The sequence below is a fragment of the Symphodus melops genome, assembly GCF_947650265.1.
Source record: "Symphodus melops genome assembly, chromosome: 15".
Classification (NCBI taxonomy): Eukaryota; Metazoa; Chordata; class Actinopteri; order Labriformes; family Labridae; genus Symphodus; species Symphodus melops.
The window spans coordinates 20,702,634-20,772,422 of NC_136705.1; the positions used below are offsets into that span (position 1 = coordinate 20,702,634).

Here is a 69,789-nt window from a genome sequence, read left to right on the forward strand (position 1 = left end):
CAAATATATACAGTAAATGAAAGATAAATAAAACAAAACAGGGGAATCAAGTGAAATAAAGCTACTTTTCCCTTGAGAAAAAAAAAATCAAAGAATAAGATGAGGTGAAAGTTGACTCACCTTGCAGGCAGCAAATGTTTGCAGTGCTGGATGTCACTGGTTAGGGGAGAGTGACTGAGTGAGTGAAGGAGTGTATGAACTACATGCTCTCCTTAGTCAATCCTCCCTTATTCCCTCCTTCTCCCAACATCCCTCCCTGCCTCCCTCCCTCCTTCCCTCCGGCACGTGCTTGCTTCCCTCTGGGCATCTCTCTCACATATAGACGTCTTGAAATGAAAATGCTCCAATATAATTATAAAGCATGTATATTAGACTGCACCCCAACTGTCTGTGTATCACTTAACAATATAACAAAACCAAATATATCATGGTAATGTAACATTTAGACAACATTTGTACAATTGTGGCTTAATACTTTTAAGCTAACAAACTCTGAAATTAGTTATGGTAGCCTTGAAGATAAATCAATGTGCTAATAGCATTTACATCCCATTTCCAGGTGCTTCTCTCTGATTGGGCTTCTTTACATGTCTCCTTTCTTATTGGCTGATGATGCTTTACACAACTTCACACTCAGAGCATTGCACAACTTCAGTGTGAACGTGTGTAAACGTAACCCACAGGAAAGACTCTGGTCCAGAATAGTTTCAAACATCAAGTTCCAAGTGTCTCAAAGAAGCTCCCTATACCGCAGGGTAGATATTTCCTTGTTGAGATGGCCGCAAACCACCAGCTCTAAAAAAAGGCCCGGCCTCACCGTAGGTTTTGGGAACATAAGTGATGAGAATATGCCTTGCTACCCCTGCCTAGGAAAGGTTATATAGTCTAACCTGTTATCATGGTATAGAAAGCATAATGATTTCATTTACAGTCCACATGTCAATAAAAAAGAAGGACAAAATGTTTCTCTCGCTGTAGCTGGGTCACTTCAGTGCTCAGTCCTGATCTGACTTATGTCTCTTCCACTTTTAGACACGTTTTAACATGTTTATTTATTTTTTGAATAATTTCTGGAGTGTGCAAGACAAAATTAGAAACATGGAAATGTTTGGCCTCAGGGTGTTGTGTTGATAATTTCTATTTCAGTTTTTTGAGCAAACCTCAGAGGGCACCTTTTCTGAGGCAGCCAGGTTTATTCATAGACGTGAAAAATTACAATCATGACAGGGGAGGTAGGAACTGAAACATCAACCGCGACCATAAAAACACTAACTCGTATGCAGAGTTCTAGCAGAAAAAAAAAAAATCAGACGTTATATGTGTGTGTAGTTGTGCGCACACATGTTCACTTTGAAGCTGTAATTGAGAAGTTTGTGTGTGCCAGTTATGGTGCGACTGGGTGGCAGGATGGTGGTCCCTCCCTAACTGGTGAAACCAAACAGGAAGAGCAGACCCCGTATTAGCGGGGCCAAATCAGAGGGATCTCCAAGGACGACAGGGAAAGGAAAGAGAGATGTAAAAAAGAAAAGGGAAAGGAAAAAGAGCATCACAACTAAGGATACTCTTGTGACATCTTTACATTATAACTTGTAATGCAATGTTGAATATTAGTCCAATCAAACTAGACACTAGATACTAGAAACTAGACAGGTGTCTCTGCTTGAGCGCCCGTACTGAATAGCTAAGTGCGTGTGCCAGTGAATGTGTTACAGGTCTCACAGAGAATTCATGGGGTAAGAGTAAGCGAAGCAGCTCTCTGTGGCAGATCCCTCTCTCTCCCTCACTCTCTCTCTCTTCAGCTCTCTAATTACGCAGACCGAACTGGCTCTGCCCTTACCCACAATCTGTGCAGGCATGAAATAAATACATGCTCTCCAACAATAAACAAGTGCCTTTTGAAATGACAGCACCTCCTCGAGGTCGCCCCCACTGCTGCTCTCTCCAGGCTTTAATAACGCTTTTACTTTCATTTATAGCTGCATGAACATGCAGGCATGTACAGTACGGAGGATATGGTGTATAGTTTTTCGTTAGAGGTTCATCTCAGTTGAAACCGTTCAGAGCCGTAGTTGCTTCATCTTCAAGTTAGGATAGAATTTTACTGTCTTTTAAATATTGAAAATAAAGTTCACTAACAAGGACCACACATTTACTGGGTGCAGTTTGACAGTTGTTTATTGATTATATTAAAATGATGGGTCTGAATCTGCCATTGGTTGTGGGAACCCTCTCAGCCTCAGGGGATCCACTGTAGCTCCCTGACCCCTTCATGGCTCTACAGAAAATGAGAAATGGAGATGTGCTTAATGTGAGAACAACAGGGGAGGAGAGGGTTAGGTTTAAATTTATGGGAATGCCAGGAGAGGTATGGTTGAGGTGTGGCCCTGCTTCTGAAACTTTGCTATAAGCATCACTTCCTTTTATAGAAGTATGAAATTAACCTATAGCTCATGTTTTTTTCCTCTTGCTGATACATCATGCCTTCTCCTGTTGGTGCAGATGTAAATCAAACCTGATTCAGGTTGAGGTTTATCACTTCATAACTGTTTGTATCATAGTGGTGGTGGCTACGATACGATGATCGATGAGTACATCTTTTGCACATTTTAGACGGCAGCTATTTTGCTCCTTGGACGATGTTGCTTTAAATCGTTGCTTTTTGTAGTCATGTTTATATGTATATATGTATATATATATAGAGAGAGAGAGATTTCAGTCACCAGTATAAATCCAGCTTTGTAACATCTTTCATACTAAATCTGTGGAGTGTCACTTCCATTTTTATGCATTCTCACACTTGCATGTCGTTCTCATGCATCCACAGCTGGCATCAGGCTCAAGTCCATCTCTGCTCTAAACGTCATATGTGGCATGATGGTAGATTTTTCCCACACTGTCCCGGTACAGCTAGTCGTTTCTCCATCTACAACTGGTCTGGGCGGATACCGCTTCCCTTAATGCATCTTTTATGCTGACCACACAAGTGTCTCCTGTCAGTGGTGACAGAGTGACCATATTTCCCCCACTTTGATTTACTTCTTCAGGGGTTTGAGCATCAGGAAAGACTTAGAGGGGAGTCAAAGTTACCGGGGATTAAAAAAAAGAGATGTCTATGCTTTGCATAGGCTGGTTCAGTCAGGGTCATGTTTAAGGTACAAGTCGTTCATGTGCAACACTGCCGCCTTGTGGAAGGCAAAGAAAACAACCAATGATGTCACAAAATTCATGTTTATGAAATATTAGCAGAATACCTGCATATCAATATCAATACCTGCTTCCCCAGTTTGTACCAAATATCACAACTCATAAATAGGTGGTTCAAATACATTTATTAAATATAAAAGAATTTTTTGCAGTGCAGTAACCATGGTATTCAAAATATTTGGAAGATTAACAGGATTGCAGTGCTCGTTATAGAAGTTGACATCAACATTAAAAATGCATTTCCTGAAACAGTTTGAAAAAGGTGCAAACAGGTAGAAAGACTCAAACAGACCAAAAAGATAAAAAATGTTACTCAGGGAAATCTTTTATCACTTTTATAATACCCATAAGATGAAATCTAAACATGTAATGGTAAAATCCAACACATTGAATTAGTTTGCATACCTACACGAACTGAGCAACAACCGTTAACAGCACCAGTCATACGATGACTAAACTCACAAGTGCAGTCTTAAGGTTCACTGTAATTCCTTTTTTCACACGTTTTTGCAATGAGACAGAAAAAGTGATGCCAGAAAAGAAGTGCAGCAGGTGAAAGTGTTTGCAACACGTTTCCAGAAAGAAAGCACAAGAGTGGACTTGTACAAATACGTTTCTTTCACCTTTTATAAAGTGTAGAGACAAAAAGACCAGTAAATTAAGGTATGTTTGTTGTAAAAAAACAAAACAAAAAAAACCATAGGTATAAATAGGAAAATAAATAATCACTATGTTGTACATGCTTTCGAAGTGAGCGTAGTGTGGACTTAAACCAGGGGTGGGCGCTGTCATTTTAACTAGATGATGACACAGACACTTCAGTTTGAACTGTCTAGTGTTGAGCTGTAAAGAACCAAGAGGTTTCAGTGCAGATCAATTAGATGATGCATTCTTTGGTTCATTAAAAATACTGAGATTGAGACACTGCCTCACAAGGTTCAAAAGTTCTTTGGACCTTTAAAGCTCCTGGGAGGAAATTACAGCTAGTTATGAAACTGACTTAAATTAATACTGATGTCTTTTCATGAGCTACAAAACAAAACAAAACATGACTATCAGCTACAAGATTGATCATTTCTACATCGTTACATTTGACTGTTAAAAGGAAACAGGATCAGAAAATAAAACTTTCACATAGAAAGGACAAGATGATGAAAAACTGCTTCTCCACACTGAAGGCCACAATCAGCAGACTCAAAGTTCCTCACAGGAGCTCAAAGCATCATGATGCACTTGGTCATGATGTGTGTGTGTGTGTGTGTGTGTGTGTGTGTGTGTGTGTGTGTGTGTGTGTGTGTGTGTGTGTGTGTGTGTGTGTGTGTGTGTGTGTGTGTGTGTGTGTGTGTGTGTGTGTGTGTGTGTGTGTGTGAGAGGAGGACATTTTCTAAGGCACTGTCCTGTAGTATTAAGAAGTTTACCACTTACATTACCATATCTGTCATACATACAACCAGACAACTTCCGCCTGAGGTGCAGAGTTGTGCATATCTGACGCAGAACTGAAAACTGAGTCTGCATTTTTTTTTTGTCTTTGCATAGACACACAGCACTGTGATGTTTACCATGCAAATGTGCAAAGAAAGCATTTTGCATATTCTTCTGCTGAGAAACAGATCTAAGCTTTTCTTTTGCTTCGGGCACGTGGATCAGAGCTGCAGAGCTGGTTCTCCTTTTTACAGGGCTGACGAAATTCACACATGACATTTCATGATATTAATCCCAAACCATTCATCTCCAAAAACCTCCCAAACTGAAAACATGCAGATAAATTAAAGCTCTTTAAAAACACAAGTATGTGTCATGTTGCTGTTGAATGGGGAGGAAAACGTACTTTTGTTGGAACTTCCACACGAGGATCGTCACCACAAACGTGACTGATGAACCTTGGCCTGAAAAATCCATACCGAGTCCTTTCATTACTGCTGTGATTGAAATCAGAGTCGTTGCTTTTTCTTTAGAAAGCGGACCAATGCAGTTTCACTTCCCCGTTCTGGTGTAGGACTGTAAGGTTAGCTTGTATCCCTTAGAGAAGGAAAGGGTCACCGTATGCATAAAGGGGTTACAATACAAAGCAGAAAACCAGGAGGATTTGTTCTGCCCTCTGGTTAACTTTAAAGCAATATAATTTAGTTTCCGGTTAAAATCAAAACCTTCATACTCCAAGTTGTTGCATGCGAGTCACAATCCCTGCCTTGGAGGCTGAATTCTGGCTCTGATCCATAAACTATTCTGGTCCATTTCACTACAATACATTTTTTAGCCTAGAGAAACTGGTCCAGCAAGAGCCGGCTCCTTTGGCTCAGTCTATGGGTCCAAGTTTCCTGCACAAAACTGGGGCGGAGAGTAAGCGGAGTTCAAGGCTGCCAGGGCTTCCTGTCCTTGCCTTTCTGATCAGGAATGTGCTTGTAGCGACACTTATCCCCAAAATGGCAGCCGGTGGTTCTCCAGAAGTAACACTCGTCTCCGTTCACTGGGCCACGTCGTCGAGGTCTGAGCACAGAAGGGCGTATGAAGTGTCACAGCTATTACACTTCCAATAATGTTGTATGATTAATGGGCCTAGACTTAGCGTTTCTAAAGAGTGCCTCTTACCCTGCAGCCGCTCCTGCCTGCTGTGTGACGGGCAGACAGGTCTTGAGCGGAGTAGGAATGACCCTCTGAGTGCGCCGGTCAGGATAGCGCACCACTAAACGAGTGTTCTCAACACAAAAACCCTGTGAGAAACAATGTTGTTTGTTGTTGTTAAAATGAATTGTTTCATTCTGGAAGCTGGAACCAGGAAATAGTTGACAATTTTTGTTGAAAATATAATAATTGATCTGCCATCAAACACCTTTTCATTTGCTCCACAAATCACAGCTCAACAAATGAGTACTCACATTGAGTTTCTCCAAGGCACGTGCAGCCATGTTTGCATTCTTGAAGTTCACAAAGGCACAAAATCTCTCATGCAGCACACGGATACTCTCAATCTCACCGTGCCTACAATGCAAAGAAACAACAGAAGAGTCAATAACTACCCTGGTTAAACATTACTTTTCTGTCCACAGAGGTATGTTTGGAAAAGTCCTTTAAATAAATTAAGACTAGAACACTGTGCTTACAAAAAGTGACATAACCTGTTTTCACATCTGTACTCATCAAACGAGCAAAACAAAAAAAGAGGGGAACAACATACTGACAGGAAATAAATGAACGTAAGCTGCTTGCAGCTGTTTAATGACATGAACGGAGATCATAAAGGGCGCATGAATACACTATGCAATCGCAGAATATAAACGTCATGTCCCCTCTCATTGGCTCGGGGTGAATTCTACGGTGAATATCCAGCTGCGTTCTCACATCAGCTCACTCGGACATGCTGCGGAAAAAATACTGGGGGGGGGGTCTTTAAAAAAAAAAAGAAATAAAAAAAAAAAGAAAAACTAAAACTCCTCTAGCAAATATTTTTTGTGATATATTTTTATATTAAATATTATTTTTTAAGGTTTTTTGCAAGTGTAAAATCCCTTCTTGAGTCATACATTATCACCAAGTCATACATTTTAAAAAGGTCCCGTAGATGTTTCTCAGTTAGCTCCGTTGTCACATTTCCAACCCACAGAGAAGGGCAAGGACTTCTGAAGGAAAGAGAGGAACGTCAATGAAAGCACTGCAGCTACAATTCAGATTTATCTTCTGTTAAATTGCTCCAAATAACCACACGGCTAACAACAATGCCAACATTACCCTGCATGCTTATATCAGGCAAACAATGGTCACCTACCCTGGTTGCACAACTGAAGAATCTTGGCTCACAGCTGCAAGAAAAAGGAAAAATCTTCATTCATGAAATCCAAAGCACAGGGCTGTATGTGTTACAAAGAGAACATTCAGACTTATGAAGTGTTCACATGTCATCGTACCTCTGGCGACATCAGAAGATGACAGAGCAGCTTGTACAGTCGAAAACTTCTCCAGAAGTAGGACACTTTGCCCCTCGTCAAAACCAACTTCCTGAAAAAAAGAAATGAGATAATTGAATAGCTAGTTATGAATGATAGATTGTAGTTTCAGATCAAGATGACTTGTTTTACATTGTTGCTTAAAAATGAAACGCTCAGAGGAAGTTCTGGTTATTTTCACTCGCAGCTACGCCCACAGGAAACACCTTGGCTGTTTTTATTTGCGGGTTTTATTTACCATTAACTGCAGCACTTTACAGTCAAAGAGGTCCATGACAGCCTCCTCACAGTCTTTATCCAGTTTGAGCACCTGCTCCATGGCTTTCTCTGCCTCACTGTACCGCTGAAAACACAAAGAGCCACAGTAATATGTGACGAGAGGAGCAGCTTATCACAAACGCTTCAGTATGACAACGTTGTGTGATTACATCCTGTATCCCACGGTCGCAGCTGTCTGTTCCTACCTTCATGCCCATGAGAGCACTGCCCTTCCGGAAGTATCCTTTGGGCCAGTCTGGGGCCAGCTGAATGGAGCGTTCAGCATCTGCCAGGGCCTGAGGGTACTGCTCCAGGCAGACGTAGCAATAGGAACGATTCCCAAAGAACCTGAGAGATGGGATCATCAAATGCAAAACGAATGATTTGATGCGTCATGTTTGAAGTCACCGTTATAGAGTAGTCATGACGTACCTGTTGTCCTTTGGGTCACATTTGATGGCTTCTGTAAACATACTGGCGGCTTGTGCGTACTGCCCCTCCTGCACCAGCTTTATCCCTTTTTCTGCTAGTGAGAAAATGCTTGTAAATAACTCTGTGATGAGTCAGGGCTCCCTCACATTCTTTTGCAAAAGCTACAGTACGTGTCATTAATCATTTACTCTGAAGACTTTGATTCTTTTTTTTAATGAATAACCTACTAAAAAAAAATTTGTGTTTACAAACATCACTGTGCCTGAACTGTTTCTCACCCGTCAGTGAGGCGCTCTTCTTGTTCATGGTGTCGGCTCCATTACTCTGTAAGAATAAATAATAGTTTCATTACGCTTCACACTGTGAAGATGGACCTGATCATACAGTTCTGAGCTCTCTTGAAAACATCTGGGGAAAGTACAACAAGCACTTAGTTCTTATTAATCCACCTGTTACTCTTTGATATTTATTTTTCTGTACTCCCTTTTTGATTGATCTCCAAGAAAGTAAATTCAATTACCGTAAAAATTTCGGACTATAAGCCGCTACTTTTTGTCGCGGTTTTTAACACTGCGGCTTTTAAAACGATGCGGCTTATTTATGGATTTTTCTTGCGGGACAATGAGCTTGTGCCGCAAAAACATTTGACTTCGTCACATCGGATCTTAATATCAGTCATTTTGCGCTTTATGCACGCACCCTCATCATGGAAAACACACGGAGAAATACATATGATGCAGCTTTCAAGTTAAAGGCGATCGAGCTGGCTGTCAAAGAAGGAAATAGAGCTGCTGCACGTAAAGTTGACACTGACAGCGACAACGAAAAAGAGACTGAGGAAGTGAGTAATGAAGTCATTCTGAGGCAGTGAATGGATGGACTTTTTCCTGTGAAATATATTACGGTAATCTTTTTCATCAGCCGCGTTACAGACACTGTTTGATAAAGGATTTACAGTAGGCTTCATATTTGCGGATGTTACTGGTAGTACGTATTTCATTAAAAGTTAAAAAAATGTCTTTGTGTCACGTGTAAATACCTCTTGTTATAACGTGGACACCTGCGGCTTATAATCAAGTGCGGCTTATATATGTACAAATACATTTTTTTACCTATTTTTAGCCGGTGTGGCTTATATCCAGGTGCGCTCAATAGTCCGGAATTTACGGTAATATAAACTTCATATAGAATATTACCTGCTAACTAATGTTAAATATACAGTACATCTCTTTGGCTGCAGGTTAACCCCACCTACAGTGAGTTAGACTCTTACAAGTCACAGATGATCAAGGTCCACCAATCATCCCATAGCCGAGCCAAAGTAGGTCAAAACACACACATACACACATTCCAAACACTGCTCTAAAGACTTCCATGGTCCAGAGTCCGCCTTTCCACCGATCACATTTTTAGAGCTGTCACAAGGAAAATAGCGAACAGGTTTCATCCCCTCTGACTGTATATTAAGACAGCGCTCATTCACCTCTCTCCTGGCCTCATTCTCTTTGTTTTCTTTGGACTTGCGGCTGGATCCTTTGGGTTTGATATGGCTAGCAGCATTAGCAAAAAAGGCACTGCTCACGTCCCATTCTGGCTCCTGTAAAATAAACATACTGGTTGTCAAACACTGGTGATCAGTGTTGTGTCATCAACGACTACAAGCATGCATCTTTAGAGTATTTAAAAAAAAAAACAGACATAAATTAGAAGTGAGGCGGCTAATGTGAAGAGCTTCAGCTCGAGTGTTTGGCTAGAGTTATTACCTGCACACTGTTGAAAACCGTGTTAAAGTCCAGAGCCAATACCTCTTCTGTAGATCGGGCCTGAGACTTCTGGTGTCCTTTGATTCCTGGAGGAGCCATGACTGGAGCGGTGTCATCCTTGTGTGGAGCAGCAGATGTTGCCTCATGTTCCTCCGCCTGCTGCACTTGTTGTTTCTCATCTTCAGCAGCAGCTTCCGCATCGGACTCGCTCTCATCGAGTTCAGACTCTGCGCCTCCGTCCTCTTCGTCATCATCCTTTGAGTACAGGATCATTTAAATATGTAACTATTGACGGTGAAAAGAAAACGTACTGTGCATTGCTCGAAGTAATGTTATGATTACCCGGTTCTCATTTTGCTTGACCTGCTCCTGCTTCTTGCGTTTTCGACGGCGCTGAAAGAAATAAAAGGACATAACACTTACAAAAAAAACAATCAATAACCAACAACAAAACCATGACACAAAAGAGCTAAACATTAGAATAGGATTAATATTGACACAACTGGATGGATAAACAGGATCGGTCTTCAAACCAGCAGAGCATGAGATAAATCATGAGAGTTTTGCACATCTAGTCTTTAAAGCAGTGTTGCCCACAAAATGACACAATGTGAGGAGTGCAGTACGCTCTCTCTCAGTGTATATTTAAATATAACAACTTCGATATGCTCAATTTAAACACGTCAACTCCGCTGCGTCGCGAATATCGAGTGAAAAAATGTCAAAGTTCCACTTGATATTCTGTTATTTATAGGAGTCCAGAAAAGAATCATCAGCAAGCAGCTATACATTAACATCCTCAAAACAAAGCCATGAGAAGCTTCAGATTTGCAGGGAGCCGTGAGGAGAGAGAGAGAGAGAAAGAATTTAATCAAAACAGGTCGAAAATGTACTTGTACGCCCCGCCCAGGTGTCGTCTATGTGTGGGAAACACTGTGAAGCCTTTCTCAACAACAATAACTTATTTAACAGGTGATTTAGAATACCAGCTTCCATTCAAGGAGGTTAAACACATCAGAGCCCTGATGGCAGAAACATCACTGGCAGGACTATTCTCTAGAAAGCAGAAAGGTGTGCTTCTTTCTGGATGATTAACTGGTTGAAAGCAAAGTTCAGATGTCAAGTGTATGATTCCCTTACTTTACGTAAGTCTGTCTTTAACTCATCAGGTAGAAATCTTTCAGGGGTGTTAAAGTATCTGTGAGCTCACCTTCCTCTTGGCTTTGCGTCGCTCCGCCCTTCTTCTGGCCTTCTCCTCCTCACTCAGATCTTCCTCCCCATTTAATGCACTCTAACCACACACAGAGTTGCACGTTGCACATTGTACCTCCACCATCCGACAACGCAGTGTCGCTCTGACACAATTTGTTTACCTGTGACATAGTGGCATCCTCGCTTGGGTCAGGGTTTGTGGCACCGCAGTCCATCTGCACCTCCTGCTGCTGCTGCTGGACAGGGGGGCCTGATGGGAAATAAAGACCGGAAACAGCGCTTAACAGCCTGAAATTCACTTTCTTCTGATTCTTCACGCTCACCTCTAATTTCATTAATGTCCTAAAACGATTCAGGATTAAAGGAGAGTCTGCACAGTGAGCCAGCATGCATGCAAGCTGTGCCTCATCCGCAGCTAATGCCTTACCAGATATGAATCTTCAACATGTGGTCTGCTGTTTTTTAAAACATTTAGCTGAAAAAAAACCTGTGACTGACATTACAACAAGCAATCATTACCTTTCAAATATCAGAACCTGTCAAAGAGAAAGAGTAATCATCTGAATGGCAAACTACTGTGAACGTCCTTCTTTCCTCTTTCATATTCAGGTATAACCACTATGACCTTTGATAACTGAAAGCTAAACGACACTGGGTGGAGACAGGAAGGATGACATAATGCTTTCTTATAAAAGAAAAAGAAAAAAGAAAGAAAAGCAAAGAGAAAAAAAACTGAACACACAAATTAAAACCAAACAGAAAAACCGCTATAGAGATTTAATCGTTGTGACTTTGTCTTTCAGGGAGAACGATGTGTATTAACTCACAACCACTCACACAGGCCTCACATGCACCACACAGCTGCCTCTGTCGGGCTGTTTGACAACACCATCAGCTTTGCTCAGAATCTTAGCAGAGAACAAGCCCTGCCCTGAAGTGATGTTTGAGTGTTGGGGTTCCCTCTAACAGATTAAAATCAGAAACCTGGAGCTTATTTCCACCTGATAGTGAGACAAAAGAAAACCATGTAAACAGAGGAGCGTGCAGGAATCTCTGCGGTTTCTATTTACTCAGCAAAGATGTCCAGATCAGTGACACATTCATTCTTTGTCTGTGACTCATGTTGTGGCTTTGCTGGTAATTGATGCGTGTGATCTTTTCTTCTGCTACAGTTTCACCTTTCAAGTTCAAGTGTTTTGTATTAGAAACAACACTATCTATGATGACACGTAGTGACTTTATCCTTCCCCTATTGTTTATTATGTAAAACCACGGAGCTCTTTAAAAACATCAAGTGTAATAATTACAGAAGGACGTCCCGTCATCTTTGCTCATTTGTTGTTTTCAGTGTCACTGGCTTTGATGCTAGATGATGCTAGTTTCTAACAAATGCTAGCAAATTCGTGCTGTGATAGGCAAGTTACAGGAAAGCTGGCCCTGATTGGTTGTTTCATTCAGAGCTGATAAAACATGTGGATACATCGGGGTGAATGGATTTATTGACAGGAGTCCGAATAAGAAGTTAACCGAGAAATTCAACGAAGTATGATTTCAGTTCGGACAGTTTTGTCTATTTTAAAAGTCCAGGTTAAGTCGAGATTACACAATAAATCGACTTTTTCTAACTGAAATGTAAACTTACTGAAAGATCAGACGCAATCATTCAAAAGATGTTTGCAGTGCCGTGAAATGTAAAAGGAAAAAAAAGAGGGAGAGAGATTTATTCTAAGTGTTTTGGGTCTTCGTCAGTGAATATCCATTTTCAGTCAAACATGTTAAGACATTAGCTTCCTCCAGCTTCTTCAATGTGAGGGTGTGTTGCTTTCCCATGACTTTTTCAATGATGAATCAATGATGAGAAACACTGCTGCCCTTAAGTAAAGACTCTCACATACTGCAGCTTGGAGTCGCTATCTCCAGAAAGTGAAAGCTGTTTCAGCTGTCCGTGTCCGGCTCGCTCATGAAATGAGCACGACTGACGCACAGCTCCATCCCATTAGCTAACTCAACGTCTTACGTTAAATCCTGAACATAAAGGCATGCCTCCCTTCTAATATGATCCAGGACAAACACAACCACAGAGTTTCTGTTTGTCCCCTTTGAGGACGCGGCCTGAGTTCATGTTGAGTTGAAAAGGTGATCTCCTTTCATGGGAATGCTAAATAACAGCGCATCAACATGGACCAGTAAAATCAAGTTCACAGCTCTTTTTTTATGACTGTGTGTCAATGTGTCGCAGAAAGAGAGAAGGAACACAATCACTGATCTGTACGGGAGAGCAACATGTCAAATATCTGACTCAAACTTCAGCGGGATGATAAACAAAGACTTGCACATTTTTAAGGAGGGCTCCGTCAATAAAGTCATGTCTTTAAACACTAAGATTTAAATAATGAGGTCCGATGTTCTGCCCAGCCGGTGGCAAGGACAGCAGACATCCACGTACAAGGTTTGATTCATTGTTACGGCTTCTATTTGAAAGTGTTTGTCGACCTAACTATAACTGAGGTCTGTGTGACTGCTAAGTGACAGCCCAACGTTAAACAAGCTGTCACCACATTCGTTCTGTTAGCCGTGTAATAAGATTAGTGACATGTTACATGTCGTTGACAGGCAGATATATGGCTCAGATTTCAGTTTCCCGACAGTACTGTTCTCCTCAATCTAATAGCGTGTCCTCATAATGACGTTGGCTTTAAAATGTTCTATCCTGTAGTTTTATGTAATTCTTGTTTATCTGTATTTTTTAGGGACTTTAAAGGCTTTATACATTATCTTAGTCTGTAAATGCAGCTGCGTCTTATTGGTTGATATGCTTCCTTCAACTATTCATCAAACTCACAATTCTCTGACGATTTATTTTACAAAATGAGACTGTGCTTCATTTAGGGGCTTGTCACTCGATGTTTGGCCTTTCAAAGGTTTTTTTTCTCAATAAGGGGAGGTGATTGGAGCCTTTCATCGTGGTGTCGATTAAATGCTGCCTCGTGTTGGTTCTGCTATTTGTGTTGTTCCCCGACCTTTTGCAATATCTGCATGCCGTTTTTGTCTCGTCTATTTTCTTCTCACCTCTTTTCATTTTCTGTCTGGGGGGAAGCCAAACTGCTGCCACACCTCCGAATTAAAGACAGTGATGCTTCATCTATTTCAAAATCTGGCTCTGCAGCTGCTGAAGCTCACCATATTATTGTGATTCATTTTTTAGGAGTACTGATTTGAACCTCGACACCTTTGGATCGATTTATCACGATTCATCCTTAAGTCTCTAGGCTCTATACAAATATACGCTCACCAATACAAGCACTACTTAAATCAAGTGTACGTGTGTTTTTCAGTGAATATGTGAACTGATACAGCTGTTTCTACATAGTCGAAATAGTAACATGTCAACTGAATCATCAGTTTTTACGGCACATGTCTACAAACAGACAGTTTCATTAACAACATCCACATAAGAAACATTTTAATGTAAATAAGCTTGAGTGTAAAAAAAAAAAAAAAAAAAAAACATGCATCATCTATCATCATGAACAGCCAGTGGAAACAGCTGCTGACAAGATGCTCATCTGTCACTAGGGAGTTGTTGTTTTTTTTTAAGTAAGCCTGTCAGCTAACCTTTTCTACTTCAGGCACACTGACAACACAGAGCCAGAAACAGGAACTTCATGTGTTTGAGGTCATGGTGCTCACATCACTCCAAATACGGCCCTGCATGTTCATGGCTGCGGGGCTTTTGCCACCCGTTTGAGGCATTGTTGTCATACCAACAGGCAGCATGAACTCATATGTATTGTTCGTCACTGTCTGTGCAGCTTTCCTGCTGTTTAAACGTATACTTGCACTGAGTGAGTTTTGATGGATCTGGCCGGACGGTTTTGAAAAGTTTGTGAAAGTAATGTTTTGTTTTTTAGATTTGGCACCGAGTGAGTGCGCAGACTTGGTGAGAGCTGTAAGGGTGTAAAGGGTGCAGCAGGGGGACTCTCATTGTCTGAGTCTGAGCGAGAACTCAATATGAACTTCACGACAAAACTCAAACTAAAAAACACTACCGAGCAATATAAAAGTAAAAAAGAGTCCGTTTTAGATCATATTATCAGCGGTTTCATTGTCAACTTCGTTTCGCTATCACTTCGCATGAACTTGCTGTTGAGTTAAGAAACTTTTTTTTTTTTTTTTTTTTTGAAAAGTGGGGCATGTCTTACCGCTCCCGAGTCCCAGCAGCCTGCATATATCTCTGGTGAATTTCATGAGCGCAACCATCCGGCATTATCCTCTCGATAATTCCTCCACAAGAAAAAAAAACGAAACAAGCTCTTTTTTTTAGTTCAGAGTGAACATGTTCGTGACATCGGGACAATCACTTCAGGATCTGTGGGAATCTTTTGGTGGTTGAGTCCACTTCCTGAGCGTCAAACGCAGGCGACGTAAGGTCCACCCTGTGCAGCGTCTTAAAGGCACAGTCCCCCATTATTGATAATTGAACGATTCAAACCTTTCAGTAAAGTGTAAATGTGTAAATGTAAATTTAAAGTGTAAACATAAAGTGTAAATTTATGTTTCCCAAAGCTAACGAAGAATGGAGAAAATAATGAAACGCAATTTCATTACCACCACTAATATAGAAAGGCATGAATGATGAGGCTACAAGTACAATATAGTTAAACAAGAAATCAAAGAAAGAAATTCAGTTGTTCTTTTCTTAAGTTTTTTAAAGCTTAATTGTTTGCATTTTATTTGTCATAACGTTCAGGTCTACTGGGTTCAATTTAGATCCCTATGGAGACAATTGAAAGTTTAGAAACCTTACGTTTTATCACAAGGACTGTCGAAATGATCTTACCTATTATGAGGTATCTATTCTTAATATATCCTAAAATATAATCCCACTTATACTCTATTTGATTTTAGAGTTTATTTGTACAAAGTTTTAAGAAAGGCTCATTGGGCATGATTTCCTTCTATTACAGTTTTGGTTGATTTGATTAAGTCAAGTGCGAGTCATCTCATAAAATGCATCATCTCAACACTGTGATTGATTTGTGATGAGTCTTTTTCTGCTGGCTCAGTTAGATGGGCTTTTAAAAGGTTCAATAACAGTGGTGATGACTGTTTAATACCAAGAGTAAAACCTGGGTTCTGCAGTTGTGAATTTTTCAGGTTGACGGCCTGACAGCCTCTTTTATTGAGTCCTTCTTTGTCTCTGTCACACTGAGCAGTGTTGTTTTTAAGCCACCACTGAGTATCATTTTGTTTTATTTTCAGAAAACTTTACAATAAGGATGCTCAACAATACATGAAGGAGACGCAGCCGATGAAGTAAATAGTTTAAGGGAATGTTGGTATGAATGCTTCAACTGATGTCAAGTGTTTGTTCAGTGATGTTTCAGATCAGCCATGGCAATGAGAGCTGCATTCCAACCTGGAGAACCCATCACACCCCCACCTAAAAAAACATTGAACATATAAAACAAATTAGAATTAGTCAGAGATAGTTAACACCTGAAATCAACAAGAACCTGCTCTTCTGTAGTATCTCCACTAAGGACACATTTTTAAAAGGTTCTTTAACTGTGCTATGAAACACCATTAAACACAATGAGTTTACTCACATAACATACATAACCAGTCAGATTTGTAAATTAATATTCAGCCCAGAGATTAGCATTAAAGGCAAACCTGGATGACAGCCACTTCCACACAGGTACAGCCCTTTAACTGGGGAGCGGTAATCTGATAGAGAGGGCAACGGTCGTGCTAAGTAGAGCTGATCCAATGACATTGATCCATGGAAGATATTCTGTGAAGAGCAAAATGTTGATTTACTTTTTTTATTGCTGAGTGTGTTTAATAAAGTCCTGTGTAATAAACAGAGGCATACATCATTCAGTGAGTTGTGACTTCACACAGTGATGTGAACTTTGCCTCTGTGGTAAAACTCTGTAACCATTAACTGCTTTCACAGGTCTGTCCCCGAGCAGACAGTGAACAACAGAACTCTGAGTGGACGCAAACTACTTCCTCATCTAGTGAACAGTGGACTGTGTTTAGCAGAAGTGATGTTAATCAACATTCAAATTGCTATTCAGTTTTACAATGTCCTTTATGTGTGTGCGTACCCCTCCTGTGAGCCCAAAGATCCTCTCCAGGTCAGGTGGAGCCAGAATGTCCCTGCCCACCACAGACTTTTTGAACCCAGGGGCATATTGCTCCACCCAGTCAAATACTAAAGAGAGAGAGACAAACAGTTTACATTTAAATGGAGTACATTTCTTTTTTTGTTCTTTTTTTTTTGGGGGGGGGCAAAAGTCTAAATAAATGTAGAAGCACTGCAAACTTTTACCAGTTTGAAAATAACAAATTACACATAAAATATCACTGTGACCAATCAGATTTTAAGATAACAGTATTCTAATTGTGTATGTATTTTCTGAAAACTTTTTATATTTGCTCCCCAAATTTAAACCAAAAGGACTCTTTCCTCAAGCTTTATTTTACATCACTGCACACTGCCCTACCCAAATCCTGACTCATTTCAACTTAAAGGCACAATAAAAGAAATAACTCTTTGCTTTCCCCGAACCAAGCTATATCTCATACTACTGAAGTGAATGTTGTTTATAACATTGTTTTCCACTTTACAGTAAGTGAAGTTTGTAGTTATTTAAGTTTAATATTTCCACATAGATGAAGTGATCTTCACACTATGAGAACATTTCAGAGCCTGTACTTTATCACTTTCACTTCTCTGGTAAAATAATCTTTTTTTTATTTTCTTCCACCTCTGCTTTTGACAATTTGATGCAATGAGGAATTTAGGATTAATATGTCATTCAAACCATTATCTGCATAGGCCTCTCTGTCCTGTTCAGTCCACTCCTTGCCCTCGATGTGATAGGGGGTAAATTGGGTAAACAATGACACCACGTGGCAGCCAGGGGGAGCCAGAGTGGGATCCAACACTGAGGGGATGGTCATCTCCAGCATGGGTCTGCAAGAATACAGCAGCATGATGAGTGAAGATACAAGGAAGTGAAGAGTGGGTGACAAGACTTAGGACCACAAAATGTAAGAGTAGCGTATACATTTTTTAAAGGTGACATTTTGGGATCTGAGAAAAAAACGTCTAAATATTCACAAGAAAATTGACGACAAGATTAAGTATATTTAAATATGCAAATTCAATCAATTTGAGAATTAGTTTTTTTTACAATGTGCTACTATTACAGTTTTAAGAAATTATAAGAAGAAAAAAGTTTTAAGGTTCTGCAGCTGCAAGGTTCCTCTCTAATGTCTCATAACAAGCACGTACCACTTTGTCCTGTATTCTCCACAGCTTATAACTTATATGGGAATTTCTGCATTGAGGGAATCTATTTTTTTTTACTGCTTGTCATTTTGGGCTGATAGGAGGATTTGGTTTCTAAATTTTGTTAGAAAGTAAAAATGTATATACCTTGCTGAGGGTCGCCCATTCATGGCTTCTTTGTACGCTGTCTCCAATACCTCTACACTTTCACAGTTGAGATGAATGGAGCACTGATGGTGGGGTCCTGGTTTGTTATCTGGAGTGGGAGTTGCTAGGAAGTTTGGTAGCTTGTCCACTGCCACTGTAAAAATAGACAATAACAAAGAAACTAACTAGAAATCCTTTTTTAAATAAGATTGTACACTCTTTTACAAAAAAAACCCCAAAACATCTGCTTTGGTTCTGAAAAGAGTTGGCTGCACATTTCCACACTGCTAAATGTCAAGATTGGAATTAGGGTTATTGCCAGTGCAAAAATGAGGAAATGTTGAGGAAATTAGTTGATGCTTGACGTCACACAAAAAAAAGATTTAGCAGAAGACTTGGATGGCTTCAGTAAAAGTTGTTTATATATGCTTAAGAACTGTCAGAATCATCTTAGTTATGTGTGCTAGAGACCTTTTTATATCCCTGCAAATGGTGTGTTAGGAGTACACAGATCTTAGTTTGTGTTCTAATATATATCATTGTAAATGAATAGTGGTTAATATTCTGGTTATTATTGCAGGAGAGCAATAGAACAGATTTACCATTGATCTTGGTGACAGGGGAGGTATAGTCAATCTGATCAACAGCTTTGATAAACTCTGGAGGAAGGGCTGTCTGAAAGAAGAACATGAAGCTACGACAACTGACATCAAATGACGCAAAGCGTGCATGCTGTGTGTACTTAACCGTATTACCTGAGGTGTGAGTTTCTTGAAGGTAACATACGGGGTAGCATTTGATAAAACAACTTTACTGTGGATCTCTGTGCCATCCTTTAGCACCACCCCCTTGGCAGCACCATCTGAACCAACCAGCACCTGTCCTACATCCTGGCAGGGATTCACACATATATTAAAAAATATTGATATTGATACAAACACTGATATAGAATCATATTTAACCCACAAAAGGAACTGTATTGGATCAAAACTACATTACCTTCTCAGTGAAAATGTCCACACCATATGATCGAGCAGAGCGAGCTATAGCCTCAGAAACGCCTCCCATTCCTCCCTCCACATAACCCCATGCTCCTTTCTCCTTCTCCACCTCCCCCATCACATGGTGCAGGAGCACGTACCTTTAAGGCAAGAACATGAACATCTTTGGTTTTGAAAGGTTGGTACTAGTAAGACTTTTGTATTATTTATCCTCAAATTAAAGATCAGATTATTCTACGATTTAAACAGATTATTGTAATGATGCTTGTGTTTTAACAGGATTTTCTCATACATGACTTCAGGTACTTTAAGTTTTAACCCTGTAGTCATAAAAGTGCTTTTGTGCTACAGAAGGCCCTACAGGTGTTACTTACCCACTGCCGGGGCTGCTTGGGCTCGTCATGGCTCCTATCACAGCATCAGTAGCCAGTGTTGCTTTCAGTGGTTCTGACTCAAACCACCTATTGAGAATCTTCAAAGAAAAAATGTTCGTCCAATATATTTCAAAATATTTTAAATTGGCAAAAGTTGTGTAAGCCACCACAAACCTTCATAATCGGTGCAGTAACAATCTCATAAAAGTCAGGAATGTTCTTGCCCAGTTTCATACCTTCATATTAAAAAACAAAAGTCATTTAAGGCACAAAACACAATTACTACATGGCAAATCATTTGTTATTTTCGACAAGTTTATTACCCAGGTATATACCAACAACGCACCACATTTAACAATAGGCATCAGGGTTTTTGCTACAGACAGCCTCTTCCTCAGTGATCCAGAGGTAAAACCAGGAATGTCTACTGGAGGAGCATCCAGGAGAGGGTGGATGGCTTCGGCCAGTTTCTCAAGGTGTGCAATAAAATCTGGATAAGCCTGGGTAATGTGAAAGAAGAGAAGAAGGTGAGAATAAGCTTTGTAGAGGTATGGGGTTTGTTTGAGGATATATGTACATTTGCAGTGGAGCTCGAATGCACAGTCTGACACAAAGTGGAAGAGCTTTTAAATGGCTAAATTGCAAAATTGTAAAGTTACCTGAGCATCCTTCTGTGAGAACTTTCTGATCTCCTTTAAGTTCATAGACAGATCTGAGCCAAGGGTTAGAGACCTCGGTGGGGCACCTCCTACCCCCTCCTCTAACATGGGAGTGTAAGCATGGGGGTCCCTCATATACACCTTTAGTCCATGTTTCTAAAGATATACACAGTGAACAAATAAAGAGTATTTCACAAGACCTGTTTCTTTAAACCTCCCCAAAATGAAGGCACATAATGAAGGCAAGAATTACTGCTGACACGGTTTGAAGCACGCCACAGAAACAGCCTCCTTCCCCTCCAAACAGGAAGTACTGCTATTTTCACAATGTGCGCCAAAAGCTCCTCACTGAGGCTTTATTATATTTGACTTCTTCTTACCTTGAGCTCCAGGTCTGCACATATGTGGGGCCTTAACAAACTGAGCAAATACGAACACCTGGAGAAGCAGAAACCTGAAACACAAGTTTGGTTCGATTCACAAAGACAAAATGAGTTCATTTGTTTTCAGAATCACTACTGCAACACATTAACATCTGATCTTATACAGATGTATTATTCTTTTTATCCATTTCGCACATGTGCTACAATATAGAAAATTGAGGTTTAATTTACTTTAATGAAAGGAGACCGTTTTTCTCCACTTTCACGTAGTGGAATAAAGACAAGAGTTTATAGGTTCTTGAGGGTCTCTGAACAATTTACAGAAAACTCTGCCAACAGTTTGTTGCATGATAAAAATAATGTCAAGTCTTCAGTATCTGTTCATGGAGATAACTCTTAGAGATAACAGAGATAACCATCCTGACCATGACCAGGGTTCAACCACATTTTCATGCAAGCCATCTTACCAGGGAATATTTCCTCTGACACTGCTGCTCCTCCCAGCACATGTCTGCGCTCCAGCACTGCTGTCTGCAGGCCTCCCCTCTGTAGGTAGGCAGCCTGCACACATGTAAACACATACATCACCTTTAACATCTTGCAGAGCCGTATTCTGTAGGTGTTGGGAAACAAACGTGTAAAGTTTGACTTACTGCCACCAGCCCATTGTGCCCTGCAAAGAAATGTGACATAAATTAGAGTGATCCTAAAATGATTATTTTCTATAGAAATGACTTAACAACAAGCTTCCCTGTGGAATTTATGCAAGTTACTCTCCTGCAGTGTTTCAAGTCAAACTTAATGAGTCCAAAGTTTAGCACATGACATGAAACGTCAATTCTTCATACGAAATACAAAACAAGAGCCAGAGATAAATCACTACTTTAAGTAGTTTTTAAAAAGGTGAGCTGAAATTCTTATTAGTAACTTTTTCGATAGCTGTATCTCAGAGTAACTCGCGGGTTGTTGTTTTGCAGAAGAGCTCCTATTGTTTATTTGCACTTTATTCTTTCCATGGAGCCCAGAGTTCTCACCTCCTCCGATGACCAGTGCGTCATACTGGGATTTCAAAACGGCCTGACTGGATCTGGACCTCGTCACTATGCCCACGACAGTCCCAGCCCTCCGTCCTCGGCGTGTCCACAGCGCTGCAGCCATGGTAGGAGTTTGAGGCAAGATCCCATATCAGTCCCTCCTCTTTCAAACCTAGAACTGCGTAAAGTAGATCCGGTTTCCTGCAGGAGTGATGACAGCGGCCACATATTTTGAAGGTAAAATGGGATTCACTGATACAGTTTGTTTTCTACATCTAGTCAAAGATTAATCTCGATCTTGTAGTTGATATTAGTGTGTATCCCTGACCATTTTAAATCAGTCAAGCAACTAGTTTAGAAATCTATTTTACGCACAATTCACAAATGGATTTGATTTCATTACATGATGTTTTTTTTTATCTCACTCTCTCACGGTAGGATACAGGCCTACAGGATGTTAAAGAGCACTGAAACACACATTATTTTTTTTGCCTGATATTTTACTGAACCTTTGACAATAATTAAGGTTTTTTTTTAAGAATAACATTTTGGTAAGTGGCCACTGAGTTACACATTTCTTTCATTTTTTCCAGTTGTCTTAGGTGAATTGAAGAATTTTAAAGCCAGTGTGCAAAGTGTGAATTTTACAATGCGTGTTTACCTGTAATAAAGTAACTATGTTGAATACTACGGTTGGAGCAGCCTGTCGTTATCAAACTGACCACTTGGTGGCACAGTTGTTCCATTTATTCTTCATTTTGCTTTTTTTCAGACTATTCCATGTCTAAGATGCATTGTAGAAAAAAAAATAGTTATTCACAGATCTGTCAACACATTAGATAATCACAACTGGTTTCCAGTAGAGCTGAAGTAGAGAAGGTTACAAAGGTTTGACTAAAATGAATACAAACTTCACATATACAGTCTACATGCTCAAGTGATCTTAAAGGGCCCACCTTAAGAGTTTGAAGATGAGCTCTTCACACAGAATGATTTCTTAGTGCTGCTGTTGAAGATGGCCTATTGCCCTATAGTGCTTCACTTACTAAGCCTTAATAAGACAAGAGGCCATAGATCATCTCACGTCCAGGGAATAGACAGAGCCAGAGGAGGAGCTCATCTATTGGGACTTCAGGAATGAAGGGTGTAAACTGGTACGAAAACATTCAAACACAGCAGAACATAACCAAGTTATCTTCCCATCTTGTCTCTATAATGCAGATTTTGGACTTTGTTTTGCTTAGACAGTGTAAAATAATTCCTGTGGCGTGTATAGATTGGGCACTCTCCATGCAGAGGGAATGAAATGAGGTGTTCTGGTGATCTCCAGTTTCCCGCTAATAGACCTCTCCCATGGTTTATTAGAGTAGCATTACTTCCAGTGAAGAGAAATGATCCTGATAGGCCGCCTTCTCTGATTTCCTTAAAGGAACGTCTGCGGATATCAGCCGGTCAACCATAACCAGATCAGAAGGAGGAGATTTTGTTCTTGTAAGCAGAAATTAACACTTCATTCCCCTTTGTCTGCAGAAATTCAACACTGCAGCCCTTTAAATGCTCTCCCAGGCAATAAAGGAGAAAATTCAATTATGTCATAACAGCTCCACAACAAAACACAATTGCATCATTTTCAGAAAAAAGAAGGGCTACTACCACCGTCATGCAGAGGTTAGAGTGAAGATGTGAGACTGGAGACCGTACTCTGCTAGATCCAAACATTTATAATTATGACATTATGACACATGAGCTGCTGTCTCAGAGCAGGTTGGAAAAGGGAGTTAATTCAGAAAACCCCTTTGTAGGTGTCTCAAGAAGCTCTTCTGGTAGCTTGATACAAACAGAACAAACGTGATTTCTGCATTTCTTTTCTTATAAAACCTTTTGGAAAATACTTCCAAACATTGCAGACTGTTTGTGTGTCGAGAAAGAAGAAAATGAAGGTTTAACGAGCATAATAAAATAAATAATGTCAGAATGATCACATTGAACACCAGAAGAACATAAAGGTTTAATGATCAGGATTTTCTATGTGCTGAAATGTCAGCCTGTCTAATTTACTGTGAACACTGATCCAGCCATGAAACAATTAGTAAATCTTCTCACATTTCCTTTATTAGTCTGGTCCTCCTGTGTGAACTACAGTCTGGGTGTGTGGAAAGGAGAGATGAGTGTCTATGGTTTGTCACTGTTCTTCTCTGCAGCATTATTTCAGAGTCACTCTGTCAAACAACAAAAAACTACATTCATAATCAATTAGAAATAACCAAGATAATAATACCAATTCTCGTGTGACTTAATATAGCAAAGTCAAAGAAACGAAAGAGAACAGACTGACATGAAGTCCCATTCAGAGTCAGGGGGTTTCTTCTGTAGCATGGAGACATGTTGACTGCAGGAGACTTTTTCCGGAAAGCCTTTCAACCAAATCAATAAGACATGTTAGTTCAGAAACAACAGCCAAGGTGGTCTAACTACACTTTGAGAGGGCAAGGATGACACTTGTACAGTGTTTGTAAAACTCCAACGGCAATCTGGCAAAAAATAGTTAAAATTTAAATTAAGTATATTTGCATACATTCTACTGTGCCACAGTTATTAAAATGGAAGTGTCAAGGTTTTGTGTATTAAAAAGAAGAAAACAAATATTTGCGCTAGCTCCGCCACAAGTACAAGAAATGTTTGCAGCCTAAACTCGACCAAATGACTGGCTTCAGGACCAAAATGAGTAATTCAACGTCTGATAAACTTACAAATTAACTCACTAAATTGATTGCTCTGGACTGTAGACCACTATTAGTGGTAGAAGTTATGGGGTTAGAAAATGTGCTATAACAACGTGTGATCCAACCTTTCACTGCTGTGCAGGAAAAACGATTTCAAACAAGATCCAACAACAGCTTTATGAAACAGAGAAGCAAGTACAGTTGCATGCCTTGCATTCAATGTTTATACTGTAGCCTACCTATTTAAGAATATTGTTAAAGCCCTTAAACCTGCAGACACCAAAACTGGCCCTAAGGAAAAACTAAAATGTAAACTTGTGAGCTGAACACGAACTGCATGTGTGTTTTCGAGCTGGGTTTGTTCAGCTGTCCTATAGTGTCCTCAATTGGTCTTTTGATGGCTTTCACAGATGCGCATACAGTTGAGTAACAACATGTCAAAAGTGCCACATAAAAATCCAATCATGAATGACATGTATGTCAACCAATAGGGAAAGTAGGACTTGGCCAAAGTAACCAATCAGGGATTACTTCCTGATAGCGGGCTGTGGAGGGGTGCTCCGTCTGTATTTGTCCGCTGAGGCCTCCGTTGCAGCTCGGCTCCAGGACGCATTGAGCCCGGGGGGGAGAATGGCGTAGCTAGTGAGAGGCTACAAGACACGCCATCGGAATGTAAAACTTTAGGATCCCATATCCACCTCTGGACGCTGCTGTGTGCCTAAAAGACTATACATTTTACCTGGTTTCTCATGGAAGCAGATGGGTTTGTGAGGAGGCGTCGGATGACAGCGGAGACCGCAGGCAACGATCCCGGTGTTGCTGGTGCTTCAGCCGGGGCAGAAGTTCGATGGCTGGGGGGCAGATTCTGGGGAGTTTCGGAAAGTATCGTGGGGAGCCTGACACCAAGGATTGGAGTGGAAACGGAGATACAGACAGTTGATTTGATCCGTAGTGCGGAGGATTCACAAACAGAGGACTCTGAACCAGACTATGAAGGGCTACCACAGGGTGCCTCCACCAGCACCCACATGTTGGCTGGAGCCGTGGCCGGAATCATGGAGCACTGCCTCATGTTCCCCATCGACTGTGTCAAGGTAGCATAGCTTTAATGCTGACAACCGACCCACAACTTTCTCTCAAAATTGTGTGCTTCCATTGCCTTGTCTCTGTTTTGTTCTGGAGACATTTGTTTGCGTTGTATCCTTCATGTTTTAGCATAGCTCATTAGCTTGTCTGCTAACCTAAACACAGCGCAGATAGGACAAGGTCAGTCTGCACCACGTCGAGCTAACATGTTAGCTCGCTGTTATTAGTGTGGCACGATTTAAGTTAGACACGTGGTCTGAAGGTGTTATGACCATATGACAGGGTCAGATACTGGAGCCCATATGGTCACTTTACGTAAAATAACTTTACGTTATGGATTCAAGTTGCAGTCAGAGGCGGAGTTGATGCTGCGCAACTCAAGCAACCGGATATGAACAAGTAATGCTAATAATTAATCAGACTTTTTTTTTTTACAAAGAGACCAGTCATTTGTTCTATCAGCAAAAAGATTCTTTTTTTTTTTTTTTACAAAATAAAATAGTGGGTTGAACATTTCTTGAAACGTAAGCATTATTTAGAATTATGACAGTCTTGTCTTCTCCTGTCCACAAAAAGGACCATCTGTTGCCCCTTTCCCAACACATGGTTTGGTCGTTTTTCTTCTTTGCATAACACCACAACTAATTGTTTGCAAAGGTCTGTGGTCACATGTGAGTCATGCAACCTCGCTGACTTCACATCATGTGGTCTTGATTGTTTATTTTAGTTTTTTTTTTTTTGGTCTTTTATTTTTTACCACATATTGTGTGGCCTATTGCCCCTGAGAGGTCAGCTAGTTGTGACTGTGTATTAGTAATTGTTGTTTTGGACAGACACAAGGTTAAAGAGATGGGACAAGTAAGTGGCAATGAGCATACTTTAGTCAGACTGAGAAGCTGTTTCATGTTTCCTTTCTTCATCCACCTGTAGTTTAACTCTGGGAAAGGCTGTTCAGCCCAAAACCTTAAGAAGACCAATGTTTACGAAAGGCTTTCTTATGTGTACTCCCACATCTCTGCATCATTCCAGGAAAGGCGCAGGAGATTACAAGCAATGTGACTCGGCAAAAAAAAAAAGTCCACTGCATGTAGAAATCAAACTGCTTTAGAAAGGAGGACTTCCTGGATTCCAAACAAGGTGCTTTGGATCGAGATACACGTGGACATTAATCAAGAGAAACCTCTGAACATGCACTCTTTTCACACAAGTCCAAAAAGAGAGGGCTTCACTGCATATTACCCTCACATTTCTGTGCACAAGAACAGCCTTTTGAATGAAACTTTTAATATTTGAGAATGAGCTTCATTTGAACTTTTCCCTTTTTAAATCAGTTTTTTTTCCAGGTCTCCCTCCATACTAAAAAAAGAGAGCCTTCTCCTCCTGTACAATAATTACAGCACTTAAGAGATTGTGTTATAATTATAGTTTTTGAATAAGCTTCCATTTAGCGTATCCTAAATCCCACTTGTTTGTTTTGGCTTTAGGAAAGCGTGTTGCATTTGTAGGTCTGTTATAGTATAAACAGCACAGTGCAAGTGAATGGAATTTTAACTGAGTCCCCTAAGTCCGTGAAGGAAACAAAATGTCTTTTTTTTTTTTTTTTTTTCTGAGTGGTGCATGAAGTGTTTACATGTAGTACAAAGGTCATTGCTTTCTAGATGTGCAAACATGCTAAAGATAAAAAAGAGCAGACCCGTGGCTATCACATGGAAGACCTCAATGCATACTTAAACACGGGGCTATGGCTGATTGAGAAAGCCAGATTTGAGATAAGTCTTTATTCACTATATTCAGCAGCACACATTGTGTAAGTGTGACAGCCAGGCATGAAGTGTCCGCATGCATTCATACCACTGTTAGCTCGCTGTCTTTGGGCCTTGCATTCCACAGCTGCAGTATGGAGTGACATGAGGCCATGTTTATGCTTTGCTGCAGCACTCCATGAGTATACACAGCGTGGTGTAAATTTGTCCTTTCAGCTGGAAGTTTGGTATTCAAGGATTATGTCGCTGCCAGTTCCTCAGATGGACACACTCGCACACCACACACTAAATATCAAATAACAGGTGACTGAAATGCTGATCCCTCACAGTTATCCTTGAAATAATTTTGATGTAATGTCTTGCTAATCTCAGTGTGCATGTATGTGTTAAGAGGAAGTGAGAAACAAAATGGCCAGTGGGCAAGGAGGCTTCCAGGAAGTCAGTTTGTGTCCCCTTATGACCTTGGTTCTTGTAACTCCATACTTCCTTCTATTCAATTATACATGTACACCAACAAGGCAAACACAATGTCCAACACCTCATTTCCCTCATTGGACCCTTAAATCACACTGCACTATACTGGGGGCGGGCATTACTCTGCTATTCTCTGCTACAATAGGGAGACACCTTTAAAATATGCATTACTTTCTATTCCATTTAAAATTAATTACATAACTTTATATCTAGAGCCCCTTTTTGGTGTGGAAGGGGCAAACTGTTGATTCTGGACTTGGCTAAAATCTACTTTTTCCTCTCCTCTAGACAAGAATGCAGAGCCTCCAACCTGAACCTGCAGCCCGTTACAGGAACGTCATGGATGCCCTTCGCCGTATTGTAGCCACAGAGGGAGTCTGGCGGCCAATGAGAGGGCTGAATGCAACAGCAGTTGGGGCGGGACCGGCTCATGCTCTCTATTTTGCCTGCTATGAGAAACTCAAAAAGACTTTAAGTGATGTCATTCACCCAGGGGCTAACAGTCATTTGGCTAATGGTACCATAAAACATACATATATATACACACTAACTGTAAAATATTCTCTTGATTGACTGATCATGTCTGTAATTTGCCTTTGAGATCACCCACATATTGGTTGATACGTAGGACTTATCCAAGTTTTATGAAGCTGCTGATTTTGCTTAGCGGTAATCAGAGTACTAAGGGGGCAGGCTATGACCCGTCCTAAAAACCAGACTAAGCCTTTCCAGAGTCCAGGGTTAAGTGTCGATCTGTCACTACCTTTTGGGGAAAGTTAAACAATCTGTCCAAAAGGAGTAAAGTTCAGTGAAGTCTAAACAGGAACCAACGATTCAGTTTGCTCTGAATGTCAACTTTATCTTCCCTGTTCTCCCTACTCTCTCTCTCTCTCTTCTATTCCAGTTTTGTGGGAGGCTCGGTAAGTCCTCTTTCTCCAGTCTCAGCTCCTCTCTCCTCAGTTAGTCTGTTTCCTTTAAGCTTATTGGTTTGGTTCAAATAGCTACCAAAAGACAAATTGCCTGCTTATCCACTAGGTGTCTCTCCTTGCCCAGGTTTGATCGGCTAAATTTGGTCAAGCGTGCTCACTAGTGAACTTTCCTGTGCAGTTTGCTGAATAAGCACCAATGCTGCTGCTATGGTGTACTGTTTAAGCATGGCAGCTTTTAGAAATAAGGTAGGGAGAGCTGTTACATCATCAAAAAGGCCCGTAATGTTACAATTGAAAATACTTTTTCTTCGAGTTCTTTGTTGCAGTCTTAGTTCATTTATGCGTGCATTTATGATTATCACAATGTCTAGTAATTTCCAAGGTGTGTTTGTTTTAGGTACAGCTGGGTGTGTGGCCACACTGCTTCACGATGCAGCCATGAATCCAGCAGAAGGTAAGGGAAACATTTCACGGTGAAATAACCTCTGGCTTCGAGGCCAAGAACATGACTCTGAGAGAAAGTTTGCCATAGAGAAGTATCAGTAAAGAAACCTACAGGTGCCATGCCTGGACTGACCCTCTTCACGTGTCGGCCTTAACCCTGCAGTCACACATACTGACTTTGACAGATGCTTCTAGTGCACCTGCCCAGACATGTCAGTAGAAGGACACTGGTTAGAGTCCTCTTGTGCAGCTGTTGGACGGCGTGCACCTGTCAGAAAACAATTTATAACTTACTTGTACGCCTTAAAAACTTGTCTTGCACTTTGTAGTCACAGCTTAGACAGTGTGCACATTGATACATATAAAGGAGAAGCACATAACAACAGAGGTGGAAGTTAATGTAATTGATGATTGTTAATAATAATAATTGTGCCATATCTCACGCCCCCCCAACCCTGGACACATTTGGTTCCTGACACTGCACCACATCTTTTTGTTCTTAGTTGTGAAGCAACGCATGCAGATGTATAATTCGCCCTACCGCGGCGTTATGGACTGTGTACGCGCCATTTGGCTTAAAGAGGGCCCTGCCGCGTTCTACCGCAGCTACACCACCCAGCTCACCATGAACGTGCCCTTCCAGGCGTTCCACTTCATGACCTACGAGTACCTTCAGGAGCTGCTCAATCCCCAAAGACAATACAATCCCTCATCCCACATGCTGTCGGGAGCTCTGGCTGGAGCCATCGCTGCTGCTGTGACCACACCTCTAGACGTGTGCAAGACCCTGCTCAACACCCAAGAGTCGCTTACTCTTGGCTCCCCTTCTCCCAGCCAAGGAGCCCACAGACAGATCTCAGGCCTGGCCCATGCCTTCCGGACAGTCTACAGGCTGGGCGGCCTGAAGGGCTTCTTCAAGGGAGTCCAGGCGAGGATCATCTACCAGATGCCCTCCACGGCCATCAGCTGGTCAGTCTACGAGTTCTTCAAGTACGGACTCACCAAGCACCAGCACGACAAGAGGAAATCGCAGCACGTGGAGTCTTAGAAATATTTGCCGTGTTTAATCTCCGATAATTTTGCTCTGTCCTCCCTTTGAGGAGAAGTCGATACGCACATAGAATCTGACTGATATCCACTGCAGTTGTCCAATCCCTTTCAGACGTAGCAGACAAGAAAGACATCTTCAAAGACAGTTTGAGTTATTATTCTGATGCATTAGTTCAAGTCTCGCCATGGTTTGAGTTATGTCAAGAAAGCATTAGTGCAGCGTTATAGCTCTAGGTAATGTGGAGATTCTGGTTAAGGCATTCTAGTGACCACTACGTTTGTCCAAGCAGAGGATAGAAGTGAACAACTCGCACGTTTTGAGTTGTAAAGGTGGTCAGCAGGGGGCAGTAGTGTATCTCAGTTACTGTCTTGTAGTTTCACAAGCCTTGATGTTTTTCAACACAGTTTTTATTTCAACCCTTTCGCACCTTGAATTTTTAATTGGACATATGAATCCTAGAGGAGGGGAGGGGGGCCTTAGTTCCAATTTAAATTATTTTATTTATAGCTAAAAACATACAAACGTACCTCTGAGGAAATGCATGGATCCTTGTCAACATGGCCACTCAATTAGATGATAAAGAGTTTAGGCCCTATTTGACGTATGAATCAATTGATACAACACATCTCATTTGAAGGTTTCACTGATGAACAAAAACTGATCAGATTCATAGTCCCTCTGTGTTTCCTATTGGCTGTAAAGGAACCAATGAGATGTGTTCCCCTGTCAGTGTTGCTTATGATCTAAAAATACTGAAGCAAAACAAATGTGAATTTGCCTGCGATATCTGAAGAGTTTGTTACATTGATTTTTAATGATGGTTCCTTAAATATTTTATTTCCAGCTAACATTATTCAGTCAAACTTTTTTTTTTTTTATCTTCATAACACTGTTTAAATCTCCCTTGATCACCCCAAAACTCACCATTAATGCCTTGGTACGTGTGTTGCGGAACAGACCATAGAAGCATTAAAATGGCCATCTCTCTGGCGAGACTAGACTCAGGATTTCAGTATCCCACTCAGAATGTATGAACCCATGGAGAACATAAATGGAAGCTGTCCTTCTTACTGATTGATGTCTGATTGTTTTTCAACACAGAATTGCACTCATTGAATAAAAACTGAGCAGCAAGGCTTGACTCACTGCTCATACATGATGGGAAGCTCTGGTTTGATTTCTTTAAATGTTTCTGTCTGCTAATGAATTAATGCTATTGACATTTATATCGTATCAATTCAGCACTAATATCAAAAAGAAAAATGACATTTTTAGCATTTTGTTAAGTGTGGCATATCAAGTCTGTCTGAAGTCACATCTGCACTGCCAGAAAAAAAAGTAATTATGTTTTCAGGTATTTAAATTTAGTTTGAAGCAGGGACAGTTGTTTAGTCTCGGACACAGGTGCAAGTTCAAACTTTGACCTTCAAAACTTGTTTTGAAGACGGGACCACAAACAGTTAGGAAATAAAAGCTGCTGCCACTTTAAGCTCTTCTCTGCTTAAGCCTGTGAAAGCAACATTGGTAGCTGATAATGAACTAAAATGTATATTCAAGTTAATGAGAACGTATCAAGCCTAACAAAAAACGAAAATGATAACATGACTAGATATGTCTGAAGAGCTACGATAAGAGTTTACATTAAATTAACACATAACGAAATGAAACTTTAGTTTGGGGGCCTCTAATTTTGCAATGAGAGAGCATAACCTTGGTCAAAACTGCAGGAAAATCACTTTATTCAGTGGACCGTTTTTCGGACATTGAATTGACTATATTGTAAGAGTTCAGAGTTCTTTTCTGGTTCAAATTCAGGGTCCCTAAGATAAAACTGAACTGCTATAAACAGTTTTTGCAGCAAAAAGCTGCAAAATGTGTTGCTACAATTTCTGTGTGAAAATAGCAGTCGCGCACATCCAGTAAGGTGCCTGTCTCAAAGGTCAGTATTCAATGAATAAAAGGAGACCGCACACTTGCTCCCTTTTCGTGCATCTATTAAGAGCACATCCCGTGACGTTTCGAGCACAGCTCTTCTTCAGGCTACAATTTCTGTGCAAATTGTTTTGTGTCATTATTTCTATCCTCAAGGATGTGGCCATGTGGCTCATTTTGGGAAGAGGTTTTGAATCTCAATTGGAGTCATCTGGTTAAATAAAGGTAAACGTGTATTTTTGTATCCTCTTTGTATCTAGAGGACCAAAATGAGTGCTCCTCTCGGGGCATTATGTCTCATCTTTTTGCCAGAACAACACAAAGTGCTCAAACATCCAATCAAGTGAAAAATGCTATGCTCAATATAATAATGATGCCCTATATATATTCTGTAGGACAAAACTTAATTAAGTCAAGTAGTTTTATAACTATAACTTGATAATAATTCATTGATTTATTTTGACAGGGTCTACATTTTTACGTTTTGGATCTCTTTAGGTCTGTAAACAGTGATAAACTACATATGACAGGGTTGAGTATAGAGGACAGACTAAGACTGTAAATTAGACGCTGTATTGCTTGGAGCCCTAATGGTTGAGAAAAAGGGCATAATGAAAGATGTGTTAATATTTTTGCTTCAGGAAATATGACAAAACATACACAAAAATGTTTATTCAGATTTGTGGAAACATCATATTGCCTCTCTCCTGGAGAGAAAAAAAATCACTTGCACACATTTACACACAAACACACATGCTTGTAGGGGCGACACCTATTTAAACAGAGTTAATGGATTGTCTTGCTGCCTCTGCATACATATATACAGCACGTGTGGCCTCTCATGGTGTATTTGTGTCTCTTAAGAGATTAATTAACACAAAAAAAACAATTACAGACTTTGGAATGACATGGGTTAATTAATTTAACTTGCAGGAAGAAACACTGTAGAAAGTTGATGTCTTGCATGTTCCAAAGATGATTTTCCTCTTCCATGTTATTTTGATTTAAGTTTCTTTGTCTGCCTGTCTGTTTGGGGGACAGTGACTGAGCCTGTCTGCTTCAAATCAGCAGTCTGAGGGGAGTAAACTATTTAGTCTGGTCATTTACCCCTTTCTGTCTAACTCACTGTTTGTATAAGAATGAGTGGGGGTGAGTGTGTGTGTGTGTGTGTGTGTGTGTGTGTGTGTGTGTGTGTGTGTGTGTGTGTGTGTGTGTGTGTGTGTGGAGATAAAGACAGTAAGTGAGAGGGAGAGCATGTAAGGATTGAATAAGCAGTCTGGCTTTTGCTTTTAGTGAATGAAAATAAAGTGGTGTCTTGTCACTACAATTCGATCCTGTCTCTCATCCAAAGAAAGTGTCAGGTCAACAAGATTTAAATTGAGTCCAAAGTGTTCAGTCTTAGTCTGAACACCAACTTGTGTGACAGAATAATCCAAACCAAAAGTTTTGTTTACTTGCCTTTTCCACAGTTTTTAAATGAATATTACTGTTTTCAGTAGCTGCAGGCTCTGAGGTTAAACCTTGGTTAATGGGATAACAGTTGACATTTTACCAAAGTGGCATTTACTGAGCCATTGCTACCTTTGTGTTAGCCTGCCCTCTCGTTATCCTTATCCTCACGAGTAAGATGTTAGACTGGAGGCTACTCTGGGAAAAAGCTTGGGTCCTCAATAATGATCTTTTATGTTTCAAGATGTCTGAGTTAAAACTGAAACTTAAGGGTATGTTGTACTGGAAGAGCAAGAACTTGATGCTTAAGGTATACGATGCCATTATTGGCACATTCTGTCAAAAACGTACCCTTTCCTCCAACTTCTCTTTAAAAAGATTCTTGTTTTCATTAAAAAAAACAGTGTCAAGCCCTACAGTTTATGTGGATCAGTGCTTTCTGTCACACAAACTAAAGTGCTTCTCTTGGCAGATGATACAAATGTTGCCCTAGTTTCTGTGGATGCCAACACATTTTTTTGTTGTGACTGTTGTCAGTGTTATGAGTCTCAAATATTTTAACCTGCCATGGCACGTAATGTTAATTAGTAGCCTAACACTGGCAATAAATAGGCTACTTACTAAAATGACAGCAGAGATTGATTATGAGTTGTCTTTGTAACTAAGCTAACCTCAGTGTTAAATGTCACACCTGTGCCAACACCTTAAAAATGATTAGCCTACAGTTTTCATTTCCAAAAGTTGCTTTTAGCCAGATTCACCAAATGACAACAAAGGGTTTTACTATAGGCTATTGGGTTGAATTCAAAGTTCATTACAAACTCAAGGTCCATAGACAGTAAGCCTATTCTGCATAGGCCTATAGATTAAATCTTATTAAAACAGCTGAATAAAAGATCATGACTTTATAGGCTACAGAGGCACATAGCCTTAACATTATAATTTGTTACTAACGAGACTTTACCATGCCACTGCAGGTCTCCTATGGTAGGCTAACGTCCGCACATAACATTTTATATGTTGAACCTGATTTGTTAACTGTTGATGAAAGGTGTACATTTCCGCCAATTAAAAGTCTGGTAAATCGGTGTGGGCGGGGCAAACTTCCGCCACCTGTTAGGTTTTGCAAGACAGGTGGCCCAGAAATATTAAAGAACTGGCGGGGAATTCAAAAAGCAAATGCTGTACTATCACGACTTAAAGAATAAACAAATCAAGACAAATATATCCATATATTCAAATCTAACCAGATATTAAAAAAGATAACGCGTTGGATGAAAAGCTCACAGGACAGGTGTGCATATTGCTAAAGACTACAACTCAAGGTAGGAGACAAAGTTTGTTGAAGGCCCGCCGTGGCCTTTTGTGCAACAATGAATGTCATTTTGAATGCTTCAGCTCAGTCGTGATGTTTTAAATGTTTGACACTGTTTGCAACTTTTGTTGAATTGATATGTAAGGCGTGTTGAATGTTTTGTGTACATGTATGTTAGTCTTGTCGGGTTTTCTTCACCTTTGTCGCTTTGCAACTTATCACAGTAACCGCTGCAGCTGCATGTTTTGTGACTGTTGTTGTATGTCATTGGTTGAAAGCAAATCGCATAGGGCTATAAATAATAGTCCACTGAATTGTGTTATTAGTTTTATGTTTCGGACATACTCATAATGTAACACAAAGCCTGTTTTAAAGAGGCACCGCCTACTGAAATTGACTTAATCTTTTTTTTTTTGTGCATTTCTTTTTAAAAAGATGGAGATAAGTGGAGAGTATAGGCCTACATTGCCATTGGTTAAAAATATAGGCTATATGATATTTAGTGTGAGAGCTGGCAACTCTGTTTTTTCTTTATTTTGTATATTTCTAAAATGTCCCCACACAATAAGCTGATTTGTTTATCCTTTGTACACCATGTCACTTTTCTGCTGTTGAAAACTCAGCTGAAGAATTGTTTCTCATATTTAGGGTCGAGAGATTCGCCTGCAGTTTAACTTGTCTTTATAAGAAACATTTGGTATTAGCTCTTTCTTCTCTCAGACAAGACATTTGCAAGAGAGATTTGCCTTTGACAAGTTATGTGTACAGCAAATAAGACAAACACTGTGACTTGTTTGATGATCTGAAGTGAACTTCTTTTAGTCAGTGTCTCTTGGTACTAGAACTCTCTTATAATAATATCTATACAGTTGTTACTATGAGCCATAAACCTGTCACAGCATTTACACCCTTTAAAGAAAATAATTTACTTTGCATTATCCATTTTAAATAGACACGAAAGAGAGGATAGCTTTATTACTTTCTGAATGGAACACTCTAAACTGTCACTCACTCCGAGGTGTTTACGATGTGGGAGTGTGTATTGTGCATATCCATGAGTGTATATCAGTGGCTTCTTACTCATTACCAAACATGGAACACTTTCAATCCGGGGCTGAATTTAAGTCCATGTTTTCTCTATTTACATGGAAAACAATGCACATTGCACACACAGACGCACTGCATGCATCTTATGTTGAACAAGGTCCTTCCAAGTCGAAGCGATGGCAGAAGCGCACATGCACACACTCCCTTGTGTATTGCTATAAGCTGATGTTTTGGAAACTCAAGCCTTCGTTCAAAGCCCCTTACAGCAAGCACCTGTGAAGGAGTGTATTTCACACACACACTTGCACACACAAACACACACTCTAAGGATACTTAGGAATGTGAGTGCCTAAAGGACTCGGGTCCTCTACAACAGCTCTTCCTCTGTGGCTGTCTTTCTTTAGCTTTTTGCATATTTAGATCTCTTTTGTTGTGTCTTTTGTCACATGTCTCTTCATTATTAAGCCTAGTCATGACTGGAACACTCAGTGGACTAACAAAGTGATAGAGGATTATAATGTCCACTTTATTCCATGCTGCCTGGTAGCTAATGGATGAGGTGTGATTGCAGACTCTTGCATAACTCACTGGTGTATACACAGCCACTACGGGTTGTGATCTCACGGTCCTTTCAGGTGCTGCTGGATAAAAGAGCTGTTGTAATGTCTTGGCTGTGGTTTCTCCCACTCAGGACAGATACAGCAGGTTTAAGGAGAGACCAGACAAGGTTCTTTGGTGCATACATTTAAAGAACATGCGAGGGGATTCTCATGAGGAAATGTTCCTTTAAATTAAGACTAAATTGGCCCATTGACCGAGACTGCAGCCAGCCTATTGCTACGACCCTGGTTAGTGGCGGATCTAACCAAAAACAGTCCATCCTAGATTTTTTGATACGTTTCATCTTGATGTGACTCCAAAGATGGCAGCACCTGACTGAATTATGAAGCATAGCAAAATGTGAGTTCTGGATGAGGGACATACTACCAAAACAACAAAGATGATCTAACACTTGTCTGCCAGTTGTGGCTTGAATGGCTCCCAGAGAATTAGATGTCGGGGAGGTGAGGCTTCTCTCTTTCCTTCAGGGAACAAGTTTGAGGTAGACAACCTTCCAAACATCTCCGAAGATACAAGATGATCACTTACACACACACAAATAACAGCGATCATACCACAGAGCAGAACACAACTTAAAAATGATGAGCATATGTGATGTGAAGCTTGCAGGAGATAAAGGATGGGAGGTTGTGTGTGTTTGACTATGGCGTGAGTGTGAGTTTGAAACGCGATCCTTCTCACTTCTTGTGCAATAAAAGCATAACATGCACGACTTACACTGAATGGAAAGCTCCTCAATAAATCTAAGTGTTTATAGTGAGATGTCATTGCTAATGGGCCAGAATAAGGAGAAAGGAAGAGAGGGGAATATTGCTCCTACAGCAGGGAAACGTGTATTTTCCAAGTTGCAACCTCCTGAGTTGAAAAATGAATTCAAAGAAAATGCCAGAAACTGCAGTTCCCCGAGTGGCCACTTGAGGCTGGCTCTAAAAGTGAATTCATTCCTTAGGCCGCATACTTAATGCCCATCTTTATAACAGAAATAAACATGTTTACAGCCTCGTGAATTTTTTTTTAATCTGTGTCGCTGTTGTTTTTGTTCATGACAATTACATTCAGGATGAATTTGTTTAACCAAATTGAGCCTGAAAGTTCTTCAAAATTAAGGGTGTCATCACTTTTAGTAAAACGCTGATCGTCTACCGTGTAACATCAGACCAGAAGAAAGAGTCAGCAGAGCAGGTAACTACAGTTAAAAGTGTTTTGGGAGTGAGATTTTAATGCTAATATTGTATCAGACATAAAATGATTGCTCTGCAGTTCAGGGTGCTGACTGACTGATTATCCAATTAGTCTGTGCTCCGGTTTTCCCCCAAATGCAGGCCATACACTGTCACATTTTTGACCACTTTAGACTCAATTTAGAGTCAGACGACCTACTCTGAAGCTAAATTTCAGCCCACTTGTGCAGTGTACTGGGAGGTACGGCGACAGAACTCAGCCAAATCTACTTCTCAAGGCCTGTTTCTGGAATTTTATATATTTCGGTTTGACGACAAACTATCGCACAGTGAGAGTAGAGCCATCACGGTACAGCTTATTTCCCTTATGTTGCAACTGCACAAACTCTCTGACCGTATTTTAAAGCACCATGTTCTCCACTCCCATCATCGAACAAGAGAAATATTTGCAGGAAGTTGCTGCCTGTGGATCTCCAGCTGCCAGAGAATATATGTGGCGTTTTAGCTGCTAGTAAGCTTATGTTTGTTGGTCATCCTGAGTGTATGTGGGCGTAAGAGAGAACGAGAGGGTTATTGATGGTGTTTGTGTTTGAGCCAAGATTTTTCTTCTCTTCTGTCTCTGGAAGTTTTAAAGGAGAACTTTTTTTGGCTGTAGGAAAAACAGCGGGCTTGTGAAGAGACCCACTGCTTGGAAATCCACTTGGTTAAGCCAGTGGTATACTTTTAAAAACTTATTAAGTCTGCGACATAACCTACTGAGATCTGCTAACCCCAAATCTCGAAACTCTGCAGTTATTTATTTGTTTAATGAATATAAATCTGCCGATGGAAAAGTGTATAACTTTTACTGATGGCTCTTCTGCATCTCCAGCCTCTTGTCCACATGTGGTCTCTTCTGGCTCCAAAAACAAAAACATGGCAGCAGTATTTATTATGAACTGCTATTAAAAGAAGGATTGATAATTATTGACAACACTGAACTCGAGTCTTCAAAAACGGCACTTGTGAAGTGACGATATCTGTCTAATAGTCTGTGAATGACTACCCATCGTAATGACAGGAAAATAAATAATAATTGGCGATAATATTCTTAATGCAAAATTGACTGTTTCCTTCCACTCTTTACATGATTTTCTTTTTTTGTTTGGGTTCTGTTTCAAATGGAATTTCCTTAACTGCCTTAATCTGAAATTAAAAATGGACTCTGCCACAATGTGTTCATGATCAAAGTATGTGCACACACACACACACATACACCCACACACACTCTTTAACATCCCTTGGGCCTTTGGGAGTGAAACCTTGGCAGGGTGTCATGAACGGCAGCATTGTTACGGGTGATTGCAGGTGTCCAGAACTTTCCTTCACTGTCTCAAATGTTGTGACAGATGGCTTTAAAAAAGTAACCAAGGTCATAAAATCTTCTCAAAAACACTTTAGAAAACTGCAACTTAAGACGTACACACACACACATCCTGAGTGCACATACAGTATGTGTGTAGTACACACACACACGCACGCACACACACACATGCAAGGAATTTTGTCTACACCACTGACAGACAACTTCAGTTTTAGTCTCCTGTGTGTCTGTGTGTGTGTGTGTGTGTGTATGCGTGTGCGAGAATTGTAGGTCGTGTGTGTGTGCCAAAGAAACACAGGTGCAGTCAGGGCCGTGGAGAAAGAAACAGGCCTCCTGCCCTTTGAACTTGATCTTGAAAAGAAAGCTGTCTTCCCTTCCTGTCAAATAAGCTTAACTGCCATGCCTTCGAGCTCCAGCCTCCACAAACTGGTCTGGTGAAAAACTGTGAACCATTCTTTTATTTACAAAAGCATTCATGCACATTCAAAAGTTTTAATTACACACTTGTATGAAATGACAGAACATAAACCTATTATCAACAGTGATTTATTTTGACCACTCCCCTTTAGGTTAATGCTGTCTAAGTGTTTTATTCAGTTTTTGACTGCAGCGTTTAAGAGAAGTTTGCTAATTTTAATTTATTACATGTCCAAAAAATGTGTGTGTATATATATATATGTGTGTGTATATATATATGTGTGTATATATATGTATATGTATATATATGTATGTATGTATATATGTATATATATATATACATATAATGAACCAATTAGATATCTGAGCTATTAAGACCTTTAAAATCACTAGTTCAAGAGCTGTAAAGCAGATTATTCACTCAGACAAATAATTCATTTCTTCCCTGTATTTCTTTTCTTTTGATTCAAGTTTTGAAAGTATTGAAGTATTTAAAAATGTGGATAACCTTACAGATTTATGAGAAGAAAAACAGCAGCTTCAGCAAGGTTTTAATTCATCTTTCAACAAGTCAGAGGAAGGCAGCTGTAGATATGAGACAACAGTTTTTTTTGTTATTCTCAGTGCTGCACAGGAGGGACAAAAGTCTCTCTCATTGAAGGTGTGGAGGGAGGCCATGAAAAGTAGATGCAGGATGGCGGTTTGAGAGGCTCTAAAGTGGGCCTGAGTAGTTTCTTTATCAGCCCGCTGATAGGAGACGTCTGTGTGTCAGAGTTACTCAATGCTCTCCTTGTCTCAGCTTATCGCTGCTAATTAAAACATTTGGATTCTTCCTGATCTGGAGGAGTGTGTGTCTGTCTGAGCGCGTGTGTGGGAGACATGAGAACAGAGAGGAGCCGAAGGATGAAAAAGTGGAAGCTTGGTCGACTTCCTGTCCATCTATGGACCGAAGAGTTCAACACATACTCTAAAACTGATTCTCTTTCAGCACATGCAACTAGACAAAGTACCATTTCTTCTATCCAGTTCTCTTCCTTTTATTCACCTATTGTTTTCGTAGGTTAAAATTATTCAAGGTATAGTTTTGAAAAAGGTTGAAAATGTTTTATCATGTCCTGTTCCTCTCTGATTTTTTAACGTTGTGCCTTCTTTTAATTTTAGCCCCAAAAAGACTAAAGACTGCATCCAGAAAAACACATCTACTTAAACATACTGCCTGATAATCAGACTGTTAGTATAACATTAACCACTTCTAACTGTACAGTAGCTTCCTGGCTTATTCATCTGGTCTTATAATTCATTGATTTCGTCTTTGTTGTTTTCATTTTAATTGCAACCTTGATGTCATTGTAAATGAGCTCAACTAAGAGTAAATAGAGGTTGAATGAATGAATGAAAACTACAGCTACTGGTTAAGGTTCAGTATGCACTGTGCGGTTTCAGAACTTCCTGTATCTGCTCTGAATGAACACAAACACGAACGCCATGTGGACGAGACCTGTGCTGAAAATGAGCCTGGTCTTTCAAAGTTCTGGGTGGGCTCATCTTTCTAATACTCTCCATGACCCCTGCTCCTGTTCTGACAAACAGAGCTGGGATCTGTGTGACAGCAGGGTGCACGGACTCAAACCTCAAATCCATTACATTTGTTATGAGAGATGTTTGAGTTGTAGAACGCTCCTAGGTCAAATAAAATGTTATTAAACCCAGCAGTTACTTTTTTCACTGCAACTGTTCCTCCAGGAAGTTGCCATTGTGATGATTATTGAAATGTTGTTCCATCACTGCAACTCTTCAGCAAATTAGACCAAACACCTTGGTCCCCAGTGCACGTCTCCACCAGACTCCCTTCCTTTTAAGTTAAAGCATCAGTCCACTGAGGTCAGCAGCACTGTCGTGTCAGAAAGTAAGGTTTTGCTGTATCTTTATGGACTGCTGCATTCGAGAGTCTTCTTCCTGAGGCAGCTGTTCCTTTTATCCAGAGCTCCAGTGATCTGATCTTATAAAAAAACTTCTATATTCACCTTTGAACTTAAAGGCAGGGTCGGTACAAAAACTGCTGACCGATGCACACAGTTTCACTTTATTGGTTTGCCAGCGAATCCTCAAAGGACAATAAATGAATTTATGAATGTTACTGACAGTTAGCATTGAAGTTTAAACTGTTTCTAACTTTTCTGAGCTTTTACTTGATTTGGAGATTTAGAATACCTCTCAGGTGAGCTTATTTATTTCCCAATAAAGCATTTATCTTTCAGTTTTAAGTTACCCAGGTCCTTGCTTGTGCTGTACTCTCAGGCATAAGTCGCTTTGGACAAAAGCGTAGACTAAAAGTTATTGTAACATTCCCCACTGCCTGTACTTGTGCTTTTTTTTTTTTTGCAGTATTCATAAACTCCAGCAGTTCTTTGGTAAAGGCCTGAAAAATGCAAATGGCACTTTTTGAAAAACGCTGCAACAAAAACAAGCATTTTACTTTGCAACAGTACCACATGCCAGATTGAACAATATGGACTGATTACAAACCATACATTTAAATTGTACAAAAAGGTATGATGTTGTTGTTAGTGCTGATGTGGTTGGTTTGATGGATGTGAAGTCCCCACAGGCAGTTGAAGTCTTATAGCTTTACTGTAAATGTTTACATTCCTACAACTGATGCTATCTGCAAATAGTATCTGGAACAAGCCCGAAAAGTCCTCTGGGTGGGATTATTTGCAGTGTCTGTGTGTGTGTGTGTGTGTGTGTGTGTGTGTGTGTGTGTGTGTAGAAAGAGAGAGACAGAGACCAGGTCAAAGGGAAGCCGTTTTGTCTTTAAAACGAGGTATTAACAGTGACCCCTCTCCATCCTCCTCTCTACTGCTCCAACGGTTGTTTTATTGTTTGGGATAAAATAATTAGCAGCTGGCAGCGGCTGAATGATTTTCTGAAGCCTCTCCCAGTATCGCCTTCGTGTGAGCTCTTAATCTGTTCATATTAGCTGACAGTTTTTGTGAAAGCAGCAGTTAAGTGGGGATGACATTGTTCAAGTCAACAAGAGTCTTAAGAAAATGTTACCGTTACAATAGACAGCTCGGAAACGCACGTCTAATTACTGCACAGTAGTGCGGTGAGAACTCAATATCAATAGATCTAAATCTTAAAGTGCAGCCAAGTGTGGATTATAGGAGGACTGTCACTCCGGTGTTATTCAATGTGGCTCAGACACACCTTCAGTACATTCCTCCTAGCTGACACTAAAGACAACAGGAAATGACCTGTTTCCACTGGCATTAATAACTCCTATTTTAATGTGCCCTTTAAGCTGTTCCTGATGATTGTTTGAAGAGGCAGAGGAACATGTTCTTCTGCCGTTTGGCTCCTTTCAGTCACTCTCTTTCTCTGTTTTATGAGCCTATTCATGTGGAGGCACTCTAATAAAGCACACCACAAGATGTTTACATACTTTAGCATTACATATTTATACATGCGGATGAGTGAACGCATGCAGGCTCTGTGGACTACTGCCTGTAACAACACAACGGTCTGGGAATGTAGTGAAGACAATCATACAGGTTTTAAAGGAGCTCAAGGGTTATACAGATGCATTGAAAAGAGAAAACAAAGGCGCACGAAAGTCAAGTATCACAAATACTTTACTAGAGGTAGGAAAAAATACGTTTATTTAAAAATCAAGATTTTTATCTTCGAAGATTTCAATCTCGATTCATAACTCCAAAAGTCTTTTTTTTTTTTTTTTTAGCTAACCAGTCAGTCCCTGCTAAGTGCTAATACAAGCTCTTTAACATGTCAAATGAAGCAGCAACAAATTCAGCCAGTCTCACAGATGACTGGAGTAAATCCTGAAGCACTCATTTAAAAATAGTCTGGAAGTCAATGGATCCATGAATCCAGAATCGTTTTGAGTCAAAAAATAGGTTCTGAATCAAATTGTGAAACACCCGAAGATTCCCAGCCTTCTACTCAACGTTATTTTACAAAAAAAAATTCAAAGTGCTGGCCTATAAAATGTTTTTTTTTTTTTTTTTTTTTTGGGAGAACATTTTAATTTTCATGTTTCATATTTTATTCAGAGCCTATCAGGAAGAACAAGCTAAAGACCCTGCTCTTTCGAGAACACCTACATACTGGATGATTATGATGATGATTATGATGATGACTATACTTGTTTTGTTTGATAATGACAGGATGGTTGTAATGTTGATCCCTGTCAGCACCTGTTTCCCATCAGACTGAAAGCTGTTTGTTTGCACTCCCTGAAGTCGTGTCCTCCTTTTTAGGTCATTGTGTCGTACTTACTCTCTGATTGTGATTGGAGCTTCTCATTGTGCTGTTGATTAAATGCTGCATCATGTTGGTCGTGCTATTTGTGAAGTTCTCTCTTGTTACAATATTTGCTCATTTTCTTGAAGAGCAAAATGCTTCCACTGCCATGATAAAACCTTTTTCAGAGAACCTATTCGAGCACTGACACCTTTGAATCGATTTGTAACTGCCTGGCGATTCAGCTTTACATCCGTTTTTCTAACATCTGCAGAAGTCTTTTTGTGTTGTGCCCATCAGATTTTGTTGTAGCAATGTTGCCAGGCGCTAAGATTTCAGCTATTACTGCCGTGAGAATTAATTAATTATGTAAAGGTACAGCTCCTTCTGCAAAACCACATTCCAAAACCAATCTCACTTATTATAAGGCCTATAATCATCAAAACCACACTTGGTTATGTAGTTCACTTGTCATTGTTCTGGATGTAAATGTAAATCAGTCTGACATCATAGAATGGGTGCAGGAAAATAGAAATCTTTCTTAGTCATGGTTAAGAGCAATGACTAAAACAACAACCACTCTTTGCACAATGTGAATAATTAAAGCACAAAGAAAGAGGCATACCTCAGAGCCACAACGCAGCCCCATGACCCTCCCTGGTACATAGTCAAAGTTGAGGCGTTGAAAAGCAAATACACCCTCTGTAATGAAAATAATTTGACTTAATGGTTTGGTGATTTGGAAAGGACAGGACAGTGGAAAGTTTTGCATGTTCCTCGTTCACAGAAACCTGTTATATCACCCACTTAGTACATCTGAAGTGGTGTTTTGATATCAGAGATGTATGAGGTTTGGGCTGCAGCCAGAGGATGGCACAAGGTGTTTCTCTGAGGCTGCCAAAGCAGCTTGTTGAGAGAAAGGATGGTTGAAGGACTGATTTCACATGACGGGTACTTCTGTCATTTGTACTTTTTAAACAGACATGCCCTATCATTAGCAGATAATATACTCTGACAAGCTTGAAATGTTCCACAAGCATATTTTATTCTTTTCTCATATTCATTAGATCTGTTTTTAAATGTTTTTTATGCATTTTGAATGTGTGTTGTGTTGTTTAGTGATGGACACTTAAATGATACTGTCTCTGTATGTAATCAGTTTAACCTGACTTGAGATGTATCACTTTGCATGAAATATAATAAAGGAAATTGAAAATAAAGGGATGTAAAACTACGATAAAGGGATCAAAGCCACAGAGAGCAGTAGTGGTTCAAGGTGTCCCAGGATGGTGCAAACAAGATAAAGGCGTTATTGTGCCACATGCAGTGCCTGCAATCACCAAAGGTTTGTCTATGTGGAAAATGTTTCCAAGTGTGTGTTATTATATTTTGGCCACATAAGCACATCACTTGAAAACATGGTTAACTCAGTTTTACATATTCATAATAATTATGTTTTTACTTTTCCCCCAAATTTTTTATTGTTTTCTTTTTAAAGGTAACATTACCAACAGCGAGGGTTAAAATCTCAATAGTCAAAAATCAGAATCAGCAGGTCAGACGTTCAAAATATCAAAAATCAGGACTGACCAAATAAATGTCTTCTGGGTTGGGACTTTATACAGATAGTTTGCTTGATTGATTGACAGCTCATCCTAAATGTGCTTTTACAAATAAGGGCAGTGTGTTAACCTTAAATGCCCTTCCCAGCAGCCTGCCGGCTCCAATTATTCAACACACTTCTGTTAGTTCAAGATGTTCACACCTAAAAGCACAATCAGTTAAGGACTTAGTCAAACTCACCTTTAGGAATAATGTTTTTATTTTCCTAACAAGTGTGGCCATGATGTGTTTTCCTTTACGATGAGGGTGTAGTCTTCGCACCAAGGCGTGATTAATGTGTGCTGTCTTGTGCAGCCCGACTGGATAGTGCAACATCTTCACGGTCTATTGACCCTCTCTGACTCATGCAGCTCACAGTAGAAAGGAGTAGTCTGCTCAGGACTCTTAATAAACAAACAAAAAAGGTTTTAACAATAAAAGTTTCTAAAGTGAGTACATTAAAAGAGATCAATTTGTTGTTTTTGTCTTTTCTTTGCTGGCACATTGGAAGTATTCATTTTTTCCCCCCACCCATTTAAAAACGTATACAGCGACTTCTATTATCAAGCCGTCTGCGCTGTTCTTTGTCTAAAACTTAAACTGTTGTTTGGGTTTCGTAAGAACAGATACACACAGACACACTCTCAGACTTAAAGTGCATACACCTCAGATAAAGAAAGTGATCCTACAGATGTCATGTTCTGTTTTATGGTCCATTAACATGTCACATAGATAAAATGAATACAACATTAAAATGTATTTCTTCTTTCACATCCATTTAAGTTGGTTTTTGTTTAAATTCGAGATTCTTTCAGTCATTCTCTCAGTCTGGATGCTGAAAAAAGCCACCTCTTGGCAGTCATATAGGAGAGCACAAGCTTTACATGTTCCCTTGGACTTATTTGGTTTCTTGTCAGTCTTGCTGTAAACTCAAAGTGAGTTTATATAATACATTTTAATGCGATTGATCTAATAGCAATCGCAATGTGAGACTGTGCAATTATAGAACTGCACAAAAGACTAATATTCACACTTTTAAATAGTTGTGATTGTCCTGTGATTGTTTGGATATACCCATCAGCTGCAGTGTGTGCACGCGACATGTTTGTGTGGTCACATGACTGTCCAGCACGCAGAGCCAGTGCATTGTGTGGCAACAAAAGCAATTTGTCTTAACACCACCAAAGACTGCATGTTGACTGATAACCTAAAATAACATTTATTCTATCACAAACGTGAATCGCAATATTTTCCACTAATAACACACAATTGCACCAAGTCGTGCAGCATTACATTTGCTCTGATACCCTTTGTAAGTGATCAAAAACAGCTAACCTCTCACACCAGTCATGCATATTTACATTTACAAAAATATTTTTGTTGCTGCTGATGAAGCAAACATTTATCTTAATCATTCTTGATTCTAGTTTGGATGAAAAACCCCTCTCCATACTTTTAGAATAAAACAGCATTCTCCCCTTTACTAAAAATGTGACTCCATTTACATTTTAAAAAGAGCAGCATAAATAATCTAGGAGGGTGTGAATGAGCCTAAATATAACTTTTTATGTGACATAAGATCTCCAAGGGAAACCTTGCTTGTTTTGTTTCAGGATCCAAAATAAGGTGGAGGAAGAGGATTAATGTTCGTCATTTTCTTTTCTCGTTAATGACAATAATTATTCCCCAAATGCTTATTAACATTTAAGAACTCTCTGTTCTTCTGGGCGAGTCAGACTCAATTAACCTGGGCTAAAAGACTGCACACATTGTTCAACGCCCTTCCACCACAGATATGTTAATGAAGTCCTTTTAATTAAAAAACATTTAGATTCAAAGAAAACTAAGCAGAAAATGGAAAAATAAGCAGAAAATGGAAAAATATTTTATAAATGTTTACTGGATAATATATATAAATTCATGTCTTCAATGTTAAATATTTCTTCACACAAAATAACTCTAATGGAAGCTTGTGCTTTTTAATTCCTCATCTGTCCAAACAATGCAAGTAAACATTCAAAACATAAGATGTCTATAAAACAAATGACAGGCTTTTTGATCATTGAGGGAAAAAACAGCAAGAACAAACAGACCCATAAAAACCCTGTACACTCTGAGTCAGTGTGACAGCATACTGTGTTAAAGGTTCATCCACTAACTTTAACGCAAGCTGCTCTTGTTCATGTCCTGTATTTTCTGAAGTTCTCCATCCCTCTAATCTGCAGGCTGTTGATGCTCCAGGGCCGGCAGCAGTGATGCGGGCACGGATACTGGTAGTTCTGATAAAGAGGCACAGTCACTGGGAAGTGTAGTCCATTTACCTGGTGATGCGTGTGCATGTCCCTCACCAGCACTTTCACTGCCACTGTCCTCTGTGATCCGCACGCCGCCAGCTCGGCAACCATTTGCCGTCGTTTGGTTTTATATCTCCGGTTCTGGAACCAGATTTTCACCTGAGTCTCTGTGAGTTTCAGCTCCTCTGCCAGGTCTGCTCGATCAGGACCTGAGAGGTATCTCTGCGCTTGGAAGCGACGCTCCAGCTCGTAGACCTGCGCGTGAGAAAAGGCCGCTCTGGAGCGCTTCTTGGAGCCAGGCCTGTCTTTCTGTCCATCTGAGGAAGAGTCGACTGTGTCCCCGCTGTGCTGACGTTCACCTTCATCTGCCTCTGCCTCCTTTTTCTCGAGATCATTCGGATGCTCGTGGTGCTGCTGCTTATCTGTGGCGCACAGGAAATACAATACAAGTGTGTGACTTGTGTGTGTGGGCTTTACCCCTATTCTTCAGGAAGTCTGGGGATAATATTAAATAAATAAATTAAGAAAGCTGTTAGAGTGGATAATGTCGGAAAACAAAACACCAGATGTTTAATATAATTGATAACGAAGCACGAGTTTATTTGTGAAAGAACTGTCTGACAGGACAAACACGGATTAAATTTAGATTGGATTATTGGAGTTTTAAGTTTTTTCAGTACACTATCCTTTACATCACCCCCTTTACAAATAAGAGATACAATTAAAAAATCAAATCAATAAACTCGAACCCTTCAGAAGTTTTATGAAACCAACCGTATAATTGCAGCAGATCCACACAAAGAAGAACTCATTTAAAACTATATTATATTATTTATATAGATTTTACAGTTATTTAAAACAGTCAGGTGCTGTATTGTAAAATAAATGAGCGCTAAAATATCCCATCAAATGTTTTGTCTTGTCTAAAGTATACCTCTAAATCTGAAGTCACATGTCTTAAATCACTGGGTGATAGAGCAGTGCAGCTTACCTTCTTGTTTAGCCTCCTCTCCTGTGGACTCCTCGCTGCAAGTATCCGATAAGTTTTGAACGGACTGGCTGAGATCTGAAGGAAGTGTCCTCTGGTTGTTGGCTCTCTCATCTGCGTCAAGGTGATTTAGATCCGGGACTCTTGTGGCATCGTGCTCGAAGTTGATGTAGAGCTCCTTTGCACTCCGGGTACCGGTCTTACCCCGGTAGTCACGTCCGGTGAGGATGTCTTTGATTGAGAAGGGTGAAAAACGTAATGCCATGGTTGATTTAGGCTCAATCTCACCTGTGACGTTAAAGGCATGAAGAGATCAGCTTCTCAAAAACAGAAGGTTCGCTCTTTCCACTGGTCTATTTTATTGCTCAAATTTAATTGTGGTTACCGAAGTCCTGCGTGCTAATGAACAGCCTGTTCCAGGATCTGTCAAGTCTTTAACAATATTCTCAGCAGCAGGAGCAGCTCCAGCTGACTTCTGATTGGCTGTTTTGTGCGGTAACTCCCTCGAGCCGCCCAGCCCCACCCTGCTCTATAAACCAAGGACGCATAATTTGCATGTAAAACATCCAGGGTTGACGTGTTTTCGATAATTGAAACATTGCAAGGACGCATTCAAATCTCATAGCTTCATTTTTGAAGGCCCTCTAAATGGTGGATGAGAGACCCTGTTTAGAATAATATTAAAGTAAATATTCGTTATATGTTACGGTCTCAGGGTGGATGTCATCAGCTTTCACTTCAATAAAAGGACAGTTTCAGCCACTGCATTTACCAACTATGAATGTTGTGTCAATAGTATTAAGATAATCTGGTGCGTAAAGCTCACCAATCATGGGTAAAACTAATTCACCGGCACATGATTTTACCTGAAAGGATTTAAATATTTCCACAAGTCTTTAACTTCACATCTGAGGTATAAATATTGTTAAGACACGTTTGATTGTGTACTTCATTAAAAAACAAACCAGTTTAGGGAATGGTTGAATTGGCTTTCAGTCGTGTATACCTATAGACTGAATGTGTTAAATAGCTGTTTATTTCAGCTGATGTTCTGTCAAAACCATAGAGAATAGGTGTGGATGGATGACTTCCAGTCTGATTGGTCAAACAGGAGAGTAGCGCCGCCGTGTGGTCATGATGCACGATTTTCAAAGGAAAGGCATGCGTAAAAAAATGAGACACCTTTGCATGTTGACGCCACTCCCACTCCTCTCGCTTCCTCAATTACGCGCACATGCCCGAGCACTACGAAATCAGCAGACCTGCCCATCATTGAGGAGACGCGACGACAGACGAAGTGAGCTGCCTCCTCTGTGTTTTGTTTTTCTTTCTCTGACTAAACAGAGAAATCTTTCTGTTTGCCCACATAGCACAAATCAGCTCCAGGGTGTCAAAACATGTCCAGATGTGAAACATTGAAGTTCTGAAACACTCACATAACGAGATGTCAACGCCACAATTATAAATGTTTTAATTCGAGAAAACTGGACATTTTGCTCCTGACTTTCTAACATGCTTTTTTATGATTGTGTGTTACTGTTGGTTAGTATCTCCGAATGAGAAACATTTACACTCTCACATTTAGATGTCTGCTCCATGGTCTGCGCCCAAATGCCCCCCCCCCCCCCCCCAACTTTATTTTGCCTGTTTACTCAACACACTGCCTCTAGAAGCGTAGTCTCATTTAAAAGATGCATCGCATGTTGATCAATTAATCTAGATGAAGTTTTTGCTTCCAATGATCTACATACAAAATTAAGCGATTATTTGCGATAGTGAACCTTGACCAAATAAAGGATATTTAAATACTTTACTTTGACAGAATAAAAACATCTTTATTTTTGAGCATGCCATTTTGGTACTAATTGATTTGTCTCAATTCACGAGTACAGTGTAGTCGTGAAAGATGTTTGTAAAAAAAAAAAGAAGAAAACAATTACAATTTATTTTTCGTTCATCCGCATTGAATTCAGAGCATGTCGTTTTTGTATTTTGTCCATGAACCACTTAAATTTGACCACATGCTTGACAGTGTTAAGCCTTATCCCTGAAATTTAAGTACTATTTGGCTAAACCCCTGAAAGTTTTCCTTATCCGTCTGGTGCCTTTTTGGCGGACTAAAGACCCTTACAGGGCGACCTAATGGGAGAGCCTTTCCTCCAGCTTCTTTACAAACGTTGTCTTCTCTATATTTGGGCTCTGGTGCTTTAGCGAGCCCCTTGAGTGGTTGCCATTGGAGACTTTGTTTTGGGAAACTCCACGCCTTCAGCGCAGCGATGAGCCGAGCTGCTATCTTTGGAAGCGCGAGATAGCGATCACCGCAGCGCCTGTCAGAGCAGCCGTGTCCAGGCTGCGTCCTCAGGCATCGCCGTCCTGTCGCCATCTCTATTTACACTAGTGACTGTGCAGCACTTAGAGCTGACACCAGGTATGTCCTACCGGCAGTGCGGTGGTCAGGGGGAAGTGGCCGGGGAGGCCATCAGAGGAGACAAACACTCTGTTTACGTTGCTATTCATCTCCATTAATAGTGTCTGCGCATTCGACCATGCCCAGGAGGTGAAGGTGTTTGTTTAAGTCCATCTGCAGTCAACGGCGTCTGTGTATATTATGTGCGTTCTGCTCTTCCAAGCCAGTTCAAACGTTAGAAATTAGAATACAACTGTTTTAATTATTATTAAATATAGGCTATTATTGATATGATCTTTTTCCAATAAATTTAGTATATTTGTTCTAATTATTACTGTGATGCATAGATTTTAAATGTGGGAATATGTAGCGTATATTTTTAAACATGAATTTATCATCCACATCTGTGTGAGTCTATCCGTGCTGTGGGTTCCGAGGATGCTGTCTGTCTGGTTAATGTCCATCTCTGAATCCTGACCGGACATTAGCTCGCCTCTAAATTCTCTCGGTTTCTGGTTCTTGTCTCAGACTTCAGCTTTCTCACAGGAAAAAAAAATCTTCCTTGGCTCAAGATGAGATTTTTGAGACGATGAGAAATTACTGCTCGCATCTGTTTCAGGAATAAACCGAAGCCATTCATTTTTAGTTCCCATACACTAATAAACGAGATCAGAGACGAACTTGAGCGCAAGCACACATAACTTAACAGAAAAGTCAACTTTATTTGTATGTTTCACTTTCCCACGTATTTGAATGATATACACATGATACAATAGCGTCACTTGTGTCATAATGTTTAATGACTTCATATTTTCTTTAACAACTTAACTTTAATTTAAGAATCACTGATTCACAGAACGTGCATAAAACACATAAAAGCGTCCTCTGCTCGATCTCAAATTTTTAGTAAAAATTGGCAACTGGCCGAAAAAGGTCCACATTTTCAAAGAAAAACTAATATTTAAATACTTGATTGCTTTATCCAGAAATTGTGACAACATAATATTTTCCCCAATTAATTTTCAACAGAGCCAATCATCATGAATCATTTCTGGCTTTAGTTTTTTTTCATAGAAACGTCCGGTTTTCATCACATTGAATCACGATGTGCCACATTTCGCTCATCAGCAACAACAAACGAGAGATTTAATACTTTTTTTAAACACTGGCTCAGAAGAAAAACGCACAAACTTTAAGTTTTACATCATAATACGGGTTAGAGTTTCCTCATAGGCCTGTTTTCAGCTTTAGTCCACCGGCCTGTACTTTCTGTAACGTGTGACAGTAGGAAATTGTGCTTTCATTGCATTAGTTGATCGGGTTCACATGCTTGAGGTCCTTTTACAAAAGTCTCACTGACTCACTCAGCTATGATAGTGTGTAAAGTTTGCGCTACCATGCCCGGATGCCCTGCAGAGTTCCTTGGCAGGGTGTAACCACTGCTCCTTGAGGTCCCTGGCTTTGCGTCTGCGCGCCGAGGTTTCCGAGATTCATGTTCATAAAAGCGTTTGCAGCGTTGTTGCTGGGCGGCAGAGCAGGTAAACTAGAATACGTGCAGGAGTAACTGTTAGTGTACATCGTGTTATTGTAGCTGTAGGCAGGGTAGCCGTTGTAGCTGTACGGGTTTGGAGCTCCCACTGTGTAAGACGTATTATAGTTCTGGGATCCGGTCAGACAAGGCCTCCCGTCCCGGACCAGCACCGGCACAGCCACCCTCCTGGGCGGCGGCGGGTGGTGATGGTGATGATGGTGTCCTGCCATCTCCAGAGTCTTGTCCTGTCGCTGCCTCTTGCATTTGTACCTCCTGTTCTGGAACCAGATCTTGACCTGAGTAGAGGTGAGTTTGAGGGAGCTTGCCAGGTGCTCTCTCTCCGGGGCAGACAGGTAACGCTGCTGCTTGAAGCGCCTCTCCAGCTCGAACACCTGAGCCTGCGAGAAGAGCACGCGGGGTTTCCTCCGGGTCCTCTGCTGCTTGGTGATGGGCTTCTCCGGGTCTGGGTCCTCACAGTCAGCCTGCAGTGCTCCGCAGCTCTCTGCACAGAGAGAACACGTTTTTATCTATACGCCATAAACGATGCTAAACACTCAAGCACTTACCACTATTTCACACTGATTTTCACATTAAACTTATTTTAAGTTCTCTTTATTATCATCCAACTTTGAGGAACAACACGTTTTGTAAAGCAAATGATTTCAGAAAATAATTATTCCCATTTAACACACAATCTTATTTCAAAATGTAGACCCTTTAAAATACTCATCATTTCAAAACATTATTTCATTGTTTCTTTTATTTCTACCAGCTTTTTCCTAATTAATGAAAAATACTGAAACTAATGAAAAAAAAAAGTTTTTAAAAGAAGTAAAATGAAATCGATTTTTCCTTGAACTTCAAACACATTCGACATCGGTAGACACACACTGCCAACACGCCCATTCCTTCAGAAGTACATTTACTGAAGCTTTTTGCAGATTTAAGTGACGAATAAATTCCCTTAAAAAACAATGTTCAAAAGAAACGTTGATTGTACAAATTACGCACATTTCCACGACACTTAACTGACTCAAAGCTTCATGCACAGCAGAAACATAATGAAGCAAAATGACCATGATGAATTATAGCTGATGCACAAAAAAGCGTGTCTGAATTCTGTGCTGATTTAATTTAGCCAAAAATCGATGACACATTATACATTTTCAAATCGTTTTTTTAAAAAATATAACTCTATCATATTACCAAGCATTAATCACTACAGCAGAGGACATTTTTTTTTATGTTAAACATTTTAAACAGCTATTTATGAATCAACAGATTATATTTCTTCCAGTCACACATTTCTCGGGAATATGTTTCTTATACTATTAAGATTATAACTCTTGTTCGAGAAAGCATTCAGTTCAATGATCATTTGAGGTCATTTTAACTTTGTTGTATTCACTTACTACTCTCTTGTTCCTCGTGCTCGGTCTCCAGCTGGAGCTCTGCAGAGCTCTGCGCCGGGTGTCCGAACATCTCCACGGTCAGCCCGGAGTCCACAAGCCGCTCCTGCACCGTCAGCGTGTTCAAGTAGGACATCCTCTCCTCGCTCTCAGACATGCCGGAGCTGTTGGGACTGGGACTGTCCCTGCCTGCCAGCATGCAGGAGGGCGGTGAATGAGAGCGGAACGGTTTGTTTGGGAAGGCTCCTGGCTGTGACAGCGCGCCAGAGAGACCGAAGCAGGAGATCAGCTGGAGCTGCTGCTGCTGCTGCTGAGATTGTTGCTGCAACTCCAATTTCAGAATGTCTTTCACAGAAAAGGGGGTGCTGGAAGAAGTCATCAGTGGACTGGGAAGCATTACGATCATCAAAACTAATAAATGACAGATAGGAAATGGTCAACAAGCGAAAAAATTGTTTCCGGAAGGCGCGTAAAAGGAAAAAAATAGGTGAAGGAAAATTACGCACTGCTTGTTTTTCATGCGGACCGCGGACTTTCTTTCAGCGTTGACATACCTCTCCTTTGGTTGCAATGTCTGTGGCTGCAGGGCTGAGAAAAAAAGAGAGGTCGATCCTGTTTGGTTGGCTGGATTCAGTTGTCTAGAGAGAGAGAGCTAGATCAGCCAAGATGCTGTCCTCTCCCTTTCAGTGACGTCCTTCAGCGGGGAGGGACTCACAGACTCAGCCGGCCTCTGTAGGTGTGTCAGGAAGACATATCCTACTATGTGCTTAATTTATGAAATAATATAAACACCATCGACTACCTCAGACTGTTAAAGCTGTTTAATTAAGGTAAGCGTTTTAATTACACATTTTTATTTTTCAAGAGAAACTGTAATCATTCAAAACAAAGAAACCTTTCAGTTTGTATGTATCTTAAAAGTTATAGAAGTAAGAAGTTTAGTACCAAAGTGTATCATTGATGATCTCCTGAATTGTCCCACTGCTTCACAGCTCTCCCCATCATCACCTCGGTGCTTTTAAGATTAGGCATATCTTCGTTTCCTGTCTAGGCAATCGACGGATAAGATTATCTGTTGCAACTAAATGAGAAAACTTGGCTACTCACAGAAGCATCAAGAATATAAATGTAAGGATATGTCGTTTGTTATTGTCGCCCTACTTTGAAATAAGATTTTCGATCGACTTTAATTTGTCTGCGATCAATTTCCGTAGACTTTAGGTCAGTATTTCTAGAAAAAAGTCAGGGTGGGCCTTCAACATTTTGAGGCAGTTTGATCAGTTAACAAAATTCTATTTTATCTATTGACACAATTATAGAAAAGCTAAAATAAATAAATCAATAAATCAATAAAAAAGCTTTAATTCGTGTTTATATAGGCCTAAATGTATTTTTCATATTGTAGGCTATTATCAACATTGTATTTAAAACAAGCAAAAATAAATAGATGAATTAATACAGACAATATTTAACTGCTACCACTGCTATTAATTATTGATTATAAAACATTCACCATTCGTTCAAACAAACAACACTCTTGAAAAGAGATTTTTTAACTTTATCTTCCTGGTTAATTAAAGTTTAAGTAAAAAAAACAACAAAAAACATGCTCATTCACACGTCACATGATGCGTTTTTTGAGGGGTTTAGTAGCCGTCTTAATTTCGTTAATGTCGCCAGTAATTCACAGATTTATGCCAACAGATTTTGGTCGACATGTTAGCCATAAATGAATACATAAACAAACATGTTTAACATTGTCTGCAGCGTTGCCTTTGTGCCACAGGGCAAACAAACAGAAACGGGACACCTCTGTCCTGGTCGCATATCTGTGGCCAAGTGCAGGCGCCAGAGTCTAAAGGCCCCATTGCCTCTAAACCGTGTGGAAAGAAAAGGAGAGCATGCCGACATAATCTCATCCGCTCACCATCAACAAGGAGCTGTTTAGATTAGGGCAGCGTTTTCCCCTCCTCTGGAGATCTATGTTTTTAAAATGGGACACTTAAAGTGCAGGAGAAGCTCAGAGACAGGGGGACTGTGCGTCTCCACAGAAAGACGACGTCAGTGTGCAGAAGGATTTAGCCATTACGCCAAAATACAAAGAGATTTTAAAAGCTATGCTCAGATTCAGTCTTTCTCGAAAATATCTCAAAGATATGAGGACTGGAAATGATCAGAGCGTCTAGGTCGATTTGGCACGAGTGGAGTTAAATTCATGAGGACGTAAGAATATATTGGCTCGTAAAATACTCCAAAAGGCAGTAAATCTGTTAAGTTACTTTCCTAAATATTTACCCGGGCTGTTTATGGACGCCAATGATTCAGAGACATCAGACCAAACAAAGAACTCAATTTAGACTACGTTGCAATAATGATTACGACGAGATGACTCTGCTATATAAACATTTTTCGAGTGTTAAGTTTGGATTTAAATTAGAACAATGCAAACACACGTTAAAAAAAAGACTCATCACAGGCCACGCCAGCAGTAAATGTAAAGCTTCACGGGTCAGAGTCGCAGGTTACCACGCCTTTTAACTCTCAACACTCACGCACGCGCGTTGCCTCCACTGACCATCACCTGCAGTGGTCTTCGCGTGCCACCGGCAGCCCCGAAAGTGGTCAAGCAGAGTCGCGTGTTTACTGAGCGGAAGAGTCTGTTTCCTGCCTGTAACAAAACCCAGACTCTCTGAGAGTGTCAAGGAGAGCTGCTCAATGCGAGTCTCCAATACATCATCTTCATCCCCGAATCATCGCGATAAGCTGGGTGAGGTCACGCTCAACGCAGAGGGTCAGCACGAGGAGGCTGAGCAGCTCTCAGCGACTTTATTAGACGTTTAGTGAATTGTATCAATAACAACATGACGTTTAGGGGTGAGGGGGAGCTTGTCACTTAATATCACACCAGAAGGCCTCCTAACAAGTACCCCTTGCGTTTGCCATACCTTCTCCACGTCCAATCATATCAGAGGACACATTTGTTAGGATATCTTTTAACCTTAAATGGAAAAAAATGAAACCAAACTTTTTTGAGGATAATCAAGATACCTTTTTTTTTTTGAATGGAAGACAGAAAATGAATTTGGATCTCCCAGCCAAATCCCTGTTCCAAAGCTGTGATACATCTGAAAAAAACAGTATACATAGCCACTCTATAGTGCAAGTTGACTTGGCATTTTTTTGAGAATGACTTAAGTGGAGATACAGCCACAAAGCGGCAGCTGACTTTGCAACATGCTGATGGTATTAACATTTGTATTGGGTGTAGGCCTACTGTACAAATGTGTGTTGATTTTACTTTGCACAGCCATAATAATACACCACAAAACTCCCATCAGGAATATAAGGACAGTGTGAAGTCCATCACATTCATAGCCCGCAGTCACCTCTTAGTCATTTTTAGGATTTTTAAATGCTCACACTTTAAAAGTCAGAGCCATACCATTGCAAGTGTATTTAACAGATGTGTTGACATTGCTCTTTGAGAGCACAGCAGAGGCATCAGTTCTGTCAACCAGTATTGTCAGACAACGGATGTTTGGAACTTGGATAAAAAACTGAAGTGACTGCTGTTTACAGCAGGAATGAGAGCTACAAGTAGTTTTTGTGAGCCTCTACAAAAGTTTTTCTTATTTGTTAAAAAAAAGAAAAAAAACATTGCTGTAGGCTACAACTAACCTGCTGATTGAGCAATTTTTCACTAATGGATATTCTGTGCCCGACCATTTATAACCAAGGCAAAAGTTTAGAAGTAGAATCCTAATATTAGTGATTAGTGGCCAAGTATATATTTCTAATATTAACAGTAAGACACTGCAATGTTCTAAGATAGAAACTGAAGTGAAAGCAAAACGTTTGAAAAGATGTCTGGAGTATCCCTACTTTCATCCTTTGCAGTAGTAGTTACATTTCAATCATTCCTCTCAATTCACTTTCTATGGAGTTCTTCAAAGTTGGTGTTTTGCCAGGCAGTGCTGAACATGTTGTTTCTTGTCCCTCCCTCTCTCCATGTAACTGGCAGGCTAACCTGTCGAAGCAGTGTCTTCTTTGAAAAGTAACAGGTGGTTGATCTCTTGGGTGAAGGACAAGGAAGATTGAGATAAATGGCCCAAAAGATTGCTGTAAGATAAAAACGAGATGCAAATTACCAAACGATGAAAATGCTATAACAATTTGAAACTTCAGAAGCCTTAAACGAATACAGTAACAGAAAACATGCTCCAAGAGAAAGACTCGCTGCAGATTGTGCTGCAAATACATAAATTACACTGGGCATCAGAATCATAATTGGTTTTATTGCACATTTACATATACGTGAAACATGAGGCATGGAGGAGGCGCTGATTGAAAATACTTTGTGAAATGTTTTTTTTTAGGAAGAATATAATCAGTAAATAATAACACAAAATTGTATGTCCCAAGCTCATTACTTAATAATCTCCTCTTGGCAACCTGGTGGGCCACCGTAGATTTTAAGCCATAGGAAACCATGCCACTCATTGATGCAGGTCTGAATGCTCTCTAAAGACCACAGATCCCCTAAACACAGATTGAAAGTATGATGACTCTGTAATGACTGCAATTACCCCCTGTGGTCTCTACTTCTGTAAAGTCAAAAGGCGGTTAGTATCTGATGGTTTTACCGCAGAAGTAAACTCTGTGAAAAGAAAGCGTCAACACCTTCAGTGTCTGCTGGCATACTGTACAGGTCTTGTGTATTGTGTGTGTGTGTGTGTTTTTGAATGGAAGGGGGTGTTTTTATTATGACTTAAAAGAGCTTTGTAGAAGAGCACTTAACATGTTTCTACAAAAGAGCTGGTTGTTTACAAGTGTTTCTAAAAGAGCAGATATGTATAATGAGGAACTAAAGTATGACTTTGTATTTATTCATTTTTTACTGTCCTATAGATAAGCTAAAAGCAACATGGAGTGTAACAATGGGAAAATAGATAAGCTCAAGTATGTCAGCCTGATCTGCTTTCCGTGTAGTGTTTGCATGCTTGTAAGACAGCTGCAAGGCTGTGAGAGCTTTTCCCCAGCATCTAGCATTACTTGTAGTACTGATGGTCTGGTCACATTTCGTCCTCTCTGATGCCGGTTCAGATATCTGAATTTGCAAATAGTTACTGATTTTACATTGACGCGAGAGCTTAAACTTAACTTGCTGTGTATCATCAAACATAAACGAATATGAGATGATTGGCTCAGAGACGTTTCTAAAAACTTAACTCTATGTGATGAATTATTCATAAATGAAAAATAAATAGGGAATGGGTGTGGACAGAATATTTTTGCATGCAAACCCCCCTCTCGCTTTTGTGTCAATATAACCCTGTTTAGGAGAAACTGTATTAACACTGAGTTTCTTTATTCACTCTGTATTACCAGTTATTGTCCAGTCATTGTGTTTACTAGATACTGAGACCACTGCATTTTATTCGGCCCCAGTTGAACACCTCAGAAACATACATATTTATGGGTGAGCTGCATAACAGAAACATAAGCAGACGAGTTCTTGACTCTTACTCTACCCAGATTTTTATCCAGCATGCCAGCTGTGAATCGAGTGGATGGGTTTTTCTTGGTTTCAAATCTAAGAGTGTCCTCCAGAGCTGATGGGAGAACACAGCTGGAAATATTCAGGAAACTTTGTTGCAATCAAGTGGGAGGGGGTGATGATGTTTACATCCTGTGGCCGGCACACGACCATAGACATTGTAGCCTGTGATCGGTGTGATCTCTGTCCCATCAGTCCAACAGGGATAATCTCCCTCTGTGTGGGACATGTGTGAACAACCAACTCAGGAAGAGTTCAGTGGCAGCCTGCCTGAATTTTTTGGGGAATTTTTAAAACATTTCTAAAAATGTTCAGGAGTACAGATTTTTAATGTGGAACTACCTCAGAGTGTCTGAAGTGTGCTCTTGTTGTTTGCAGTCAGAACATTAAACAACATGAAATCAGTTCATAGGTTACTGGTTCAGAGCCCTAAAGAAGAAACAATTTCTGATGTAACAAGCTGATTTAATTTGAAGCTTAACAATAATATGAGGAGTGTGCATGCCTTATGTGGCTCAAAATGCATCTGAAAGAATGGCATACATAGCACTGAACTGTTGTGTGTCTGTAATGGCTCAGTTCTTCTTGGTCCCGGAAGGTGACTCTTATCAGCAGCCCATGTGATGGTGTCAGTAGCCAGAACCCAGCCTGCTCTATTGTGCCCCTGCCTGGGCTCGAGTGACGGATGACAGCGTCTTCTCACTGGAGGAAATGAGGAGGCCAGAGGCAATCGGGGCCAGATTTGATGGCAAAAACTCATTTTCTCACCCACTTACCTTCAGCTCAGAAAGTGCCAAATGCTCCACAATGGTGGGGCCTAAGGTGAATGCTAACTTGCATGCCGCAACAGTCCCTCAGGGCTCATTGTGTTAACCAGGTTAGGGAAAAGATACCCTAATTAGGTAGTTTGTTTGAAAGACCTTGAGAGGGTTATCCAAAGCGATGTTCTGTGTACTGAGGGTTGAACTTGGAGACCATGAGAGGAGGAAGTGAGGTCAGGCCAGTCTGGGTTCCCTGCCCTTTGCCCTCCCTTGGGTCTCATAAATTAGCCCACTGTAATTCTCTTCCAGACGGCCTTGCTCCAGCAGGTGTGTGTTTGTATATATGAACGCTAACAGGGGGGATGTAAGGGCTGTAATGTCTGTGATCTACGGTGTTGGGAATGTAGTTTGGAAGGAAACATGCAACCTAAATAAGCTTATCCCCGCCGCTGCCACACGGGCTGGGTAGATAACAACGCTGCAGGGGAGGCGGGCCTCAACTGAGTAGGATGTGAGGACCTTGAGTTTTCCTTCTGGCTGCTTGTGTGTTCTGTCCTACTTGGCCAGAGCTGGTGATAAATATTAAAAATATCGGAAGGTTGAATCAAGTTCAGCTTGTTACTGGAAGGACTTTTTCTAATTTGCTCAGGCTTTTATGGCTCCGTTGGGAGAGACGATGTTGAACACTGTGAAACAGAAGCGTGCATGCAACCAGGCTAAAAGAGGTAAACATCCTTGAGAAAAAATGTTTCTGCCTTTCCATGGCAGTTTCTATCTACATCAAGTTTGAATTTGTTTTTGCCAAAGTCTTATTCCTTATTAGTAAAGCTCAGTGTTTGTAAATGTGAGACAAAATACCATGGAACAAGTTTAAGCATCAGTTTTAAACAGGCGTTCGCCCTCGTACAAATATTAAGACCCTGTCCTGGAGAGAGCCTTGACCTCTGACATCTGTGTAAATGTGGTATGGAAATCAACAGAATTTCCCATGTGTAACCCAAAGCCTACTGTATAGAAGTAACAAGCCTCCTTTGCACCTCATTGTTTTTCTATCAGATTTGCTTTATGGGGTTTTCAAAATGCTCAAATCTTCAATGCTTTTCAATATCACATGTCTGGAAACCTCTGTTTCCAGATCCTCAGTCAAATAATGAGCTGTCACAGATAAAAGACAGATAGAGAGCTGCCTGTGTTCATTGTTCAAGTACACTGACAATACATTTGTGGATTTCAGATGTTGTGCAGCTGTTTGCCTACAATTTTTGGTAAATAAAAATAAGTGCAAGTGTTAGACAATCAACAGTCAGTAATTTCTTGTTAATTTCTTTGTCATTGAAACAAGTATCTTTTCTTTCAATTTCTTTTTCAATTCTGGTATCGTGACAATCCTGCTATCTGGCAAAAATAAACAGTGAGGGTAAAAACTTTAGACACGGTTCTTCCACTTCCTGTCTTTGTTTCTTTGCATGCTTTTTTGGCTGAAAGACAACATCAATCAATACCAAAAGCCCACTGTAGACCTTGTGTTTCAGACTCCGCCCTGACTGATGGGGTAAAGGCCACATCAGAGAAAAGCAGAGGGTCACATTAGCAGATCTTATTATAAATGTTGTCAAACGTGTCATTAAGGATTAGAGTCAAACATGTGAACAGTACCAATTTATGGATGCATTAATTACATTGTTGCTTTCAGTAATTTTGTTTATTTTTAAGGAAAATTATGACAGTGTTTTGGCATATTTGGAAACCAAACTAATTTTCTTTTTCTGTGCAAGCTCAAAGCCTATATACACCCACACGTGTTAATTCTGACTGATTAGAATGTGAAATGTGAATGTGTAAAAAGGTGAAACTATGGTGAGCATTTCAGTGTCTGTATTAGGAGAATGATTGGGGAAACACTGATTATGATGTAGGTCAGCTAGTACTATTCCTAAATGTTTTTTTCAAAAGGAAAAAAGTACTCGAGCTATCAGTCAAAACATGCCTGTTCACACCCACGTATTCCTGAAAAGAAGTCTTATCATGACTTCAATAATTTCTAATTGTGTGCAGTACAGAGACTTTTATCTCAGAAGATAAATGTATCTGTACTTGAAATGTAAGAATAACAGTTCAGCCAGTTAACTTAGCTTAGCACAAATATTGATAACAAGCAGAAGCTGCTTATCGGCCTCAACCCTTTGTAATAAAATCCACCTAACAGTTTATTATAAACTCTCAAATGAACCTGCTCACCCCCAGTAACACTTAAAGTTTCTGTTTTCCCTCTTTTTTCCCCTCTTATTACTACTGAAATCAAAAGTTATACATCCAAGTAGCACAAAAGTATTTCTTGTATTTTGTTGAAGTATCATATGTATGTATGGGATTATTTAATTCTGTTGGAAAATTTACATAGCAGCCTCTGCTGTCAGTGTGTGAATGTGTTGTGATTGTGGGAACGTGACATGCGGTTTGAGAGCTCTTTGAGAAGAAGTCGGAAGACTTTTTTTCACAAAAATATTTTCTACCATGTTCAAACCATTTATTTATTTTTTGGAATTGAAACATACAGGGAAGTTGTCAGTTTTTAATTAGAAAAATATCTCAGAAAAATGTATCTTTTCTTTTGTTGTAGGAACAATGCAATTGAAATACGACATAAATGTTTTTGCACATATGCAACCTTAATATGAAATTGTGCATTACTGATGTGGATGTACTTTTGCACTTTCTGAATCACCTCTGAAAAATCTAGAGCATTAAGTTGCATTTAATTGAAAAACACTAATCCTCGTGTAACTCAGATGTGTATCTCTGCTCACACAGGTTCAGGTGTTAATGCAATCGTCTGTCGGAAGAGAGGGCAAAGGGTAAACGTTTGCATGCACAAGAAAAATAGATTTCATGTCATGATATCAAAGGCATGTACGCACACAAACTTGCACAGACATTTACACGAACACTGCAGTAGGAATGCAGTCAGACACGCAGCACTGATGTGTGTTGTTGCATGTATGCTTCATCAGTCACTGAACTACACAGGGAGCAGCAGGGAGGTCCTGTGCGCTCTGTTGTTGCTGTGTCTAGTCGCTTGTTAGAGAATTGATGACACTGTCTTTGGAAAACAAACAAGGCGGGAAGCTAAAAAGGTGGTCACTCACCACGACTCTCTGACCCAGAGACACAGAGGCCACGACAACATGCAAGCAACGCTGCAACGTACCCCATGGAATGTGCAGCAGTGTGTGTATGCACACGCTCCTGTTTGTGTTTCAGTGATACCACAGCTGGAATGTGACTGTCTTGTGCCTGAATGTATGCCTGTGTGTGTTTTGGTGTCGGCGTCCCGCAGCAACAATGCTGACTTGCATGCAAAATGAAAACAAAAAAGGAAACCTTGATGCTTTACTCTTTTTTTTTTTGCATAACACAGCGAGATGCCAAAATAAATGTTCTACATATCAATGTCAAGGAAAGGTTGAGAGAAGTGCCTGTGAATGTTTGGCTGACTAACTCATTGATCTGGATTTGACACTGTTCCCCCCTGTGGGCACTGTCTTGCCAGAGGCGGCTCCTGTCACTCCTGACTCTGACTCACACTTCACATCACAGCCCACAACGTTGTCCCGGGGGCCTCCCCAGTACACACACACCAGACCCTGCCCCGGGCCCCTGTGCCTTCTTCTGGGAGCTCAAATCCCATAATTGCAGAGCTGACAGTGATAGCTAACATCGAAGACACCCTCACCTGGTTGGAAAGAATGGAAACATCTACTGTCAAAAGTGAAGCGAGGAGATAAGTGGGGGTGGGAGCAGGTATGGGGAAAGTGAGTAATATCTGGGTCTAAAAAAAGCAGTGGACTTTAGTAACGCAGTGTTTGTTGATTACATGCAACTTTATAAGACTTTATGAAACTTTTGCTAGGATAGCTAGGATATTGGATATTGTGAAACAGTCACTGTTGACTTTCACCACTTAGTGGTCCATATTAATTTTGTATTACTAAAACCTAAATTAATTAATTTACTACTTCAAGTTACGTGAACCCTGAATACAGACATGGTAAATTATTCACTTAATGGTCCTTTTGAGGGTTTAGAAAAAAGTATATATAAATACAAAGCTTTCATATATTTTAACAATAACTCTTCAACAGAATAATCACATTCATTTGGGCTGAGCTCATGAATATTTATCAAATATTCACTCTTTTTTACATTATAGTGGTCACCAACGAGAGTTTGGGAAACATTATCTGCCCCCTCAGTGTCGATCAGCTTTACTTTTCAGCTTTATTAGAGATGTTCACTTTAAATATCTTCCTGCTGTGGAAAGAAGCTGCACAATGTTTTTGGACAGATTCAAAAGCGTTGAAGCTGTGAACTGATTATAACCACAAAAAAAAAAAAAACCTGTTAAAAAACCTGTTTTACCATTTAAGTAGGTATTTGAACTGTTTGTATCAAAAATGATGAGAGCAGCTTTAACTTCTTACATAATTCTCCACTACCTCTTTTGCTTTTTCCTCAAAAGTAATATTAAAGCAAGTGTTAACTTTTAATACATTTGTGAATTATCATAAATGGCCTCAAAACATGTTTTACAACATATTTAAGCATTCTTCATGATGGAGTTATGAGTTTAAAATGATTAAAATGACATTTCTTCATTTGACTTTTTTTACTTCAAGTATCTAGAAAATATAAAAAACCTTATAGATATGGCCATGATATCATGTTCATACCTAAACGGAGGGTGGTCAGGAGTTTTAGATGAGAACAGAGAAACTTTGTAAGATTAATAAAACATCAACCTTACAAGTGTCAAACATTCTTTCTGCACAGGAAAATGTAGACATTTAAAATTACGTAACATTTTTAACTTGAGGTTGATTTTAGGAAAAGATTAATTGGGACATTTTTGGTAAAAAATTATAGAAACAAGCATCTCATTTTGGATGCTGAAATTGGATTTTTTTTCCCGCTCACATTAAGTTAAGAAACATTAAAATAACAAATGTATATGAGAGCTACATGCTGAGTCCTACCTCCAACGTGGTCGAGCTTCTGGTGGGAGACAGAGCAGTCTGCAGAAGAATTCATTTATCAACCACTTCACTTCCTGCAGACAGCTGCAGGGAGAGCACAGAGGAGCCGAAGTGTTTACACCTCAGCTCAGCCGAGGCCTTCAGGACAAAACAGATGGAAATCCTTGTACAAACTCATTCACACAGTCTCACATGCTCTCATTCAAACGGGAGTAGAACCATAGTGTAAAGCTGTCTGTTAGAATTCAAATTTGACATTTATGATGTTTCCATGAAGCCCTTGCTCTGCTGAGGACAGAAACTCCTGTAAGGGGGTGACAGACTGACTGCTTACTCCATTACATGAAGTTATTTTCTACAGAGAACATAAATTCCTGATAATGGACATCTCAAGGCGCAAAATCCTGCTTATACTTTTGTCTCTCTGTCTCAACAGCTAAGTAATAGTTAGTATCCACCATCTAATGATCTGTATCCTATACTAAAAATCTATATACCTATGTTTCTCTGACACAATCTGTAGGCTACATATCTATTTCTTTGTCTTATTAAGTTTATCTTTATCTATCTCCAATATTATTGATTATATCTATCCACCTTGATCCTTATCCAGTTGTCAAAATATCTATCCACGTTTTTCTATATCTAATTGTGGATATATCTATATACTAAATCTATACTTATCTACATCTATGAATTGCATCTATAAATGGAAGAACAAACCCAGGCCACAGTTTTGCCAGTCACTATTCACTGGAGGCTTCTGATGAAATCTTTAATGGGGTTCTGGCACCACCTTGTGGCGAAAACCGGTACCTGCGTGTAGATCCTCGTACCGCCCACTCTCAGTGTCAGACATTTGTTGTGACATTTGTGGCTCATGTAACAGAGGCGTTCATTGGCCAACAGTCACAACCAGGATCAGTGTTCGGATTGGTGCGGAGCACACATAACTCGATTTCGATTGGTAAATCCGCTCACTCCCACTTCACGTTCCCCAAATCCAAGCTGAAGGTTAACATCCTCCTCCTCTGTCATCCCTCCCGGTCACCTCTTGTTTTCTCGCAGCTCTCTCTCCCTCCGGTAACGGCAGCAGACATGTCAGTGTTTTGTGAGGTCCCTCAAGCAGCCCCGGTAGCTGTATTTAAGTTAACGCAAGATTTCAACAATGACCAGTTCCCCAACAAGGTGAATCTCGGAGTTGGAGGTAGGTTGTCAACATTAAAAACAGTCTTGTTACCTTTACTATGATATCTAATGGCAACCAGCCATCCTAAGTTACAGCTCAGACAATCTAACTAGAAGCTAAATGATAACTAGTTATTGTTGCCGGAAAAAATAGAATAGATTAGCATTTATTTCTATGTGACATGGCATTGCAGCTGCATAATTGCATTTACATCATAGTAATAAACAAACATTGAGACAGTTTAGTACATGGTTCAGTAAAATGTAACTTATTCATTTTTATCACATGTGATAAGTATTTACAGTTAATGTCACACTGTGGGGATGTGAAGATAACTAGAAATTGACCTTTTTTTTCCATCAGACCTTAGTTAGATTGATTGATTCCTCTGCCCATATTATTTGCTCTTCAGTCATGCCACACCAACAACTGATTGCAGCATTATTGATAATATACATGTTATGTAATAGTGCTGCACAAAGAGTTGAATCCTCTCTGCTCAGTTGCTCTTGCTCCAACTGTGCACAATACCTCCCTCCACGATTGGATTACTGTTTCCTGCAAGCAACATGAACAAGCTGCTTGCAGGATTTTAAATATGCATGGCTTACTCCTGCTTCCTTCCTACTGAGAGCAAATGGCATATTTCAGTCCGTGTACAACTGTTAGGAGTGTTAATCTCATTAAAAGTAGTAATCCTTGCCTCTTACATTGCAAAGGAAGCGTGTTGGAGACGTAGCTTCGCTCTGTTGTGGCAGTGTAGTTACGGCACTGCAGTATAGGACGAGGCTGCCGGAGGCTCATGATTAGTGCAGCAGGCTGAGGCCTCATAATCCTCTTCTTCCTGCGGGACACAGCCCTGCAGATGGTCATCAGCTACGGGGAAGCTGGGAAATGAAGTCCAATTGATGTCTGAAATACTAGAGTAATACAAACACTAGTCCATAGATATAAAAAGTATTCAGCAAGGTATTTTATAATCTACTTAGTTAATTTCTAAAGCAACACTAAAAAAGTCCATCTTATAAATTGTTATTTTCTTTCTTATTTTGTAACACTTGGAATATTTACATTTTTCACTGTTGGACATGTACCCTACATGAATAATCAATAATTATCTTTCAAAAAAGTGTGTTTAAGGGAAAGAAAGTGTTTTTTGAGTCTTTGGTATGATGTCAAACTTTCTTAGAAACCTTTCTGTCTTAAAGTGAAGCCTTAAATCATTACAAAATCCTCCACTTCTTTTCATAAAATTGGTTTCTTTGACTTGTTCCTTGCAGCTTACCGGACAGATGAAGGGAAGCCGTGGGTTTTACCAGTGGTTAAAAAGGTGGAGAAGATCATTGTGCATGATGACAGGCTTAACCATGAGTACCTGCCCATCCTGGGCCTGCCTGAGTTCAGATCCTCAGCTTCCAAGATCGCACTGGGAGACAACAGTCCTGCCATCCAGGAGGACAGGGTTGGTGTTTGTAAAAGATCCCTTTTATACATTTTTGTTTTGGTATATATTAAGATAAAAACCTACATTTTGGTCTCTGTCACTGACAGGTGGGAGCTGTTCAGTGTCTGGGAGGCACGGGGGCCTTGAAGATGGGTGCAGAGTTTCTCAGGCGTTTCTACAACGGAAACAATAACACGAAAACCCCGATCTATGTGTCTGCACCTACCTGGGGTAAGACTCAAGTTACACTTTAGTAAAAGACATATGTGACTGGAGACTTGGTAAAATGGTTAATTGACTTGAGTTTATATAGTGCTTTATACACTGCAGGTCTCACTTACACATTCACACCCTGATGGCAGAATTTGCCATATAAATTGTCCATCGGTAATAACGAATCCCTTCATAGACAGTCACACCCTGCTGACAAAGCAGTGGGAGCAATTTTTCAGGTTTTTTTGCCCAAGAACACATCGACATGTGGCTGCTAGAGCTCGGGATCAACCGCCTCACCTTCCGGTTGAGTGATGACTGACTCTACCACTGATCCACAGCCGCCTCAACATGACTCAGACTTGCACTTTAAAGATTGACACCATGGCACATCACCTGCAGCTGCTACAGTCAGGGCCGGCTCAGGGCAGACGCAGCTCAGGCATTCTTGATGTTGCTTAGCGACTGACTTCAAAGACTTAAGACTTCACTTGGACTTGCCTCTTAAAGACTTGAGACTTGGTCTGAACCCTACACAAAAAAATAAACGGCACAGAGTGAAAAAGAACATGCTCTCTAAAAGCCAGCCACTGGAACAGGGACTTTGATCTCTGGATCCTTTACAGAGACTTCCCTGGACTCGCTTAGACTTTAGACTCTACATCCGTACAGTTTCATTAATGACTCTCACATCTTATCTCTGATGTTGATTTGTTATCAGCTCTGATGTGAGAAGCTTACCCACCCTTTTTATCTAGAGCCAGTATAACCAATAACGTCTGACGGTGGTTTTTATCAGAGTTTCTTGAACTGTTTGTTTTAGAAAATCACAATGCTGTGTTTGCTAATGCTGGCTTCGAGGATGTGCGTCCATACAAGTACTGGGATGCAAAGAACAGGGGCCTTGATTTGGCAGGTTTCCTTGGTGACTTGGAGGTAAGCACTTTGTGACATGAACTCTGGAACTACTTATTTTGCTCACAGTCATTTTCATTGTCGTTTACTGTACTTCTCTTCTGGCTCTTCTCTCCGTTTCCTGCAGAGTTGTCCAGAGTACTCGGTCTTTGTCCTACATGCCTGTGCTCATAATCCAACTGGCACGGACCCCACTCATGAGCAATGGAAGATGATTGCTGAAATTATGATGGTATTATGCACACAAATGCATATCAGCATGGTTTTAGTCTCTGCATAAACAGGACTTGGTTTTGCATGCTTAATTTCTTATCACATTGCGCTAATTGTTCGATTTTTTTTATTTATTTATTTTTTTCCAGAGGAGGAAGCTGTTTGTGTTCTTTGACTCGGCTTACCAGGGATTCGCCTCAGGCAGTCTGGATAAAGATGCCTGGGCGATCCGCTACTTTATCTCCATGGGCTTTGAAATGTTCTGTGCTCAGTCATTTTCCAAGAACTTTGGCCTCTACAGTGAGTGACCCTGGGTGCATTTGCTGTTGCTTGCATGACACTGATAAAGAGTGACATTGTTTTTGTATCGTCCTTAATCACAATGAGCATCACAAAGGGCTTCACATTGCCACAGTTGAACAGAAGTATAAACCAAACACCTTTAAATTAGATTGTTA

General features: G+C 40.2%; 6 protein-coding genes and 1 long non-coding RNA gene across 10 annotated transcripts in view; 3 read left to right on the plus strand and 4 right to left on the minus strand.

Moving 5' to 3' along the window:
- The first annotated feature begins 2,763 nt into the window (after positions 1 to 2,763).
- Positions 2,764 to 5,075, plus strand: LOC306836055. Its single transcript, XR_013780729.1, has 2 exons — positions 2,764 to 4,472; positions 4,581 to 5,075. It is a non-coding gene; the product is annotated as an uncharacterized lncRNA (long non-coding RNA).
- Positions 4,600 to 15,251, minus strand: LOC306836045 (uncharacterized protein). 4 transcript variants are annotated; one of them, XM_079362937.1, is made up of 16 exons: positions 15,016 to 15,251; positions 10,975 to 11,063; positions 10,812 to 10,892; positions 9,944 to 9,994; positions 9,602 to 9,856; positions 9,322 to 9,435; positions 8,117 to 8,162; positions 7,839 to 7,932; positions 7,613 to 7,754; positions 7,387 to 7,491; positions 7,110 to 7,200; positions 6,971 to 7,004; positions 6,747 to 6,821; positions 6,084 to 6,186; positions 5,797 to 5,918; positions 4,600 to 5,694 (listed from the first exon to the last, which is right to left on the minus strand). In XM_079362937.1, exons 1-16 carry the CDS (start codon positions 15,071 to 15,073, stop codon positions 5,559 to 5,561), a joined length of 1,596 nt encoding a protein of 531 aa, XP_079219063.1. In that variant the 5' UTR covers positions 15,074 to 15,251; the 3' UTR covers positions 4,600 to 5,558. The 4 variants fall into 4 exon arrangements, with proteins under 4 accessions (XP_079219063.1, XP_079219062.1, XP_079219061.1 ...); XM_079362936.1 differs by having other exon boundaries at positions 6,747 to 6,824; positions 7,839 to 7,929; positions 15,016 to 15,250; XM_079362935.1 differs by having other exon boundaries at positions 6,747 to 6,824; positions 15,016 to 15,250.
- Positions 15,252 to 15,706: 455 nt separating this feature from the next.
- On the minus strand, positions 15,707 to 22,328 carry pyroxd2 (pyridine nucleotide-disulphide oxidoreductase domain 2). Its single transcript, XM_079363115.1, has 16 exons — positions 21,718 to 22,328; positions 21,337 to 21,356; positions 21,151 to 21,244; positions 20,681 to 20,754; positions 20,301 to 20,456; positions 19,988 to 20,141; positions 19,816 to 19,877; positions 19,642 to 19,739; positions 19,266 to 19,407; positions 19,022 to 19,156; positions 18,869 to 18,941; positions 18,267 to 18,420; positions 17,650 to 17,801; positions 16,930 to 17,036; positions 16,490 to 16,610; positions 15,707 to 16,256 (listed from the first exon to the last, which is right to left on the minus strand). The coding sequence occupies exons 1-16, from the start codon at positions 21,839 to 21,841 to the stop codon at positions 16,186 to 16,188; spliced, it is 1,737 nt and encodes a 578-aa protein (XP_079219241.1). The 5' UTR covers positions 21,842 to 22,328; the 3' UTR covers positions 15,707 to 16,185.
- Positions 22,329 to 24,975: 2,647 nt separating this feature from the next.
- Positions 24,976 to 31,352, plus strand: slc25a28 (solute carrier family 25 member 28). The gene is made up of 4 exons (XM_079363418.1): positions 24,976 to 25,534; positions 28,052 to 28,280; positions 29,090 to 29,146; positions 29,640 to 31,352. Exons 1-4 carry the CDS (start codon positions 25,190 to 25,192, stop codon positions 30,182 to 30,184), a joined length of 1,176 nt encoding a protein of 391 aa, XP_079219544.1. The 5' UTR covers positions 24,976 to 25,189; the 3' UTR covers positions 30,185 to 31,352.
- Positions 31,353 to 47,342: 15,990 nt separating this feature from the next.
- On the minus strand, positions 47,343 to 49,094 carry nkx3.3 (NK3 homeobox 3). Its single transcript, XM_079362210.1, has 2 exons — positions 48,663 to 49,094; positions 47,343 to 48,093 (listed from the first exon to the last, which is right to left on the minus strand). The coding sequence occupies exons 1-2, from the start codon at positions 48,922 to 48,924 to the stop codon at positions 47,558 to 47,560; spliced, it is 798 nt and encodes a 265-aa protein (XP_079218336.1). The 5' UTR covers positions 48,925 to 49,094; the 3' UTR covers positions 47,343 to 47,557.
- Positions 49,095 to 51,793: 2,699 nt separating this feature from the next.
- On the minus strand, positions 51,794 to 54,477 carry nkx2.3 (NK2 homeobox 3). The gene is made up of 2 exons (XM_079362816.1): positions 54,010 to 54,477; positions 51,794 to 53,099 (listed from the first exon to the last, which is right to left on the minus strand). The coding sequence occupies exons 1-2, from the start codon at positions 54,410 to 54,412 to the stop codon at positions 52,459 to 52,461; spliced, it is 1,044 nt and encodes a 347-aa protein (XP_079218942.1). The 5' UTR covers positions 54,413 to 54,477; the 3' UTR covers positions 51,794 to 52,458.
- Positions 54,478 to 66,357: 11,880 nt separating this feature from the next.
- The window catches only part of got1 (glutamic-oxaloacetic transaminase 1, soluble), a 5,234-nt gene continuing 1,802 nt past the window's right edge, over positions 66,358 to 69,789 (plus strand). Inside the window, exons 1-6 of the mRNA XM_079362817.1 lie at positions 66,358 to 66,564; positions 67,827 to 68,008; positions 68,098 to 68,221; positions 69,027 to 69,139; positions 69,246 to 69,350; positions 69,481 to 69,631. Coding sequence (XP_079218943.1) covers positions 66,456 to 66,564; positions 67,827 to 68,008; positions 68,098 to 68,221; positions 69,027 to 69,139; positions 69,246 to 69,350; positions 69,481 to 69,631 — 784 coding nt within the window. The 5' untranslated portion in view covers positions 66,358 to 66,455. The remainder of the gene's footprint in view (positions 66,565 to 67,826; positions 68,009 to 68,097; positions 68,222 to 69,026; positions 69,140 to 69,245; positions 69,351 to 69,480; positions 69,632 to 69,789) is intronic.

What these genes read in the sequence shown, in the direction of transcription:
- LOC306836045 (XM_079362935.1), bottom strand. Translation starts at nt 15,073, where the DNA reads ATGGTTGCGCTCATGAAATTCACCAGAGATATATGCAGGCTGCTGGGA. An exon ending in TGTGACCCAAAGGACAACAG is followed by an intron (nt 7,755 to 7,838) that starts GTACGTCATGAC and finishes CCCATCTCTCAG; the next exon opens with GTTCTTTGGGAATCGTTCCT. An exon ending in CAGGCAGGAGCGGCTGCAGG is followed by an intron (nt 5,695 to 5,796) that starts GTAAGAGGCACT and finishes TTCTGTGCTCAG; the next exon opens with ACCTCGACGACGTGGCCCAG.
- pyroxd2 (XM_079363115.1), bottom strand. Translation starts at nt 21,841, where the DNA reads ATGGCTGCAGCGCTGTGGACACGCCGAGGACGGAGGGCTGGGACTGTC. An exon ending in TCTCACAGAAGGATGCTCAG is followed by an intron (nt 20,142 to 20,300) that starts GTAACTTTACAA and finishes CACATTACCCAG; the next exon opens with GCTTATCCAGATTTTATTGC. An exon ending in AATGGGCGACCCTCAGCAAG is followed by an intron (nt 17,802 to 18,266) that starts GTATATACATTT and finishes GTATTCTTGCAG; the next exon opens with ACCCATGCTGGAGATGACCA.
- slc25a28 (XM_079363418.1), top strand. Translation starts at nt 25,190, where the DNA reads ATGGAAGCAGATGGGTTTGTGAGGAGGCGTCGGATGACAGCGGAGACC. An exon ending in TAACAGTCATTTGGCTAATG is followed by an intron (nt 28,281 to 29,089) that starts GTACCATAAAAC and finishes TGTTTGTTTTAG; the next exon opens with GTACAGCTGGGTGTGTGGCC. An exon ending in AGCCATGAATCCAGCAGAAG is followed by an intron (nt 29,147 to 29,639) that starts GTAAGGGAAACA and finishes TTTTGTTCTTAG; the next exon opens with TTGTGAAGCAACGCATGCAG.
- nkx3.3 (XM_079362210.1), bottom strand. Translation starts at nt 48,924, where the DNA reads ATGGCATTACGTTTTTCACCCTTCTCAATCAAAGACATCCTCACCGGA. An exon ending in AGAGGAGGCTAAACAAGAAG is followed by an intron (nt 48,094 to 48,662) that starts GTAAGCTGCACT and finishes TGTGCGCCACAG; the next exon opens with ATAAGCAGCAGCACCACGAG.
- nkx2.3 (XM_079362816.1), bottom strand. Translation starts at nt 54,412, where the DNA reads ATGATCGTAATGCTTCCCAGTCCACTGATGACTTCTTCCAGCACCCCC. An exon ending in GCACGAGGAACAAGAGAGTA is followed by an intron (nt 53,100 to 54,009) that starts GTAAGTGAATAC and finishes CTCTCTGTGCAG; the next exon opens with AGAGCTGCGGAGCACTGCAG.